General features: G+C 31.2%; 8 protein-coding genes across 13 annotated transcripts in view; 3 read left to right on the top strand and 5 right to left on the bottom strand.

The window, feature by feature from the left end:
• Nucleotides 1–410, top strand: part of LOC125855065 (uncharacterized) — a 1,437-nt gene extending 1,027 nt beyond the window's left edge. The window contains exon 1 of the mRNA XM_049534716.1: nt 1–410. This exon is cut by the window's left edge and continues 1,027 nt beyond it. Within this exon, the coding sequence (XP_049390673.1) occupies nt 1–187 (187 nt within the window). The 3' untranslated portion in view covers nt 188–410.
• A 10,927-nt stretch (nt 411–11,337) lies between these two features.
• On the bottom strand, nt 11,338–16,061 carry LOC125855043 (abscisic acid 8'-hydroxylase 4). Its single transcript, XM_049534686.1, has 10 exons — nt 15,781–16,061; nt 14,540–14,861; nt 13,633–13,782; nt 13,390–13,555; nt 13,203–13,282; nt 12,626–12,712; nt 12,201–12,279; nt 12,001–12,107; nt 11,666–11,784; nt 11,338–11,570 (listed from the first exon to the last, which is right to left on the bottom strand). Exons 1-10 carry the CDS (start codon nt 15,984–15,986, stop codon nt 11,441–11,443), a joined length of 1,446 nt encoding a protein of 481 aa, XP_049390643.1. The 5' UTR covers nt 15,987–16,061; the 3' UTR covers nt 11,338–11,440.
• Nucleotides 16,062–18,536: 2,475 nt separating this feature from the next.
• LOC125855059 (probable jasmonic acid carboxyl methyltransferase 2) lies at nt 18,537–22,099 on the bottom strand. Its single transcript, XM_049534709.1, has 4 exons — nt 21,995–22,099; nt 21,082–21,495; nt 19,636–19,914; nt 18,537–18,899 (listed from the first exon to the last, which is right to left on the bottom strand). Exons 1-4 carry the CDS (start codon nt 22,067–22,069, stop codon nt 18,537–18,539), a joined length of 1,131 nt encoding a protein of 376 aa, XP_049390666.1. The 5' UTR covers nt 22,070–22,099.
• A 6,877-nt stretch (nt 22,100–28,976) lies between these two features.
• On the top strand, nt 28,977–33,479 carry LOC125855047 (inositol-pentakisphosphate 2-kinase-like). 3 transcript variants are annotated; one of them, XM_049534691.1, is made up of 8 exons: nt 28,977–29,029; nt 29,115–29,225; nt 30,361–30,564; nt 31,019–31,166; nt 31,644–31,684; nt 31,827–31,937; nt 32,150–32,752; nt 33,203–33,477. In XM_049534691.1, exons 2-8 carry the CDS (start codon nt 29,124–29,126, stop codon nt 33,329–33,331), a joined length of 1,338 nt encoding a protein of 445 aa, XP_049390648.1. In that variant the 5' UTR covers nt 28,977–29,029; nt 29,115–29,123; the 3' UTR covers nt 33,332–33,477. The 3 variants fall into 3 exon arrangements, with proteins under 3 accessions (XP_049390648.1, XP_049390651.1, XP_049390650.1); XM_049534694.1 differs by lacking the exon at nt 30,361–30,564 and having other exon boundaries at nt 28,978–29,029; nt 33,203–33,479; XM_049534693.1 differs by lacking the exons at nt 28,977–29,029; nt 30,361–30,564 and having other exon boundaries at nt 29,049–29,225; nt 33,203–33,478.
• A 999-nt stretch (nt 33,480–34,478) lies between these two features.
• LOC125854693 (DNA damage-binding protein 1-like) lies at nt 34,479–36,804 on the bottom strand. Its single transcript, XM_049534282.1, has 5 exons — nt 36,628–36,804; nt 36,282–36,558; nt 36,025–36,175; nt 34,885–34,966; nt 34,479–34,772 (listed from the first exon to the last, which is right to left on the bottom strand). Exons 1-5 carry the CDS (start codon nt 36,802–36,804, stop codon nt 34,479–34,481), a joined length of 981 nt encoding a protein of 326 aa, XP_049390239.1.
• Nucleotides 36,805–60,496: 23,692 nt separating this feature from the next.
• Nucleotides 60,497–62,554, top strand: LOC125855046 (protein HYPER-SENSITIVITY-RELATED 4-like). 2 transcript variants are annotated; one of them, XM_049534689.1, is made up of 3 exons: nt 60,497–60,888; nt 61,056–61,689; nt 62,042–62,554. In XM_049534689.1, the coding sequence occupies exons 1-3, from the start codon at nt 60,551–60,553 to the stop codon at nt 62,420–62,422; spliced, it is 1,353 nt and encodes a 450-aa protein (XP_049390646.1). In that variant the 5' UTR covers nt 60,497–60,550; the 3' UTR covers nt 62,423–62,554. The 2 variants fall into 2 exon arrangements, with proteins under 2 accessions (XP_049390646.1, XP_049390647.1); XM_049534690.1 differs by having other exon boundaries at nt 60,797–60,888; nt 61,040–61,689.
• On the bottom strand, nt 62,162–65,496 carry LOC125855063 (phosphatidylinositol/phosphatidylcholine transfer protein SFH6-like). Of its 2 annotated transcripts, none has more exons than XM_049534714.1 (10): nt 65,349–65,496; nt 64,613–64,775; nt 64,202–64,301; nt 63,746–64,012; nt 63,585–63,662; nt 63,395–63,496; nt 63,176–63,225; nt 62,984–63,086; nt 62,857–62,926; nt 62,162–62,371 (listed from the first exon to the last, which is right to left on the bottom strand). In XM_049534714.1, coding segments are annotated over exons 1-10 (942 nt in total). In that variant the 5' UTR covers nt 65,356–65,496; the 3' UTR covers nt 62,162–62,369. The 2 variants fall into 2 exon arrangements, 1 of the variants encoding a protein (XP_049390671.1); XR_007445454.1 differs by having other exon boundaries at nt 62,303–62,371; nt 62,971–63,086.
• An 827-nt stretch (nt 65,497–66,323) lies between these two features.
• LOC125855062 (bifunctional nuclease 2-like) lies at nt 66,324–70,024 on the bottom strand. Of its 2 annotated transcripts, XM_049534712.1 has the most exons (11): nt 69,806–70,023; nt 68,809–69,117; nt 68,214–68,384; nt 68,060–68,109; nt 67,900–67,956; nt 67,759–67,824; nt 67,565–67,639; nt 67,094–67,212; nt 66,822–66,913; nt 66,587–66,642; nt 66,324–66,487 (listed from the first exon to the last, which is right to left on the bottom strand). In XM_049534712.1, exons 2-10 carry the CDS (start codon nt 69,098–69,100, stop codon nt 66,590–66,592), a joined length of 975 nt encoding a protein of 324 aa, XP_049390669.1. In that variant the 5' UTR covers nt 69,101–69,117; nt 69,806–70,023; the 3' UTR covers nt 66,324–66,487; nt 66,587–66,589. The 2 variants fall into 2 exon arrangements, with proteins under 2 accessions (XP_049390669.1, XP_049390670.1); XM_049534713.1 differs by lacking the exon at nt 68,214–68,384 and having other exon boundaries at nt 69,806–70,024.
• Nucleotides 70,025–71,270: the final 1,246 nt, after the last annotated feature.

The following is a 71,270-nucleotide window of genomic DNA, read 5'->3' as shown; positions in this document are numbered from 1 at the left end:
GATAGTTGTCCGTCCTGGCGATAAACAATCAACAGTGCCAGTAGAAGCAGTTGACACACTGAGCAACGAAGACTTCCGGCTTACAATTGAAGCGTTCATAAAGAAGAACCAAACCTTCTTCGAAAGACAGAGGTTAGCCGAATCAGAACCAGAAAAATATGAACGAATCGGTATCGAAGCCTTCTGAAAACTGTTACATTTTGTTGGATCATAAGGAATAAAAATCTATGGAGTAATAGTTTCTACTACAATATCGCAAAGGTGAATGAGTACTAGTGTTAATTACCTATGAATGTACAGAGCTACTCTGCCTATTCCCTGTTTTTCTGGAATTAGGAAGCCATGTTTGCTTAACTGTAGTACTGTACCTGTTCTTCACTTTTCTACTACAATAAACTTTTGGTTATTAAGAGCATTTGATCGCAAAGTTTTTAGTTTCTCATTATGATATTTGTTTCACAGTTTTATCGCGGAACGTCTATCAGAAATATCTTTCTAGCTACAAATTAGGAATAAGGTCTTTTTGCATTCTACTCTCTCAGATATTACTTGTGGATCACACTGAGTATATTGTTGTTGTAGCGGTGGATGAAGACAACTCAACAAACATTGGGGCCACTTTTGGTTATTTTTGAAGAAATGTGTTTTAAATAAATTTGGTCCTCTTTTAATAAATTTCATTTATTCATTAATGCTCTTTGTTGGAAAGAATTGTGCTCATTTAATTTTAATTTGAACTTCTACTTGAGTGGGAGGAGAAGATTTTAGAGGAAGAGAAAAGGAAAGATGTGAACATTTCTAGTTTACATTTTGTTATCAAGAGTTTCATTTTTGGATTATAAAGAGATGAATAGTCGCAAAATTTTTGTTTATGAGCTAGTTTTTATGGTTGACTGATTGAGTTAAAGCTAAATATTTGTACTTTACCATTGCCAAGTCATTACATATTATACTTTTTTTTAGAAAGAAATTATGATTAATTATTTTGTTATACCTTGTGCTAAGTTGAGGAAATTTTGCATGTATTTCCTTTGCCGGTGCATTATGTGAGTCTTGAATCTTGAGATAGATTCATGGAATGTTCATTTAAGCTGTTTTGTGATGTATTATAACTTAATTTAATGAGAAAAGTATATATATATATTAGGAGGTCAAGTGTTTTCAAACTATGATTTTTAATTTTTTGTGAATTGCTTAGAATGGTTAGAAATTCTCTTTAGTATTATGCCGGAGAAAATTATCTAAATGGTTCTTATTGTAGGGGGCGGACTATTTTAATCCTTCATATATATCATATACTTAAAATGGTTTTTAATGTATAAAAAACACGATCATCTTAGTTCTTTATAATCAAAATAGTATTGAATGTATGAAAAAAAAGGTGATCATTTTAATCCTTCATATATATCACGTAATCAAAATATAACAATAACAACATAGCGAATATAAACTCACATATAAATACTGATAAAGTGGTTGTTTCTAAATGACTCGCAACTCAATATATAAAAAGAGATTATCATTTTAATCTAAATCTTAAGAGTAATGATGCCAAATAAAAAAAATCAGTTAAAGTTTAATCTGCCTCTCATGTTAGCAAAGTAAAACATATTTCTTTGTATGTCAATCAAATATGACAAGATTGGATGCTTATTATTCCAAGGAAAAAGGAGATAAAAAAATCTTAATCACATGTTTCCTCACTTGTTACACTTTTACTTTTGTCTGTTTGGAAAGCCACTTGTTAATTGAAATTGGTGTAATTATTAGGGTAGTAATTACCAACCAAGTAATTACACTGTCTAGTAATTACACTGACCAGTTTGGTTGTCACAGTGTAATTACAATACACATGTCATATTTGAATGTCACAGTGTAATTGCACATGTTCTGTTTGGATGCACAATTGCAATTATAATAAATTTTAAAAATAAAAATTAATTATTTAAAATTTATACTAGACAAATAAGAAACTTTATAAATGACATTAAATTAAATATTTAAGATATATATTCTTGTTTGAAAATATATTAATTAATAAACATATTTTCTGTAACTACTATTATGAAAAAATAATTGATTTATATTTTTTCAAATTAATATTTTTCAATTAAATTGATCGTAACAACTAAAAGTATGAAATTTTTACGAATATCGTAAAATGCATATTTGATAAAAAGAATAATATATAAATAAAATGTCATAAATTATTAAATGTTTGACAAAAATATAATCTATCAAGTCTATTTAAAAAATGACGTGCAATGTAAATTCAATATTACTAAAACAAATGAAACTGAAAATATAACATAAGTTATAAATTCAAAACAAAAAATTTAACATAATACTCTTATAATAAATTTCAACATAGCAATAAATATGATTTATTTTTATTTTTTCTTAATAAAGAAAACGTAAGTCTATAACCTTACTTAACAATAAATTCTATTTTAATTTAAAAATTAGAATACTAATAAAATTATGCTAATGAGAAAATAAGCATGGCATAAAGAAATAGAATCATGTAAAGTAAGGTTGAGAACAAGAAGAAAATGAAATACAATAATATAAAATATAAAATAAACTTTTACAAATTTTTAGAATAATAAAAATAAAAAAAGAACTTAAAAGAATAGAAGTAAAAAAAAATTAAAACAAAAAATAAAAATAGAAATAAAAAAAAGAAATAAAAAGTTAATCAGGTGGTAATTACACTATGTAATTACCAACAATTCACAACCTCTGCCTGTGAATTGTAGAGTGTAATTACCTCCTGCCAATTACACTTCACAACCTCTGCCTGTGAATTGTAGAGTGTAATTACCTCCTGTCAATTACACCAATTACTTGCTGACCAAGTAATTACCTGTCCTTCCAAACAGGACAAGACAGTGTAATTACATCAATTACACCAAATCCAATTAACGGGGTGACCTTCCAAACAGGCCCTTAGCGACAATTTGTAATGATGGATTATAGTATCAAATTAGGGTTTTAATGCAAAAGTGAGTGGAAATTAATCACAATATACCTAAATCAGTGGCTTTCAACAACCCACCATAACATTATTCCAACCTCCAAAGTAAGAAGTAATTATAGCCTTCAAAAAGCAAGTAATCTCCTATTGGAAAAAGTATAGCTTTTTCTCTACTTTAGATTATTTTGTTACTAATAATTTGAACAATTAGTGACATTGTCTCTGTAAGAAACTCAGGATCATCATAATTACATTAGCCATATAGCCATAGGAGGTAACATTAGTGGAAAATTTATTTTCTTGTTGACATTTTTGCCTCATGAAATGACTTTTAAGATCAAGCACCCTAACGTGTCTTTGCCCTATCTAATTAGATTTTAAGAATCGTTTGGTACGCGCATTAAATTATTATGATCATAAGTCTGAGATAATAATTACTTGATGAGATAAAATGAAATATCTCAAGATTAAGCTTGAAGTAAAATTTATGTTATATTTGATTGACGGAATAAATTTTATTCAAGATATTGATAGATTAATTAATTAATTATAATTGTAGTCCCTCAGTTATTCGTAGGATTTTGTATTGATTATTGTGATATTTGATTAAGCAGGTATAATTTAACTGAATTATGCACTTTGAATCCTTTTGCTCGTAAATATTCACAATTTTTCCAATATTTTTTTTTTAGTTATTTCATCACTTAATTATATATTTATTCGAAATAAGTTAAATTTACGTCATTTGAAGAAGATAAGATTTCGTAATAAGTTTAAAATATTCTTAGAATTTAAGTTAGATTTTTTTGAAATATATTTAAGTGCCACCAAAGTTCTATTTTATTTTCTCCCATGTTTAATTAACAAATAAATAAATTTATAATGCGGAAAATCTAGGAGGTATACGATGTATTTAATGGTCACAATCAATAGTTTATAGTTCACATCATGAAGATATTTTAAAAAACCTAAGGCTATTCTGTATTTATTTTCTAAAGTCATAAAATATTAGTATTATTTTTAAAATGTAGAAGCTCGTGCTTTGTACTTTCTTCCTAATTTCCTCACTAAAAACTATACTACAATTTTGGTTTATTACTATTAATTATTGTTCTTTTTTGGTGCACTGAATTAATAATTAGAATAAGCAAAGCAAAGAAAGAATTATAGTTTGCTAGTGGAAAAAAATAATTAAAAAAAAAGTTGCAGGTTTATTTAATTTGTATTATTGCAAATATTGGGGCCTAACCACAATACAGCGGCTTACTCTTATCCACTCTTGTTGGAAGCTTTGCAACATAAATAAATATTTAAGAAAAAAAAAGCATCTTGGTTCTTATTTTTAGTTTTCCTCTTCTTTTTAGGAAGAAAGAAAGGAAGCTAATTAATTCTTATTAGTATTAATATATTTTCTTTCTTTCTTTCTTTTAATTTTTTTTTTTTTAAGGAAATAAGAATTCTTGGCAATTTATAAAATGAATAGAAGAAAATGACATTTTAATATCTGTCGTAAAAATGACATAAAACTAAAAAAACAATAGTAAGTAGCCTACAAATCAATTCTCCCAAAAGTTTTCACGCGGTGAGATTGTAGATATCCACCGTAGTCTCACAAATAGGATATGAATAAAGAATACATAAACCTTGCTTAATATTATGAAGATAAATAAATTGTTTCTAGACTACTCTCGACTAAGGTAGACTTGTGATTAGAGAGAAGTAAAAACAAAAAAAGGAATATTTTTCATGACATTTTGTTTATACTATTTTAATTAGTAGTAAACACAGCCACTCTAAATTAAAAAAAAAAAACATAATACGTTGTTATCTATAATGTCTCGATCAATAATTATGAAAATTAAATTATCTAAGGGGACATGTAACATGGGAAAACAAATTTTGTCCGTACATTTCCTCAAATATTATTTCGATTTGAATTCAAGTTATGATGGAATTAATTATGATAGGATAAATTATAATGGAATTAGTTATGATGAGATAAGTTATGATGAATTTTTTTTTATTGAGTGGTTGGTTTGTTGTATTCAAAATAATAAATTTTAAGAACAATTTATTTATTTACAAAAATTCTCTTCATGGATGTAAAAAGTTATGTAACAAAAGGATTGAAAGAGGCATTTTTGTCATTTACCTATTTTATTCAGGGATAAGTTATTTCGGGATTACTATACCATCCAAGGAGAGAAATAACTTGTCCCGAAACTAATTATTAATTCCGAGATAAATTATTCTGAACTTCTCAACTAAACAATAAATTAAATGATACTATAGTTTAATCCCATTACTATTTGATATTATCTTTTACGCCAAACGATTAAGGGTCATAATTGTTTAACACAAAACTTCAAAATGTTTCATATATACTTTATAATATAATGATCATGTGATTATTATCAAAGTTGTTGACTTTATCCACTGCTTTAATTATCTTTCTTGTTTTCTCTCTTTTTTTTCTAGTGGATTAGTAGATTTTTGTTTTTATTGATCTTAATATGCGTGCGACTTATTTTGATTTGTTTTCCATTCAAATAATTATTGTTGCTAGCTAGCTAACACTCATCATTTTTGTTTCAATAAATTTTAAAGATTTTTGTCCATCATGAACTGTATATATACAGCTTTCTTTGCTCATATATACAATTTATTCCACAAATTTTCTTACATTTTATTCAAGGGATAAGGTATCGCTCCTCCTTTTGAATATAATTCTTAGGAAAAAAAATGTTAATTCTTATACGTAATTAAGAAAAAAGTATTATCATGTTGTAACTCATCTGGTTCAAAACAAGGTTATTTCATAATTAAATTTTTAAGATTATAATTTTAGTCGTAATCTCACTTTTTATATATGAAATAGATTATTTTAAGATTTCGATATTAAATTTATATCAGTTTTAGCTATTATATCCAGGGGAGGAGCCACCTTGTACTGAGGGGTTCATCCGAACCCTCTTCGACGGAAAATTATATTAATTATACATGGTTAAAATATTTTTTTATGTATATATAGTAGATGTCGAACCCCCTTCGACTACTTTATGTGTCTATTTCTACAGATTTTGAACCCCCTTATTGAAAATTTTGGCTCTGCCACTGAACCTAACGATGGATAAATATAATCTCAAATTTATTATAGTGCTTAATATTTCGATCCCGACAAACAAACGACACCTTAATGACCTAAGTCATGGGGGCAAAAAAGAGTCTGAGGCTCTATATTTGGGCTTACTCAATTTGATTCACAACCCCTAAAACAAATTTCATAAAATTAAATTGAATGTATTTAGAAAATAAATAATTGGATATGTTCAGAGGTGGAGCTAGATGGGGGTTCGTGGTTCGTAGATTCTGTATTTTTATTAGAAAATTAAATAAATATATATGTATTAACTTGTGAACACGGTTAAGTGACTGTGAAATGCTAGAATTTTGGGTTCGAACCCCCGTTAATCCAAATCACCCTCTCTTTTAGAACCTTCAAACTCTTAATCCTGGCTTTGCCTCGGCATATGTTATATTAATCATTTCTTATTTACAGATTAGATTATTTAAAAATAATAATATTATTTATGTAGGCCAAAAGAAAAAAGAAGAAAAAAACAGCCGACACTTTGAAAGGGTCAATAAAGAAAATTAGCACTCTATAAAATAATGTACACTATATGAACATTTAATTAATTAAGGATAATATTTTGGAAATGTCACTGTCTATTAACATAAAATAAATATTTCCCTTTTTTTTGGTTTGTTATTTCATTTCACTAAACTGCTAGCTGGCTACAATCGTCGTTTTTAATGTCTGGCCCATAAAACAAATCTAACACAATTTTTGATTACATCATTTTTTTTTTATTTTTGTTGTTGCTTCTTTCAATATTTTTATGAAAAGAAAGTGTATCTTATATAAACAAAAATAAAATAAGAAGACATTAGATTATAGCGTATCTAATCTAATGTTACACACACAAAAAAGTATCTAATCTAAAGTGTCAATATTGAAGAAAAAAATGGATAAAATTATCATGGGTTATGGTATGTGTTGGTTTAGACTTTAAAATCTAATAATAATACCCTCGGTGAAATTTCATAGGTGAATTTGAGAGAATAGAGTATTCACAGAATTGATCCCTATTTCATGGAGTTGGAGATCAGATATTTCCAAAAGACCCTAGCTCGGCTCAACTAAAGGATGGTTGAGGATCCCCCTAACCTATATAAGATGTTTTATGTTTAAACCTCGGGAATTTTTTAAAAATAATATTGGGAGCGTGTTTTCAAAATGAGCCATGCAATATACGTTAGCTAATTTAGATTTTGTCGAGATTCGAGACATGTGCTAGACATTAAGATGAAAAAACAAAGTTTATATAAAAAATGAAAAGTGCTAATTTTAGGAGGTTAGTCAACATCATGACTATAATATAATGGGAAGTTTAGTATATGTTGCTACCTAAATTGCAACAAAAGTTCATAATTAGAAATAAAATACCGTCCCCACTTTTGTTTCCACCTGCTTAGTCTTGGTACTTTTCAATTTTCAATTATGAAATTAATTACTTTGTTTAATTAGCTTGAACGTATAATTTAATGCAGTGTGTTTGAAGACGATGCTTTAGTTTTTTTTTTTTTCCGTTCAATTTCGTTCTTTGAGAGATTAATTAATCAATTAATCAGTGTTCGTGTTTAATTATGTGATTCTTTAATTGATTAAGACCATATCTCTTGATTGTTTAAAACCCTAAAACGTTTATAACTCATGTTCCCTCTCTAATGATACAATAAATATATTTATTTAAATTTTATATCGATGATGTTCAAAATAAAAAATTATATTGTACAAATAAATATGATGATTTAAATTAGACTATTGTGAGATCAAAAATCATAACTCTACGCGAAAATAATAGTTAACAACATTCTTGAGGAAACAATCAAACATTAATCCTTTAGTCCTAATTTATATTATATGACATTGAATTATGTTGGAATTTATATAAAAAAAATAAGAACTTTGAAATTAATAATTTAAATACATCTTTTATTTATATATCTATAAATCCTCTCAAAAAATAAAAATTTAAAAATCAAATATTTTTTAAATATAAAAAAAGCAATAATTTTTTTTACAACAAATTAAACCAGATGCATATAATTTAAAGTTGAAAGAGTGAAAAGTATTAGGATTAGCTCCTCACAACGTTTTAAACCTAATTAAAAGAACCACTTAAATTGACGAACAACCTAATTGCTGAGAAAAATAAAAAGATGCTTCTATTTTTTAATAAGTGGAATATATTCCTTTTATTATTAGAGGCACTTCATGTACCATATTGTACAAAGTCCTTGGTTGAAAAATTGCCACACATACATATATGAGAGTATGTGAAAGGGACATAAACTAGTTATATCATATTAATTACTTAGCATCAAAGGAAGGAATTAAGTGATGGTGGTTCCATCAAATAAAAAGTAAAAATGATTCCCATATATGAAAACCTAACTCAATTATTATGGATATAAATTCGAATTCAATTTCATGATTTATAAATGTGAAAAAGTTAGAAATTAGGCTAGTCATTTATATTCTCCAAATGCATTCCAAAAAAATTTAGACATCTGATTTTACTAAAAAAAACTGTTACATATTAGTTGATTATCATTTAAAATAACATACAATAATATATGATAAATTAAGGATCTAAAATTTAAATTCCAGATGCAACTACATTCATTTATGAATCTTTAGATCATATTGAGCATAGTATACCTTAAAGAGACAATTTTAACTTTAAAACAACACACACTTGAAAGAAGATAATTTTCTTACACCAATAAATAAAAAAAAAGATCAAATTTATTATCAAAATGAATATAAAATGGACCATATGGTTATATTGGATATGTTGATTTCTGGATTGCTCAATTATAGCATGTAATGATTGAAGCAATTATATGGTTTAATTCCATTCTGGTATGTTGGTGGTTTTAAAGGGACATTGGCTCGATCTGTCAATGAGTTAGTAGGTCCCAAATTAATTTTAAATCAAACAACACCAATGATGAATACAATTACAATTAATGGAGTAAACATTCTTTAACCGTCTAACGAAAAATATTAGATCCCTATGTTATACAATAATAACTATGTCTCACTCTCAAATAAGTTAGGTCGATTACGTTATGTTGTACGAAAATATTGTGCGCGCAAAAGAGAATACTACTTATTACTAAAATTTATTAAATTAGTCAAAATAAATTGTAGTGTCGTTTGTCCAATTGCCTTTAGATGAGGGCTTATCTGTAAACAAGTTGTTGTCTGTGCATGAATGCACTATATATAGCAATATATTTATTTATATATCCTAAAAATGATAGAAAAAAATATATTATTTTGTCTGTGTGAGGACATGGCTAAACAAGAACAGGTCATTTGTCATCTTCAGAACATCAGTACTTGAGGCTCATTATTTGCAAATGAGTCCTTAATTTCTGGTCATTCTTGTTCTACATAGTTTTACTTGTGAGTTGTGACTTGGGCTTTTTCAAATTGCACTTTTGCTAGAATTTGGACATTAGTAGATTATAATATCGTGAACTGAATTTGCTCGATTTAGCTTAAACCTTGATGTTGCGAATCATGCATGTACAAGGAGGATAAAACTAAAACTATGGAAACAACCACAATATACATTATTATGAATTAAACGATAAATTTAATTGGCATTATACATAAATGTACCCTTTAACTTCACCTCATTTTATATTTATGCCCTTCAACTTTGGTTCTGCACAAATAGACACTCAAACTTGTATAAAACTGAATAAGTAGACACATGAGTCCTACGTGGCATAAAACACGTATGATGCAAATTGCCATGTAGGATGCCGCGCAGGATGTGTGTGCCAATTTGTTCAAGTTTAAGTGTCTACTTGTGCACACCCAAAGTTGAAGGGCATAAATGTAAAATGAGGCCAAATTAAAGGACATATTTATGTATTATGCCAATTTAATTAGTCTGTGTGGTACTAGTTGTCAATGGATTTTGTGATAGAATGTCACTGAAAAAAAGAAGTTCAATATGAATGAGAGTATGTGAGCCTTTCCAAACAATATCAAACCAAAATTACGTAATGACTTGACACAAATTTTAACAAACACAAGGCTATAATTATAGTTATTTGAATGACTAAGTTCAAAGATTTTTAAAAAAAATATTACACAGCACCCTAACAAATTAAAGCCATAACAAAAAAATAAGAGTACTAACCTCTAGTTTTTGTTTTATAAATATGTAGTGTATATTCAACGTATATCACTCTATAATAGGTGTATAAGCAGACACTAATATTTGCATTAAGACAAACTGTCTAAATCACACCGTTGGCCCTTGAGTTGCAGTCCTTACTGGGATGCTTTATGCACATATGAAAATTCTTTTAACTAGATGACTGAAAACTAAATATATTTAAGATTTCTATGTGTTAGACATGTGATTGACAAACTCTAATCTCAGTAAATAAAAGGCTATCTACTCCTCCATTTAGCAAAGGCTAAATGTAGCTCAATCTTTTAAGTAATTGATTAGTACAGTAATTAAGATTTTCTAAACCCCAAATAAATTATGATCTCAACTGATCATCTATATATATGGGGGTGCTTCTAAATATAGGTTGAAATGATTCCAAAACCCCTTACATATATATAGTTGCTTGCATGGATAGAATTTGTTGAACCAATTATAGGTTTAGCTTGCATCATTACATTAAATCTTTTTGTATAATATTCCCTCCGTCCTAAAATAGCTGTCACTTCAGCAAAAAAAGTTATTCCAAAATACGCGTTACCTTAGAAATTCAAGACAAAATTAGTATGTTTTTCCATTTATAACTTTATACTCCATCTTCTTAATAGTGTTCAATTTTCAAAAGACAATAAACGTGGTTTTGTTAAGATAACACATATTTTGATATGAAGAGAATATATATTAGTCTACATTTTATAGTATGATGCCAATTGCCATATGATGTTAAGGTTAGAGGAAGCCAAATACAAAAATCCATGGATGCCAGCAGCTTTCCTTGTAGCTTTGATGTCACAGATTTGAGTTGGAACTTGGAATTGGGAAACAGTTGATTAACAAGTGAACTTGCCCACTAGTACAATAGGACATAGCTCATTTCAAGTTCAATATTTTACGCATTATAAGGCTTAATATTCCTCTAATAAACAAGAAAAAAAATCGAAATATAGAAGCATAGGATAGAATAATTACTAAGCTTGGGGTAAAAATGTTTTTAACTTAAAAATTTATAAGAAATATAACAGCTATATAATTCATCTAAATAAACATCAAATAAAAACAAATCTAGATCTCTCCATATGATGAAATACTGGTAAATAATTTATACCTAAATAATTGCAATACTGTGAATATTTTGGCTTCATGTTTTTGATGCATTTGGGGAGTCCCTCTCCTCTTCTATACTCGTAACATGTATGGGACAACCACTTTTTAATCTCGAGAATAGTGTCCATTTTTCAATACTTTCATCTGAATCCAATACTTTCCATCTGATACAAAAATACATTAAAAAAGTAAAATTAGACCTAAGTTTCATTCGTACAGTTTTCAATGCTTTCATCTGAATCTAATACTTTCAACGAACCTATAGGATGTGGTCAAACGATAGACAAAAACAAGCATCATGGCTCTAGCCAAATGCAGTCCAAGGCATGTTCTTCCTCCCATTCCAAATGCTAAGAAACTGTATGGTTTTGAATCATCCTGAACATTTTTAACAACATGAGATCATCACAATTTCAATATAAAAAAATTTACTCGCACCTGATGTTACATTTAGACATAGTAATTTACTTATGATTAATCATTAAATCTTTTCGAAATACTATATCGATTATGTATTTAATTATTTCACTATGATTAACTTATAACAATTTATATAGATAGATACATATGTTATGTGTTTGTTGAGAAACTCACATCAAATCTTGAAGGAATGAATTTATGTGGATCATGGAATATCATTGGATCAAAATGTATTGATTTAGCATCCACGTTAATGTTCCAACCTTTTTTGATCGTAAATCCTAAAATTCACATAGAAATTAGAGGATTATAAGTATTAATATTTTGTATTCAATATATTACTCATAGTTACTTGTAAAGAAGTCAAATTAAACCTTCAATTTCACAATCTTGAAGTGCCATTCTTGGAAACCAGGGCACCATTGAAGCCATTCGAAGTGATTCCTTTACAACCTGTTAGAGTAGGTGGGTGAATAATATACATATATGTATAACCATATATAATCAATGTATAATTTATGTTCAGGGTTCCACTATCTGGTACAGAGCGCGTAATATTCAAGGACAAGAAGCATATTTTCTCTCACACACACACCTCCCCCAGTCCAAGGGCGCCAAAAAACCTGACTCTGATACTATATTAAATTAAGTCTCGAACATAATTCTTCCTTTTTCTTTGGTGGTGGTGGTGGTGGGGGAGGGGGGTGTTCCTAATAAGAAAATAAGAAAAAGAGTCTAAAATCTAAATTGAAGAAAAGCATAAATAAAAAAAGTAAAATATCTAAATAAAATAATGTACCTTAGATGCATACGGCATACAATTCAGATCTTCATATGTGAGGTATGCTTTACAAGAAACCTTCTGTTGGAGAGCTTGTTGTTCAGCCTATTCCAGCCAACTTTCTATAATTAGAACTTTGCCTGTGAATTACTTTTAAAAATAATAATAAAAGAAAATCATAGGATCTTTTATGAAAATCTAGCAAGTCCAAGATATTACAGTCAAACTTTTCTATAACAACCATCCTCTATATAACAATTTACTCTAGTGGGACAAGTTTTCCTTTGAAATCGATTTTTCAATATGTATTATATGTTCTCTATAATAACATTCACTGAAACAAAAATCCAAACAAACGACATTATTATAGAGAGGTTTGATTATAGCTCCTACATGCTACTACTGGATATATATTTAAACAAAATTTATATATTATGAAACTATGTAAAAAGTATTATAAGTCATAATAAATGACAATTCAATATTTAAAAGACAGATAAAAAGAGTACTACGGTAAATGGAAAAAAGATTCGTTTAAATCTTGAAATTTGAAAGATATCACATAAATTGAGACGGAGAAAATATTTCTCGTTACCCTAAGGTTCTTAAGGGCTTTTGGATTATCATCCAAATATTTAACCATCCATGTAATTGCACTAGCTGTGGTGTCTTGACCTGCCATAAAAGAAATGGAATTATATAATTATATTCCAATTGAATCCAATTTGGGCTTCAATTAGTAACAGAAAGGACCTCAATTGTAGATTAAATTAAGAACAAACCTGCAATAATCATAGTTAATATATTATCTTTAATCTGCTCATTTGTTAATTCTATGGTTTGATCATCCTTAATCAAAAGATAATCAAGAAAATCATCATATTTTTCTTTGGACTTTCTTCTTGCTTCTATTATCTTGTCCAGCAAATTCATAATTCTTTTTCTGGCCTGCAATTAATGTCAATGGGCTTTAGATGGGCCTGTTTATGAATTTTAATGGGCTTTGATAAATGGGCCAATCTTACCTGTAGGCCTTTGTAGAATCTGGTCCATGGTAGTCTTAATGGAAATGACAACATTGCTTCATAAGTCAACCCAATATCCTTATGCAACATTTCTAGTTCCTTTTTGTCTTCCAAACTCATTAACATTTTGCAAATTGCTTCGAGGGTAATCTACAAGTACGAAAAAAATAGCTCATGAAAATACGACTCGTTGAAGTGGATTCTTTGAACCGATCAAATTATACAAATATTTAAAGTAATTGCTATTGCTATATGTTAGTCACTTATAGGGTACTTCTTTGTACCAATTGATGCTATATAAGTATGGTAAATACATAGCTCGCAAATAGATAGGTCGGATTAAACTCAAACGAGTCAAAAATTGGGTCAAATTAATAGACGGGTCATGACCAAGCCATTTAATTTTGTACAGATGGCGAATGACATCACTAATTAACATGTATTCATTCTTTTAAAAAAACAAAAAAAATTTGCATATCTATCTATTTTAGAACAAATTTTGACAAAAATGACATAATTCAGATACATATGACTAAAACAATGCGAAAATGACTGAAGTTTAGTCATATGTTAAACTTCACACACTATATATCTGAAATTGTTTTAAAATTGATTGATTTATATATTTCTATGCACTACGGGTATGACTTAAATAGTCATCTCAGAATCGGATATTTTTGCACTTGGACCAATTACAAAACACAATAGCCATTTTCTTTCCCTTTTTTTTTGTGTGTGTGTGTGTGGAGTGGGGGGGGGGGGGGGGGGGGGGGGGGGGGGGGGGGGGGGGGGTTGGTAGGGAGCACCATCAATTTTTTGGGCTTATTAGGCCCAAGTTGAGTCTAAATAAAATTTGAAAAAAAGTGAGGCTAAAATGAAAATTGAATAGACCTATAGGGACACCAACCTTTAAAGCTTCATGGAGAATAATAATGCTGGATTTTTTGTGCCAGTTGCTAAGATTATTAACTGTCAATTCATCAAATTGTCCCACCATTGTTGAAAGAGATGTTGTTGAGAACAAACTACTAAGATGGCTTCGAATAATTTTATGCTGCTGATGTGAAGCACAAAGAAGGCTTTGATCTCCTACGAGCTTCGCGATTGACTTTATGTATCTCTTAGTGAAATTCCCTCCTTCGTTACTTAGTATTTTCTTTGCTGCTTCCGTGCTCGATATAAATACATGTGTTTGTCCAAATATATTCGTTTTGAAGCAATTCCCATACCTATAAACAAAGCATTCCATCCAATTCCACCAAAATGTTAAAATTTTGTCATTTTGACACGATGAAAGTCACACACAAAAAAAAACAATATTTTTATCTTTTTAGTTTCACTCCTAATACTAATACTATCGACAACACACAAAAAAGAGGGAACTTACATAAATCCCACTAATTTGGGAGCTAGCTAATTACTTATATATACTCTAGTTTGCAAGATTATGTATCTTACCAGATTTTGGTGCAGCCAGATACGTTTAGAGACATGTATCTTGGGATCTAGTTGTCAAAATTAGGTCTAATTTGTTCTAGATACACAGTATCAAAGCGGATTCACATTTATCTGGGATACATAACAAATCCCGCTTGCCTCTCTCGCTTCTCTCCAATCTCACTCACCACTCTCCTATGTATCTGCTATCTCAGATATATACGAATCATACCATATACATGTAAATATATGTATCTAGTGTGATTCACATGTATCTGGGATACATAACGAACTCGCTCACTTCTCTCCCTATTTTAGTGTATCTGGTAGCAAAAATACATGTATCTAAGTGTATCTTCCTCAATATATAGTAGGAAACTCTTAATTAGTGGTAAGATACATGGTATTATGAAAGTATAGATAATAATAATATATGATAGTGAAATATGTCTAATTACGTAGTTTTTTTCAAAAAAAAAGACACGCCAACTAATTGAGGGTTCAATTTGGTGAACTAATTTGAAATTGAGACATACTTAATTGATTGATACTGGAAACAAATCCATTATTGCTAGAACAAAATACAAATATTAAACTTTTATAATACCACACACACGCACATTATGTTATCCTATTTTCAACATATATGACATATAATCATAAAATTTCAAATGAACAAATTCAAACTTAAAAAAGGATCTTTAGTCTTACTCAAGTCGTCGAATTTTGATAAAATCATAGAAGCCTTTGTTGCTATTGATGGCAGCCATGAACTGGATGGTTTCTCCGATGACCGGTATTCCCCGGTTGCCTGCCGGAATCTTCTTCGCCGGAGTTTTTCCAGTATTATTATGCCATAAGATTTGTAATAATAATAATCCCAAACAGGGAAATATGTACCAAAACCAAGAAAACATTTTTTACTCCTATAGAATTATTAAGTCCTAATTACCAAAAGATTATTGTTGATCCCTTAGTTAATTACTTCTATTTGTAGAGAAATTAAAGTTCCCAAAATTTTTGAAAATAAAATTGAGTCGTTCATTTTTTTAATTTAGTGGAGAAGTAATTATGAAATGTGTAAATGGATGTTTCCACTTAAGGGATTTTTAAGTGCTCTTAGATACGACAGATTTTTTTGTTATTCAAAATATCCCTATTTAGCCAACTAATTCATCCACTAGCTTATTGCTTACCTAAGTTACATTATAAAATGATGATTTAGATTTTGAATTTTATGAATTAATGTTTAAAATTTTATCATATTTCATTTGATTTGTTGGATTTAGAATCAATATGCACACTAAATAAATCATCCATAATTTCATTTCCAAAATGAGCTTCCAACCATTGATGCAACCAGAGTTCTAAGGGGTCGTTTGATAGCTGGATAAGAAACAAGCTATTTATCTATGTATTAATTTTCGTATAATTTATAGAATGTTTGGTTGATATTTCAAAAAACCAATGCATAAATTATGAGAGAATTTATGTATTATTTTATGCGAGATAGAAGGTGAAATAATATATAGATTCACTCATAACTAATTCCTACATTACTATAACTGCATAATTCTAATCAACTACCAAACAACCTGTAATTGTTTTAGCCACTTGTTGGCCCCCTGATAATAATATTTTCTTCATCTCCACATTCATCTTATAGCATTTCGTTAAATTACATATAAATATTGAAGGAATAATATTATTTTTTTGCTTTTTTATCGAACACTAAATATTAATTAAAAATCTCACTTATTTTTTATTTTTTTAAAAAAATCGCATTTCCTCCACACAAAACATACCGTAAAATGTGGAGTTCAAATTAAAAACTTTTAATTTCGAAATTCATGCATATATTACAAGTACGTAGGGACCTGCCTAGTAATGTGGGGATACTAGTTCTATAGAATATTAGAGATGGATCAATAAAGTTTTCTTAAATGTCTAAATATTAGTTAAAATTAAAGTCAAATATTATATCAAATCACTCCTTTGCCTAACTAGCTAATGTGTGGCTACTTTGACTCGTCACAATCTTATAATATTTATCTATATTTTATATAAATATATTTTTTATTTACATATCAAACTCAAAATGATATTATTATGCTAGATGTGGCGACTATCAATATAATCACGTTAATTTTCATTAACCAATATCCACGGTTATTTCAATTATTCAGAAAATAACAATACACACGTTAATTTCAGTTATTCTATATATTTTTACGTTTAATATGATACGTTCTTAAGTTACTTTTTCAAAAAGAAAATAGTATTAATTCATGAAGCACAAGTTGGAAGCACGTCATACCCAAATATTTATTCTCTTTCATTTTAAAAAGAATATTTATTTATTTTTGGTAATTTTTAAATTTTAACTTTCTAAAATAACATGTTTAAGATCACGAGATTAAAAAGTATTTGAGTTAATTCATTTAATATATCTTTAATTTAAAACCATAACATTCAAAAAGATTTCTTTTACTTTCTAAATTTCATCCCAACTTAAACTCAGACAAATAAATTAAAAGTATATATTATCTTTGGGGTAAGTTTAATTGGGCCAAATATGTTTGTTTTCTACAACTAGGAATAACAGCTGCGAGCTAATAGTTGACACTTCCATTATATAAATAATATTCTTATGAAAATGATATATTATCTTTTGGTGAAAAGATCCAATTGTTTTTTGACATCCATAGAATGAAATCGAGTTTTGTAAGTCTATCAAAAAAATAATATTCCTAAGTATTTTATATTAAAATTATATTCTTATGTCATGTTAAATCACTCCTTTGCTTAAAAATTAGGTGATTCCAAGTTCCAACATGTTTCACATTAGGATTGAAGTTTCATACCTCCCCATCAATATGTACGTTAATTTATATTTTTTATTTTCGTTTTTGAGATACTATATTCTCAAGTTGATTCAGACATTATGTATCAAATGTCTTTTACGTATCAAATATCTTAGAATAAAAGATGAGTTAATTAAGAACCACAAATTGGAAGACACATCACATCCAAATATAATACATCATGTCAAACCAATTTGACTTTTAAATCAGCCAATATATTCGATGAAAGGATATAATCCACATTTTTCTTTCAATCCATCTTTACTTTAACCATGTTATAGATTATTTGTTTTCAAATTCTTTTTATTTGGGTTCTCATGAACTTAAATAAGTAAGCACAATCAAAATAAACAACATTATATTACTAGTGTTAACATTTCCAAAACATGATTTCATTAATTAAGACACAAATATTACAATAAGTAGTTGACATGTATTAATTCAACTTAAATATATATGTAAAAAAGGATAACCTGGTACATTAAAGCTCCCGCTACATGCAGGTCGGTCCAGAGAAGGGTACTGATCCAACCCCTTATTAACATGTGGAGTTTATAAATATAATATTGCTTAGTCTTCTAATTAATTTGAACATATATAAAATCATTCCTTGTGTTTGAGAGAAACAACCAAATTAACATAAACAGCTTTCTTCCTGTAAATGTAATCATCCACAAGATCACCATATCCACTAAACAAATCATCCATAATTTCATTTCCAAAATGATTTTCCACCATTGATTCAACCACAGCCCTAATTGTTTTAGCAACTTGTTGACCCCTTGATAATAATATTTTATCGTCCGATGAATTTGAAGAAACGCTAGCGTCCCATTCAATCTCAAAAGTCTCGATACGATCAATCATAAATGACCCTTCATTTTCTACAGCAATTTTCACTTCCTCAGGACATGGTGCATAGTATGGTGCATTGAATGAGTCTATTTTCTCCTCTTCTACTTGACCCTGCATTAAAAAAAATGTATGAATAAATATTTCATTAATTTGGTCCCCAAGTAAACATTTAATATTTTCAGGGACAAAAGATATATATATACGGCTTATAATTAATAATATATATTTTCAAAATTTATAACTATATGTTATCTTATCAGCACAAGTACTCAAGATATTAGAATGGAAACTTCACTCTCTTCAAAAAGAGTATGAGCTTTTTAGAGCTACTATCAACAAATATAAGGATGGTAAAAGTCAAAACTCGGATGACTCTAATAAATATACTATTCAAAAATGGATACATACACTATTGTAACTTATCTTATCTCATCTTCATTCAATTCTAGATAACAAGATATATATTCAAATCTCGTTATCCAAGAATACTCTGATATTACGCAACAATTATATAATGAATACTTCTGATTTTTTCATTATTTATATTGCTATGCTTAAGCTCATCCCAGTTACTATTATTATCACATAAAAAAATTAAATTTTTTTAAAAAATATTCTTTCTATTTAATTTTACGAGCATATATACATCTCCACAAAAAATAAACTACATGATCTCTAAAAAATGTCGGAACGAAGTCGACACTAATTTGAACGCTAAAAAATAAACGGATAAAGATAATCATATTGAATATTTAATTTCGACTTATTCCTTCTGTTTACTTTATTAGTCTAATATATTAAAAAAAAAATTATTTCATTTTAAGATAAGTTCTAAAAAGTAATTTACCTTTGAGACCAAATTAGAGAGCGCATTTGCAAGAAGCTCCCATTGGTAGTAACAACCATCTTCAATGGTGGGATCAATAGAGCTCCTTCCCATTAGTGACAACAACATCCTCCCGCCGGGGACTATTTCCGGCGAACGTGATTGGAGAAATGTGGAGAAATCGTTCTGAAATTGTGACACGTATGCATTGATGACATCACTTGGACTAGTATGTGATATGTATAATTTCCCTTTGTTTAGAGATGACATTGCATTATTAGTACCCAAACCAAGTGGAACCTGCAGTGGAATTGTTGCTAGTGAGATTCATACACCCATTGGGCAACAATAATTTGTTATATCAAATGTGTCTAAAATATATTATTTAATCACTTCGTATATTATTTTACTTATAAATAAAATAATTTTTTTCGACGAAGAGTGTCTAATTGACACCCTGACTTGTATGTGCCTCCGCCACCTATATATATCATCTTAATTTTATTAGATAAAATTTTAAATATAGTGTTTCACATTTTTGTAACGTAAAAGATTCAAATAAGTGAGATTTATTGGGTGACTGGTTCCATCAAAGTGGTAGTTTAGATATGTGTTTCCTTTAGATATATCTAGTGGTGTCAATTCCTTTAATTCTGTGGTGCTAATTAATTATAGTTATTTCGTAAACTTCACATGAAAGCATTTAATAATACATTAGAGACAACTTTTTCAATCAAGAACAGACCTATAACAAATTGGTAGTTAACAATCCTAGTCGTTTTAATTATATCTAATCTGATAATTGATGGTCAACTATTTCCCCATATTTTGTTTTCGAAAATTAAATGAGTGGATACTTTGGGTGTGTTTGGTACGTAGGAGAATATTTTTCAATTTTTTTATATATGGTTGGAAAACATTTTTTTTTTAGTAAATAAATTTCTTAAAAATAAGGAAAATGACTTCCCTAATGAAAGTAGGAAAAATATATTGCATAAACGACATTTCAAGTTTATTGTCTCTGGAGCCATCCAATCCCCCAATCCTCCCCTCTCATCCTGCCTTTATTGTATTTTGCTAGATAACATATAAATACAAATATTTTCTTGCTTACTTATCTTACACTAGAAAATAAGCAAGAAACTCACTTGTTTTTCAACTAGAAACTCATTTTCCGTAGAAAACATTTTCCTTCCTACCAAACACACCCTAACTAAAAAATTCCGAATTATTTGGACATAGGTATAGTAAATTAGCTCTTGTATGTCAAAAGCTAGAGAACGGTGGGTTAAATTACTTAATTCTCGATTTGATAATTTAGACATAGATTCTTCAAGTCTTCAAATATAATTTGCGTACACATCATTGAAAACTACATAAAGAAAGTACTACTTATAAGTCATCGTGGATAGTTAATAATTCAAAATATTTAAGAAAAAATAGGTTGACTAAATTGGTCACACTGACCTGAGAGAGCCAATGTAGACTAGATGAAGAGTGAACAAAATGCATGCTCTTTTGTGGAAAAAGCCTTCCATAAAATGAACCAGGAACTCCAACAACATAGCAATTTTCTGCACCTTTTTCTTCTTTAACTTTATGAAAAAATGATGGCAATGACCTAAATATGTCATTGAAATCATTGCCAGGAAGATCATTAAGAGAAATTCTCAACTCTGGGAAGGATATGCCCGATTTTCGCGATGTTTCATCTATGATATCTATAATCTCAGAGACAACCATCAATGTGTTCGGTCCAGAAGAACAACCCAAATCCGCAACACCAATGCTCTCCGGCACATTTTTGTTGTTGTTGTTGATGCACATAATGTTTAATATTGCTTCTTTAAGTCTTGAATTCGTCACTGATATTATCTTTCTCTACAAAATCAAATATGTAACATTAAAAAATGTAGTTACTCGATTGATATATTCTGACTTTAGATAATTCTACTCGACTGGACATGTTCTTTGATAAAATATTTCCAACTTTTTTTTTATTTATATTCTTCAAATACATTTTGCACTTCAAAAATCATCTAAGTTCCTCGATTTATGTGAAGAATTAATAAATTAAAAACTTCTTTATCATTTTCATGAGGAAAAAACTGATTTTTTTGTTTCAAACTTTCAAGTCAATCTTAAAAACTTTAGAGACAAAAAGAATATAGTATACTAATATTATATTAGCTTAGAAAGTAGGCCAAGCTGGTTGGGCTTTAGAGTCTTTTAGTGTAATTTTCAATTGGCCACACTCATGCATGCAAATATTTATTTAGAGAAACAACATTATGTTTGCTAAAAAAATTGATACATAAACTAAATAATGAAGTAAATAAATAAATATTTCAACTATAATATATATGAAATTGTAATTAACCTGAATATTGGAGTTTTTAGCATAGCTAGTTTCTCCTTCTCCATTATTCATATGAAGTACTTGCATAACTTCCATCTTTATAATTATTATTACTATTTTTTTTTCTTTTCTTAAAAAGTTGTAGCGATGAAAATAATATAAATTATGGTTACTTATTTATAGGCTTCACCAACCTAAGACTACATATTCCTTGTGGTTTCGTTTTTGTACTTGTTTCATCACAGCCACAAAAATATTTTGGAGTTATACACGTGTCTTTAAATTATACCATGAATATAATTATTTAATTTTTAATCAGAAAAATTAGATAAAAAGCTAAAAGAAATTGACGAAAAAGATAAAAATATTAATGTTGATCGTACACAAAGATGTTACATCATCTTGTTTATTCCTAAGTTTTGATTGTATGTAGATTTTCCTTCTTAGTTGATATGGGAAAGAATATATTTTTAAAAATTTATCTTTAGTGATGAGATGATTTATAAGCACAAAAATATTATATTACGTTATAAATTTATTTTTTTCTTAATTCTACGAATAATTTGTGTTGGAATATTTACGTCTCTTGTAGAGACTTTAATGCAACTCGCACGTACTTGGTAATTAACAATTTACCTTTTCTCTCAAGTAAAATAATAAATGAGGCAATTATTTTTCTTCCAAGTTATGCATATCCGGAGTTATCGGAGGAAATTATAAATTATGAGACTTTAGAAAAACTAAATTTTACGGTAAGGTTTCTAGCTAGGATAAAAGTTTTTATCGAATTGAGTCTCTAGCCAATTTATAAATACAGTAAAACCTCACTAAATTATACTCGGTTAATTAATAATCTCTCTAAGATAATAGTTTCCTTCAGTTTCAACTTGGGCCAATGGAAAAACTCACTCATTTCGATAAGATAATAAGATAATATATTTCTAGAAGGCCCCTACATAAATATATGGTCCAACTAATATTATAAAGTAATAATTTTTTAAAAGTATAAATATATCTAAGACAATTTAGTGAAATATGATTCTATGATGTTCTTTTTTTAAAAAAAAATTTAAATCTAGTTGAAGCCCATCCCTAACTTTTCCTATTGCATCCAAAATTTTCGATGTTATCTTTTTGAATTGCACCTTAAATTGTGAAGAGTTCTAAATGCGATAAGTGTTTCCTTACGTGTAACTAGATGCAAAGATATTGTATCATCTTTAACTTTATCATCGACATTATTTTTTCAATGATATTCACAATTTGTTCTATGCTTTGGACCTCTAAAAATGTATCATTTTCACTCATCCAATAGGTTATTAACGTCCATTTTATTGTGGTAATCGAGATCATTAATCATGACCTCAAGTTCATGAATGACGTTTTCACAGGTGGGTTCATCCAAATTCTTTGAGATTTTATTCCCGAACAATTTTTTCGGTGTTGAAACACTCTTTAAATTAATAAATATTAATTTATCGATTAAATAATACCTCCATAAAATAATAATATTTTATGATCTCACTTATATTAATTTAGAGAGGTTTTACTGTATGCATATGACTCCATCAACATCCCACAAGGTTAGAAGATTTTTAAGGGTTTTTCCTTCATCACTTTCTTGTTAAAAGTTCTTCCAAGACGAAGGTGATTCACACAAACACTTGAATAGCACAATCATAATTGAGTACTTGTTACGTGTTTCATTTTCTACGTCAAAAAGTTTAAAGAATGTGGACTGAATATTCTCGGCCAATAAAATTCATTGCTAATTTTAATTTTTTTGAGAGTTGATACTCGTTACGTGTTTATTTTACATACGTCGAAAAGTTAAAAGAATGTGGCCTGAATTTTCTCGGCCATACATTATATTATTGTATTATGCTACTGGCTAGAAGTTGAAAAAAGTTAAAATAATCCACGTGAAATCCATTTTAAATGAATTAAACTTTTAATTGACGTAAACGTAAGAAAAAAATGACTTCTTTCTAAATTAGAAGAGACAATAAATTAAATACTACGAGTACATGCTTGTGTGGACTGACTTGCGTCTTGCATTTTAGAAATAAATTAAACGTTTTGACTTTTGACAAGTAAGCTAAATATCTAAGTATAGTATAATATAAATACAAAATCAGTATATATATTAACATTATTTTTATGTGATCTATATATGACATGTTAATAGTGTAAATAAGGAATACAAACATTTACTAGCTCCAAACAGGGGGGAACTAGAGGGACGGAAATGATTTATTCAAATTCTCATTGGTTTAAAATTATAAATATATATAACTCAATTTTTAATATATAATACAATGTATGATGAATCTTTTGATGAAAATTTTGTACAATGAATATTAGGATTCTTATGTCATGTCATATCATATCAAGTCACTCCTCGGCTATTTGAACAATTTGTTTTGCACTAGATCAAGTTTCGTGATATTATTGTGAATGTTGTGAAATAAAATAAAGTTATGAAGTTTTAGGACGAAAAAATTACAGCTTATTAATTACTTTTAAAAAATTATCCCCCTTAATCAATATGCACTATTTTTTTAAAAAAAAATTATATTTTTATATTTGAGATGTTGCGTACTCAAGTTGATTTTTTAGAAGAGGGAGAAGTGAAAAAAATTATAATAATAATAATCCAAATCACATGGCCACCTGCGTTAGAGAAAAATAAGAATTTGACTTTAACAACCTACATGTGATTAAAGATGTGTTATATGATGTTTTTATTTTGTGTAACTTTAACGTCACATCTAAACATTTACAGATATTTTATTTCATGTAATTGTGGAAATTAAAGAAGAAGATTTTCTCAGCGTATTTGTAATTGATATAGAGGAAGCACATGATAAAAATATTATGTAAGATTTTTGGGTTGTTGATATTGAAAAAAGTTATAATATTAAATATATGAATTCCACGAAGGACGTTGTATTGAGTCTCTACTTGTTTACACTAGTTATACATGGATGAATTAATGAACAAAGCACAAGATCAGGGGGTTCTATTGGTTTGTCATTTTTCTAAGATATTGTGGATTTAATTAATTAAACTAGCGAAGGTGTCAATCAAAAGATTAAACTATGAAGAAGCACTTAAAAATTAATAATCTTAATTAGGATAACTATAAGTAAAACCGAATACATGCACTACAAATATAGTAACATGAGAAGAGAGAAGTATTGAACCCAAAATAAGTGTTGCAAAAACGTGGATACTAAATATTTGACATGTTAGAAAAAAATTTAATATTGTTATTTAGTAATATATGATAGGAATTTAAATAAAAGTAGTTAAAATTTATATAGACGACTACATAATACTTGAGCTTGAGATATAATTATTGACTTATTATTGTTATTATATACGTGTAATTTTTGTTGGTGCAAATATCATTATAAAGTTTAAGACTTTAACAACCACCGCATTTTCAAGTCCACTAAAGAAACAAAATATCAAAAGAGTAATTTCAAATTGAGCTTTCTACTAATAAGTAAACACAAAATTTTGACTAATTGGAATTTTGACACATAATTCCATTAGACATAGAATGTTAGGATCCAACTCTTTTGACAATTGACACTCCGTAACATAAAATATTGAAATAGAATACTGTGAGTCAATGAAAAACTATTCGATTCGAGATCTTTGTAATTATATTCTTATGTCGTGTTAAGTCAATGCTTAGAAATAAGGCTATTCCAACATTGTGTTTCACATTAGGATTGAAGTTTCATATATCTCAATTAGTAACTATGCTCATTTGAATTTTTCATTTTTATTTTCAAGATATTATATTCAAATTGATTGAGATATCATGATGTATTACACACGTTTATTATGCATCAAATTTCCTTGAATAAAAGATGAGTTAAGAACCATAGGTTGAAAGACACATCACATCCAAATTGTATTTACAACTTTCGAAAAGAATTACTACTTTTCAATAGGCCAATATATTCGATTAGACCATCTCCAACCCATCTCTATTTTACTCTCCATACTTTATATTTGGAGAGTAAAATAGAGAATGAGCACTCCAACCCACCTCCAAATCACCCTCTATTCTTCAAATTTAGAGAGTTGAATAGTAGTTCTCCAAATTTGGAGAACTACTATTCACACTCTCTATTTCACTTTTTCATTATTTTATTATTATTTCTATTACTTTCTAATTAACATATTATTTTACATATAATTCTATTAATTAAATATCTAATATTAATAATTCTTTTTTAAATGTAATATAATATTTTTAGATATTATTTAATATATACTATTTTAATCAAATTAATAGTATTTTAATTTTTTTTCTAATTTTCGTGAATAATAAAATTTTATTTTATTATTAATTTTCATTATAAAGAATACGCAAAATTAAAATGGCAAGATGAAAAAATTTAATTTATAAATACAATACATGATATGATAATTTAAATACAAGATAACAATACAATACATAACATAATAATTTAAATACAAGATAACAATACAATATAATACATAACATAATAATTTAAATACAAGATAAAATACAATACATAACATAATAATTAATTGATCACAACAATAATTTAGAAATCCTGTAGGTCGTTTCCAGATTTAGTACTATTCGAAAAAAATTAGGATATGATTCTGAGAATTGTTGCGATTGTGGTTGTGATTGTGGTTATGACTACAGTTGTGATGGTATACGATATAGGTTATTATTTAGCTTATGGTATATATCCTAAATGGTCTACAATTGTTCAAACTATTCGTGATCCTCATTCCCAACAAAAGAAATATTTCGCGATGCAACAAGAATCGTGCCGAAAAGATGTTGAACGTGCACTCGGAGTTTTGCAATCACGTTTTGCAATTATTGCAGGACTGTCACGTTTTTGGAGAAAGGAAGTGCTACATGATATAATGACTACATGTATTATACTGCACAACATGATAATTGAGGATGAACGTGATCTCAATGCACCAATTCAAGATGCCATAGAGGCTCCAACTCCAACTATAGAAATGGTGATAGATGAAAATCTCCGGTTTGAACAATTTTTAGCTAGACATAAAAAAATTAAGGACAAAAATGCTCATTTTGAACTCCGTAATGCATTAATAGGGCATTTATGCGAGCAACGTAATAATTTTGAAAATTGAGTGTTTATGTAATTGTATGTCACTTTTATTTGAATTTGTCCCCTAATTTATGTATTATATTATATTTTCTTGCAATTTAGGTTATTTAACAATTTAGACTAAAAAATAATTTTATATCACATTAAAAATTATATAAAGTAATTATTTGGGAAAAAAGAAATAAAGATTTATATTATGAAATAAGAAAATAAGAATGAAATATAAATAATAATATAATATTGAGGAGAGAGAAAAAAAATTTATTTTTAGAGAGTAAAATAGAGAATTGAGTTGGAGTTGGTTGTCTGAAAAAATAGAGAACACTACATTTGGAGAGTAAAATAGAGGATTGAGTTAGAGATGCCCTTAAGAGGTATAAATCACATTTTTTCTTTCTTTCATGTAGAAGTGATTTGACCTTATGATAAGTTGATAATATTCCAATTCTTTTTATTTGGGCTTTCTTGAACTTAAATTCTCTAATGTAGCCGTTTTGTTCCTCTTATTATTTTTGTAGTTGTATTTTAATTATTTTTTTACAAAAGCAATATTATGTATTTTTATAGCAGATATACAAAATACATTTATGACATATATATATACATACATACACACGTACGTACAATGAACTGAAATCAGCTGACCACACATACAATTGATGTCTTCACGTATATACTTATAAATTCAACTTCTGCTTTGAAAATAAACTCACATATACAAATAATTATGAGATTCTATATTCGTGTGATTTAAGTAATTAGAATTATATATTGCATACATACGAATACAATGTATCTTGCTACTGTATTTGCAAACACAATATTTATGAAAAATCCCCCAAAATCGTTTTTGGATTGATGCTTTACAAGACTATTATAATTGATTGATGATCCATACAAATTAAACTGAATATTAACCTGCCTTATATACGAACCAAATACTTATAAGTTTATATCTATGATAGTTTTGTACGGCCTTATGCTTAATTTTCTTCTAAAATAAAATAGTTGCAAATGCAAATTGGATGGTCCATGACATAAGTTGAAAAGAAAAAAAGGAAATATGTCTTTAGCATATGATTCTACCAACATGTTTCCTACTATTTGTAAGTCAATGCTAAAAATAGTGTTGTTTACTTATCATCTTTTGTTTTACTTTTAAGAAAGTTCATATCGTGAAATTTCATATTCTATAATTGATTCGAGAAATTTCATGAGAGTGACCATTTTTTGAATCATCAAGTAATTTTATGTTAATTTACTATCATATAAGAATAGCTAAGATTCTTTAAACTATTTTGGTTTGGGGGTGCTTGGTAATTAAGGGAGATTTTTATTTTTATTTTGAAACTGTCTTATAAAAAATGATTTTTTCGCTATTAAGATATAATGTAATAACTCTATCAGTGAATTACCACTCAACTTTAAAAAAGTTAATCTATAAATTAAAAATATAAAAACCGGTCACTTCACGAATTACGATTATTACATAAGAAATCATCTATAATAAACACATATCGATTTTCATGATTACTAATAAAATTATCAAACAAACGTTGTTATCATCAAATTCAGACTTACTTTCTAGTCATATCAATATTTTAATCCACCTTTTATTTTCATTAATACAGTAAATAAACCTCTATCTTCATCAACAAATGAAAAATTGAATTTGAATTATTAAAAAATACATTCCACTTTATATCCTAATGAAATATTATAATAAGTAGAAATTAATTTTTTATTATATTAATTGAAGAAATAAAAATTTAATACTTATAAGTTGGGGATGGACCTTCAAAGGTTCTGATTCGAAGATAAATGAGCACATGTTATATAATATAGGCTAAACTGTAGCGTATCGAAACCCGACTCGACGTGACAATTGAGAGAGCTCCGAATAACTCAGGTTTAATGGCGATTTGTTGATTACGAACTCACTGAATCAGTAATTATAATTGCAAATTGTGTGATTTGTTGTTGTTAATTACCAGGATTAGCAGATGGCGATGGTTTTGCAGGCGAATGATGCTCGAGAATGGTGTTATAGAGGAGAAGGAGCTGTCAATCTAGTGCTTGCTTATAGTGGAGAACATCCTGATTTTGTATGATTTTTATCTTTCTTATACTTATATTCGAACAGTTGTAATTTGTCTTTGGTGAATTGTTGAACGAATTGAAATTATTTTTGATCAATTTCAGGGAATAGAGAAGATTCCAGTAGATAAGAATATGGAATTTCATCTTCTTCTTTTTTTAGGGAAAGTATCTAGGTTATTGTTACTGCTTATGTCTCCGTAAATATTGTGTTTTTGCTTATTTTGGGTTGAGAGTCTGTCGGAAACAGTCTCTCTACTTAACAAGGTAGGGGTAAGGTTTGGGAACATTTTATCCTCCGTGGATCCCACTTGTGGGACTATACTGAGTATGTTGTTGTTATATCGTGTTTTTCAGTGTATTCCTGATCATTTCAGATTGTATATCTCATGCCTCAATCACTTAGCTAGATCCCTTGGAACCAGAAAAGGAGATAATAAAAATTGAAAGATTAAATAAAAAAGATACTGGAAATGAATTGTGCTTTACATAAGCTGCATAATGATCTGATTCATTGGGGGTGCATCATCTCATGAAGGTGTTGTTTTCAGACTCGAAGAAGTTAATGATGGAGTGTCTAATAAGAGTAGTCGACTATTTGGCTCTCAAGTTGTCTAAATAATTAAACGAAAAGATCCTACTAAAAGAGTGCTAAATGTCATTGTATTCCTCCTTGGAATTCACTGTTTCTTTAACAAGTTATTGACCTCAACAATAGCATAGTAAGAGTAATCCGAGGAGGAATGAGTTCGACTTTTCTTGCCTTCAAATGCTACCAGAAGAAAGAGAGATCTGACCTGGAAAACATGCTACTCCCTCCGTTTCAATTTGTTTGATTGGTTTTGACTTGGGAAAACTGTCATGGAGTTTAACAAAGTAAAGAAGAATTTTGAATCTTATGGTCTTAGATATGTAGAATGTACCAAAATGTTCTTTAATCTTGTGCTTTTAAATATTACGCGTGGAAAGTTATAATTAAAGAGATGTCAATAAAGGAGAGACATTCTTTTTGAAACGGACTAAAAAGGAACGTAAGATAACCAAATTGAAATGGGAGGAGTATTGTTACTTGTTCAAAAGAAAGTATTTGTTTTTGTTTTTTTTATATCTCAGTAGCATCCTCTTGTCCTGCGTTTTATCTAGGTTGGAAAAGTGTTGCGGGTACAGAAGGTACCAAGGAATGGATCTCAACGCGAGAATGGTCATCCAGGTCTAACTGAGTTGGAATGCCTCGTGTGGAAAGAATTTAAAGAGCTGGTATCAGCTCCTACAAAAGAAATGGCTGAATACTGTTTTGTGGAGCATGTGATGTGCTCACTGTTGGGTTCAAAGAATATTGATGCAGGGGTATGTTGCTAGCCTTGTACATACCACCTATTTTTTATCACTTCGTATTAGATCTGGTTTGCCTGAAATCATCTTTTCTTTTCTGCAAATGGAGAAAAATAATTTACTTATTCTCCCTTTCTGGACACCTTTAATCTACGTGGACTAGTAATAATAATTAGGCATTCTGCATGTCATCAAGAAGTTCTAATTTATTACCAATATTCATGTAGCCTAACGTTTCACCCTTATGTTTTAGGACATTTCTTATGCAGTTGATCTTCTGTAGAGGACTAATTTTTGTTCATTGCTGTTTGCTAGGATAAAACTTAATTGATCAAGTTATGCTAAACTATGGGCCTCTAGATTTAAGTTATGAAAGATTGCAAATTTGTGTTATTCCTAGCATATGGTTTACTGTCAACATGGAAACAAAATTGTTAAATACTGCCATCTTTTTCTTCCATTTTGACAGATTCACATCCCTGTGACCCGAGAATTTCTGGAAACAGTTGATAACAATGTTCTATGTCAGCGTCCTTCTTGGCGTGTTGATGCCGCAATGGTCAACCCCCTGTGTGATTCTGTACTGCTGATATCTGATCATTCGCTTTTCCCGCGTGGTAATATACGAACCCTTTTTGTCCCCTGCTTCTTTCCAAGGTTTTAACGTGTATATTTATATTGCTAGACTAGTTTTAATATCAAGCTAATGATAATAATGAGATCCAAAATATAAAGGGTGTACAACAATGATAAATGCCTCATGTCCGGTATTTCTAATAGGCAATTGAGGCATTAACCTCCACATTATACCTCTGTTTTAGGAGATTCAATATATCCCTGGTATTACCTCCGTGTGTATGAGAGTAAAAAGAGTCTAATGTTTAATGACTGCTTGTCTAGATACATTACAGCTATTCTAAGTATGCTACTTATCAACAAGGTTGACTGCAGTTTTGATCCATTTGTTGACAAAGTAAAACAAGGAAAATTTACTTTGTATGGTTTCGCCTTTTGATTGGCCTAGCACAAAATGTCAATATGGATTTTGATTTGGTGAATTGGCTTATTTCATTATTCCTGTTTTCTCCTTTCAGGTGCACTTAAAAAGGACTTATGTATATCTGTAGAAATAAAGGTGCTTTTTCATAGCTTTATTTGGTTTTTCTTCATTAATATCATATTCATGCTGTTTCACTTTAATCTTTTTTAATTAACAATTTTATGTTTATTTAGTACAATTTTCTTATTAGTGTCTCCATTTCTTTTGCTGAAGCCAGCCTAAATGCGGATTTCTTCCGCTTTCGGAATTTATTGCATCAGAAAACAGTATTAAAAGGAGTGTAACTCGTTTCAAGATGCATCAGGCTTTAAAATTGCACCAAGGAAAGGTGATTGATTTTTTATCGGTCGGGTGGATTTCTTAATTCAGTTGCAGCATGGACTTGATAAACTTCCCCCTTTTCCCCTGTCAAGTTAAAGTAGCGTTTACCTTTTATTATGTACAGATATTAGCTTTATGCTTATGTTGGATCTTTTTCTTTTTTCTTAATCATTTTCTCCTTTTTTTGAAATTTTCTTTGGGTTGCTTCTGCTGTATCAGATATCAGAGATAAGTGCATATGATCCATTGGATTTGTTTTCTGGATCCAGTGACAGGGTACACAAAGCAATAGAGGGCCTTTTCAAGACCCCACAAAACAATTTCCGAGTTTTCCTGAATGGTTCTCTCATATTAGGGGGTTTAGGTGGTAATGCAGACGCTACAAGCTGTGAAGTTGGTGAAACATTTGAAAATGCACTGAAGTGTGTAATTCAAGATGTGGATGGCCAGCGGACCCAATGCTTCCTAGATCTTGTTTCCAAGACCATTTTTAGTTCAGGACTGCTAAATAAGGTTCTTGAAGTCCAGAAGTTAGACAATGCTGACATTGAAGGTGCAATTCATGCATATTACAATGTCATTTCCCAACCATGTGTGGTATGTAATAAACGATCAGCTGAAGATCAATTGTCAGAAAGATACAGTTCTTTGCATTCAATCTCGAAGGATGAAAGCATGAAGATTGTGAGGAATTACTTGATTGCTGCAACTGCAAAGGACCTGAGCATGATGATTAGTTTTAGACCTCGAGAAGATGGGAGTGTGGAATCTCCATATAGCATGGTTTCCTTAGAATCAACCAACCAAAGTTTTGATTATAAGGTATTATTCCCTTTTCCCCTTTTTCCAACTCCTTTCGGGTTCTTGAATAATATATTTCACAATGAAAAATATCTCTATCTAATCTCGTTTTCATTGAAGTAGTGTTTTATCCTATGTAAAAGAAGATATGTGAACTTATGGAGGCAGTAAACTTGTTGTACCTGCAAATTGTTGTGTGCACACCTCAGTTGATTTGTCTAATTTGTTTTTTAAATTGTTAGTCTGTTATACGTGTTTTCAAAGCTGAAATGCGTAGAAAAATATATGACCTTGGGTGAAACTTAAAGTGCAAAGCACAGTTGAGTTCCGTACTAATGCAGAAATATAAAAATAAACACACAACATTATGTGGACAACGTGAAAAAACTGTGATTGCCAATTATTGAAATATAAGGCACTATAGCTTTTTTTAAGCTTACTTAGAGCTTTTTGTTTGCTGCTCATCAATAGGCATATTTCATTGACCTGGATTTGAAACCTTTGGAGAGGATGGAGTACTACTACAAGTTAGACCAACAGATAGTCGGCTGCTATGTTCAGATGGTAAAATCCACGCAGCAGCTTAGCCACATTGAATGATGGAAGCGCTGTCGGAACTTGACATTGGAGATAATTTTCTGGTAATCAATTGAAAAACCATTTTATAAAATTAATTCCTTTTTTTTTTCCTAGTAATAAATTTCCACTATATAAATGTCAAGAACTAATAGCAATAGACAGTCAAATTTCATCCGTTAGTTGCATTTGCCGAAGTGTTTAACTTACACTGCAAATTAATACTGCTTTGTGGGAAAATGAAAAAGATAGATGTGGGGCAGATTCAAAAGGGACTTTTTTGTTATGCGGAGCGAAGCGGGTTGAACTCTTTGCGAGTTATCCATGGATTCCAGAGTTTAGCTTCATCATTTTATCATAAACAAATGAGAATCTGATGATTACGGTTCAAATTTAGTAGGAGTTTTTTTTGTAGTAGTTTATGATTTTTATTTAGGTTGACTTAACAAATTTTAGAGTCTGTTTGGATTGACGTAAAAGTTGGTCAAACTTACTTTTAAGTCATTTATAACTTTTGAAAGTGTTTGACAAAGTTAAAAAAATAACTTAAAATAAATTTAAAATGACCTTAAAAAATTAAAAGTGGATTGTCCCTGCTTTTCATTTTAACTTATAAGTTACTAAACTTTGACTTTTTAAAAAATTGTTCTTTTAAGATCAGCCAATCGAGTTACTCCTACAATAGAAGTGCACTGAGAGTTTGAGTGATATGTCTGATGACAGATTATCCGTCAACGCTTTTTATGTGTCATAAAATTGCAATGCTGGTTTGTGTCATTCTTCTTGTTTAAAAATTTGTGCAAGTAGTTTTACATCAAAAGGGAGAGAATTTTCCGGATAACAAGAATTTTCAAAGCTTGAGGCCTAAGGAAACATATAGCATAATACCTTAGACTCTCTCTCTCTATATATATATAAAGTTGAATACAGAGAAGATGTGACACTTCTTTCGGGGCGGATTTACGAAGGTAGAAGGAGTGTCACGTGATACTGCTTCTCAAAAAAATTTACTAAAAGGTATATACAATTAAGAAATAAAAGCAGATATAACGGTTATATATTATAAGTGATACTACTTAAACAAAGAATGCACGTAGTCTAGATGGTTTTATGCAGAAGAACTATGTGAAGGTTACGGTTTCAAACTTCTTTAATCAACATTGCTATTATCTTATTTTTTAAGATATATAGTTACAACGAGTACCTTCAAACGCAGGAGAGATATAGACCTCATCGCATCACCATGCGTTTGAATAAAACGAGACAGGACACTACCCCGATATAGACATCCAGGCTTCAATTCTCGGCCTCGGCAATTCTTAAGGGATGTCCACTTGTACAACTTGATATTCTGATTGATCGCAGCAAGAAGCTTACCAGTGAAGGCATTCAGGCAGTAGACAGTTCCATCAGTTTCCATCTCTGCAACTAGCATGGAGTTCGCTACCCTGTACAACTTGTAAAACTAATATTCGGCCCTGCAAATTACTCATGAATTAAAAGCCACTAAGTGTAAAAATAGTTTAGAACCACAACTTCCACCTCTATCAAAGGATTATTACAATAACTTGACTTACCTTGGTACATTCATTTGCGTCCAGCTTCAAATAAGCAGTCCCAACCCAATAATACACATGATCGTCCTCAGAAAATGAACAGCTAATCAGGGAGCAACTATGCTCAAATTCTTTAAGTCTATTTGGTCATCAAATAGTTGAACAAGTAAGCGAGACCATGTCATCTTTGTCTTCACGCTTTACGGTGCATATGGCAATGGTGTGGGACTGCTCTTGATGACTTATTTGGAGCCAGGGGCGGATTTACGTTGAACCATGGGGGTTCATCCGAACCCCCTTCGTCGAAAAATTACACCATATATATAAAGATTAAAATATTAATTTACGTGTATATATATACTATTGAACCCCCTGAACATACACCATAGGCGTAGCTCAGTGGCGTTGGGGGTTCAAGAATTTGCTCTATTGCACGCGAGGTCGCGTGTTCGAATCCTGGCAAAGACATTTTTTTTATCAGCTTATATTTTAGGCGTTTTAATTTTTTTAAAAAAATAATAATGCAATCAGAAAACAAATGTTTAGTTCCAAAAAATTAAAACGCTCATTGGGAATTTAGGATTTATTAGTTTAACCCCAATTACAAAGTCAAATATTAAAAAACCCCTTTCTTCTTGATTCGATCCGTTTAATCCGACCCGTTTATATCTGATTCGACCCATTTATTTGTGGATATTATTTATGTGATTAATTTTTTTTGAACCTCCTTGATGAAAATCCTACCTCCGCCACTGTGTGGAGCGCACTATCATGTCCCGTCACTTCACAGTTTAAATTCGGCACCGGAATAAGAGAGAAAAATCTAGAGTTGTGGGGAGGTTAGTAGAACATTCTAGAACTTCCTAGAGAATTTCCTTAGAAGACTCTAGAAACCTTTAGATATTTTAAGAATACTTTGGAATATTCTAGAATATATAGAGAGTTCTAGAGAGGGATCAAAGTGTAATTATTAGAGAGACTTGTAAAGTAATTTTTATTTGCACTTAGGCCCTTAGAAAGTAGTATAAATAGAAGGGCCTCTCATTTGTAAATCATCCAAGAAAGTTGTAAGCAATCTTCCAAGCAATATAAAACCTTCTTCCAAAATTCTTTAAGTCTTTCTTTGAATTCTCTTAATGGTCTAGCTTCAAAAGGGCTTACTTGAGCTTACAAGACCTTGCAAGAATAATGAATAAGAAGTCCGTGACAACACGCTCCCCAAGGTGTTCTGAATGAATGATGTGAAGCTTTTGTCTTTCATCAATATTGCATATTACCAACTGATCTCCTTTATCCTTTAGCAATTGCAAAGCTGTTGACAATGGATAATATATCAAAATTTTCAATAGAGTACCACAATTAAAGTTTAAGTCAAGACACAATGCTACCAATAAAAATGAGGATAAGGAACAACTTACCTATTTGGAAAAGCTTCAACACGGTAACATCATTCAAGTTATTCACTTCACAACAAAATATCTTCTTATTGCTGTTATAGATAACCATTGAAGTGTTGGAGGCAGCAAAAATGTGCGTAGCTTCATTAGATAAGAAAGCACAAAGTGTTACGGGTTGGGTCCCAAGAGAAAGCTTTTTCTTGCCTAACAACTCACCACCTTTCAGCTGACCAGTAACCATGTTCAATTCAAAATGCATGAGATGGCCATTAGCCAGGCCACAAAACAAATAACATCTCTGAAAGAAAGAGCAAATTAGACCAAAATACAGCGTTTAGGCCGAATCCTAATAGGATAGAGGACATACTCTGTTGAAGGAACACATTAGCACAGAATGAGGAAGTGACTCTATCCCGCCTAAAATTTCCTTTCCAACCAAATTCAATCCAGGAAGTGAATATATGTTGACACTGTTGTCATGCCACAAGCCAACTGCTGCAAACTTACTATAATATGTGCAAACACGAGATATCACTATCCACATTGGCTCTTGCCTTTTCCTTCAAATTACCATCCTCAATAGTTAGGCATACCAAAGCTTATGTTGACCCCCGTAGCTAACAGTATCATAAAAGGAAAAAATAATGGCACTTGAGCTAAACAGTAGATGAGTGGAGTGACAAATAATTTAATAAACATCAAAGGCGTTGATGATCACAACAAGAAGACACAATGCCCTTGTGAATCATGAATTGGTTCTAAATTGGGTAATCTAATTAATATCCTTCTGTTTTGCAATTACTAGCTTTCTGTTACTAAATAAATCATGAGAAGAAGAAAAAAAGACATTTCAACCACTTCTTGTATTGTTCTTATAAAAAAAATCCCTTGTCTTGTTTTTGTGTCTGTAAATACAAAAAACTGCCACTTTAAAAGAGAAAATGAGACACATGTCCCAAGAAATAAGAGCTGGAAACTACGTACATAGACTTAGAAAATGCATCATAGTCCAAATCACCATAAGCATGCAACAATGACCAATATCCATCATTATCGTTTTTTTCTTTTTGCAGAGAGCTGCATGACCATGATACATATAGGCTATAGCTATTCAATATTTGTTCTACCTTTAAGCAAAATCAGGTTGTTGCACGTCTTGAGCTATCATGAAGCCATAGATAAATGCAAGAGGTAAAACCTGAGTGAGGCTGGTAGCTGTAACAGTCAACGGGCTTCGAGAGAGCCATTCAGTATCCAAACTTTTCGAGATAGAACTCACCAATCTAACTGACGTTGGAGTAACCTACATGGCAATTTATGCGCAACTGTCCATTAAATACATATAATATTTAATAGATTTCAGGCAGAAATATGCTTGTCGGAGATGGTTAATAAAAGACAGTAATGACATTTTGTACTTAGCCATACATGTACAAGCTGATCGTATTCAGCATGATGACAAACCAGGGTATTGACTTCAGAATTGAAACCCTTTATCGAATCATTAACCAGATTCCAGGTTTTTAATGAAGCATCATCCGGCTCAATTTTTAAAAACCATGTCTTCTCATTAGTTAAACTAACAACCAAGACTTCACATGAATCATCAGTAACTAAATGAAGAGACCACATTCCTTTGATCCCTTTTAGCTCCGCAGACGTCTACAAGTAGCATTGACATATAGATTGAGCTATTATAGCAATTTGAATACATAATAAAACATTCACTGAAAATAAATTAGATGACAATACATGTTCATGCATTCCAAATCTATTATACTAATAGAGTCAATTCAAGAACTTAGATCAAAAGTAATCTAGATCCCTATTACGAAGAAACTAGAGACAATAATTAGTATAAGACTAATCATCTGTTTTTAATTTACGAATAAGAACCAAAGATATCAAGTTAAAGAATTAATCTCACCTCTTAAGAATCGTTCTTATAAGGTTGTAAGATAAATTCCAAGTAGCCACACACAAGGTGTAAAGAAGAGAACTCTCAATTAATTATAATGTTGTCTGTTCAAAATAATAAAATCAACCCCTATATATAGGGAAAATATATCCCAAATAAAATGAGATTTAAATCCTACTTTTATGGAAACTTTAAACTATAAAAACTTTTAAACTAGGAAAACTTTAAACTAGAAAATTTTTAAAATAAAAAAGTTTTTAAACTAGGAAACTTTGACTAAGCTTTGACTTCAACCATTTAGCTTTTTGGGCTCCTTTGTTGGGCTTTGTGTGGCCCAATCTTCTTCCATTTGGGCTTGAACTTGAACCATAAAATATGTGTAACACCTACTCCATTCTTCTTCACAATTCTTAGACTCATTCGTGGGCTTTCCTTCGATGATAAGTATCTTCTTAATTTCCCATTCAAGCCCAACGATCTTGGCTTGCAACTCCTTATCTTGAGACCTTGATGGTCTTCTTTCACGCAATGAACATATAGGCACACCCAACTTATTTTCCTTGAAAAGAAACCCATCACGTAGAGTGAATTTCTTAAAGGGTCCGTTCAAACATGCATCATAAGCAACCCCTAAGTCTGAATCCTTAGCATATAGAGTTTTAATGTGATCAAATCCCATCAGCTTAGAAGTAAGAGTAGAAATAAGAACGTACCTTCGGGACAATGCATTAGCCACCACATTGTCCTTACCTTGTTTGCATGAAATAACATAAGGAAACGTCTCAATGAACTCCACCCACTTGGCATGTCGTTTACTTAACTTAGCCTGGCTTTTCAAGTACCTCAAAGATTCATGGTCAGTCTTTATCACAAACTCACGCGGCCACAAGTAATGTTGCCAAGTAGCCAAAACCCTTACCAAGGCATACAATTCACGATCATAAGTAGAATAATTCAATGTAGCTCCACTCAATTTCTCACTAAATTATGCAATAGGCTTAAAATCTTGCATTAGTGCATCACTTATACCCTTTCCAGTAGCATCACATTCAACTTCAAAAGATTTAAAAAAATCAGGTAGTTGTAACAAATGAGCAGAACACAACTTATTTTTTAAGACATTAAATGCATGCTCTTGTTTTTTTCCCCAATTAAATACCTTATCATTTTTAATGACTTCTGTTAATGATGCAACAATTGTACTAAAATTCTTCATGAATCTCCTATAAAAACTAGCAAGTCCATGAAAACTCCTCACTTCAGTTACACTCTTAGGAACATGCCACTCTTTTATTACTTTAATTTTATCTTCATCAACCTCAACACCATTCTAGCTAACAACAAAACCAAGAAAGACTACTTTGTCAACACAAAATGTGCACTTAGATAGATTAGCATACAATTGTTTCTCCCTAAGCACATAAAAAAATGACCTCAAGTGTACCACATGTTCTCAAGAGATGTAGAAAAAATCAGAATATCATCAAAGTATACCACCACAAACTTGCCATGAAAATCTTTAAATATATGGTTCATTAGGCTCATAAAAGTACTAGGTGTATTAGTTAAGCCAAACGGCATTACCAACCACTAATACAATCCACATCTAGTTTTGAAAACAATTTTCCACTCATCTCCAGGATTCATTCGAATTTGGTGGTATCCACTTTTTAAATCAATTTTTGAAAATATTTTAGAGACATACAATTGGTCAAGCATATCATCTAGGCGGGGGATAAGATGTCGATACTTTATCGTTATTTTGTTGATGGCACGACAATCTACACACATCCTCCAAGTTCCATCTTTTTTTGGTACCAAAAGCATAGGGACAGAACATGGGCTCATGTTTTCTCTCACAAACCCCTTTTCAAGCAATTCCTCTACTTGCCTTTGTAGTTCTCTTGTTTCATTTGGGTTGCTTCTATAAGCGGGCCTATTTGGAGGTTGAGATCCAGGAACAAAATCAATTTGACGTTCTATTCCTCTCAAAGGAGGTAATCCCTTAGGGATATCTAGAGGAAATACATCGTCAAAATCCTGCAAAAGAGTTGATACAACATTAGGCAAAAAAGGAGTTAAATCGTTAGTGTTAATCATAACATCCCTATAAGTGAGAAGAACAATGGGCAGCCCCTCTATTTTTGCAAGTAAACACTCTTTGGCTTTTGCAAGACTCACTATTTTTTCACCCTTAACCTCTTTTCTCTCACGAATTCTCTCTTTTTTTTATCACTCATTCCCACCTTTTCTTTTTCCTCATTGTTGCTCTCCTTCTTCTCACACCTTACTTGAATTTTTTCCTCTCTCAATTTTTTGACTCTTTTTTTATCCCTCCCTATGTTTTCCCATTGTTTCTTTTAGTTGTTATTGGTCTTCATACACTTGAGAAAGAGTTAGTGGTGCAAGAATATACTTTCCCCCATTATGTTCAAGAGAGTACTTATTCCTCCTCCCATCATGGGAAGCATATCTATCATATTGTCAGGGTCGGCCCAACAAAATATGACAAACTTGCATTGACACAACATCATAAAGAACTTCATCATAACGAACTTCATCATAATACTCTCCAATAGAAAAGGAAATCATGCATTGTTTACTCACCTTAAGCTCTCCAGATTCATTCAACCATTGAAGCTTGTAATTGGCCTTACGTTTCATGCATGGACTCCCCAATTTCTCCACCGCATATGTACTCACCACATTAGCACAACTACCATTATCAATTATCATAGAGCAAATTCTACATTTTATCCCACATCGTGTATGAAAAATATTTTCCTTTTGTGCTTTATCAAGCTCTCCTATATTAATATTCATAAGACACCTAACTACCATAAAAAATTGTCCCTCGTTATGAGGAGCCACATCTCTCTCGTCCTCACCCCTAACACCCTCTTCTTCTTCTTTCCCCTCACTTTTTTCACTTTCATATTCCCCATTATCCTTAATTAAGACAAATCTTCTATTTGGACATACAAACGTCTTATGTCCCCTCCCTTGACAATTGTGACATTGTATAGCACTAGAAGGAGTAGAAATTTTCGTGTTAAAAGTCTTACCTCCATCTTTGGCCTCCCATTTACCTTTCCCCATGTCATCTTGTGATTTAGGCATAGATTTCTCCTCAGGTGTTGGCCATGGCTTCCTTAGAGTTGTAGTAGATCGATTCTTCCATGAACTAGCTTGTTGCTTCATTTTATTTTGTTTTTCTACTTTTATAGCCAACTCAACCAATTCATTTAAATTCACATATTGTTGTAATTCTACTACATCAACTATTTCTCTATTTAAACCATTAAGAAATCTTGCCATAGTGGCTTGCTCGTCCTCATAACAATTAGCTTGGATCATAGCCATATCCATAGCCTTGAAACAATCATCCACAAACATCGAACCTTGCTTCAGAGTTTTGAAGGCGTTTTTGCAGATCTTTTTGGAAGTTTGATGAAACAAAACGTTTTCTCATAACCCTCTTCATCCCGTCCCATGTCACAGCGGGTAGTTCTCCATTGTTTATTCTGTCTCTGTAAAATTTCTTACACCAACTTGCAGCATAATCAGAAAATTCAACCACAACAAGTTTAACCTTCTTACCTTCAGAGTAGTTATGACAATCAAAGATGGCCTCCACTTTCCTCTCCCAATCAAGATACAAGTCTGGATCTCTAGTCCCCTTGAAAGTAGGAATCTTCATCTTAATGCTACTAAGATTGTCATCCTCAACCCTAACTCGTGGCGCCCTCCTTTCGTTTTTCTGTTGGTAAGCTTCTTCAAATTCATATCCATAATCACCAAATTGATCCTCAGTTTGCGGGATTTGATGAGCTCGAAAAGCTTGTCTTCTAACTTGAGGGATCGGGTTTTGATGGAATCTCCTCACATCGGTCATGTTTACTGAATTATATGGCTTTTGGGCAATCTCTAACGCATCAAGTCGGGCAGTAATCATTTGGAACGCCTTCATTAATTCGTCGTTTTGAGTCCCAATTTCAACATCATTTCCTGTTAGAGACGTCTCAAAAAAATAAAATTAAAAGAAACAATTATCTCTCAATTTGGCTTTTCTTTTCTCTCTATTGATCTCACCCTCTCTTGCCTTTTTTCACTTAAACTACAACCTTTGTCTGGTTCCGTTAGAATTTATATATAAACCCTACTAGTAACAATCCTTTTAGAAGTAAGATGTAAAAAAAAAAAATTATCAATTCCAGATAAATTGGGATTGATGAGACAAAAAAAGACCACTTTGTGAAACATCAGAAAAAAGAACTTCAAATTTCCCCTCTTCTTAATTTTTCCTTTTTGAATAAAAAAAATTCAAGAATAAAAACAAATATGGAGTTTCTTGAAATAAGTGATTGTATTTTCTTCCTTTTTTTATATATAATTTTCGTTTTTTTTTTTGGTAAATTTTTTTTAAAAAAACTTTTAAACAACTAGAATTATTATTATTTTTGCTGAACTTTTAATCAACTAGAAAAGAATTTTTTTTTAAAACTCCCAAGATTATCAAGAATGGAACCTTGATAGAACCGCTCTGATACCACTTGATAAGAATCGGGTTACCAGAATAAACAAGAAAATAATGCGGAAGCAAAATTATAAAGATTGAAGACAGAAATTGAAAAGATATGTGAAATTCAAGAATAAAATCCCCAATGTCAAAATAAAATATTAAGAACCCTAGTTGATTTTAGTATTCAAAATTAGCGGATTAAGACTAATTTTGATACTAATAGAGTCAATTCAAGAATTTAGATCAAAAGTGAGCTAGACTCCTATTACGAAGAAACTAGAGACAATAATTTGTATAAGACTAATCACCTTCTTTAATTTACGAATAAGAACCAAAGATATCAAGTTAAAGAATTAATCTCACCTCTTAAGAATCGTTCTTATAAGGTTGTAAGATAAATTCCAAGTAGCCACACACAAATGTGTAAATAAGAGAACTCTCAATTAATAATAATGTTGTCTGTTCAAAATAATAAAATCAACCCCTATATATAGGGAAAATATATCCCAAATATATTGGGATTTAAATCCTACTTTTATGGAAACTTTAAACTAGGAAAACTTTTAAACTAGGAAACTTTTAAAATAAAGAAGTTTTTAAACTAAGAAACTTTTACTTCAACCATTCAGCTTTTTGAGCTCCTTTGTTTGGCTTCGTGTGGCCCAATCTTCTTTCATTTGGGCTTGAACTTGAACCATAAAATATGTGTAACACCTACTCCATTCTNGTTTACAAAATGAAAAGGAAATCTAGATAGTCTCAACAGCCCTCTATTACATCAAGAGTGATCAGGACGTAACCCTGACATTACGTACAATATCTGAAAGTAAAACTGAAAGCGATAAAGTTCCTATCCTCTAAGCCAGGGGCGGATTTACGTTGAACCATGGGGGTTCATCCGAACCCCCTTCGTCGAAAAATTACACCATATATATAAAGATTAAAATATTAATTTACGTGTATATATATACTATTGAACCCCCTGAACATACACCATAGGCGTAGCTCAGTGGCGTTGGGGGTTCAAGAATTTGCTCTATTGCACGCGAGGTCGCGTGTTCGAATCCTGGCAAAGACATTTTTTTTATCAGCTTATATTTTAGGCGTTTTAATTTTTTTAAAAAAATAATAATGCAATCAGAAAACAAATGTTTAGTTCCAAAAAATTAAAACGCTCATTGGGAATTTAGGATTTATTAGTTTAACCCCAATTACAAAGTCAAATATTAAAAAACCCCTTTCTTCTTGATTCGATCCGTTTAATCCGACCCGTTTATATCTGATTCGACCCATTTATTTGTGGATATTATTTATGTGATTAATTTTTTTTGAACCTCCTTGATGAAAATCCTACCTCCGCCACTGTGTGGAGCGCACTATCATGTCCCGTCACTTCACAGTTTAAATTCGGCACCGGAATAAGAGAGAAAAATTTAGAGTTGTGGGGAGGTTAGTAGAACATTCTAGAACTTCCTAGAGAATTTCCTTAGAAGACTCTAGAAACGTTTAGATATTTTAAGAATACTTTGGAATATCCTAGAATATGTAGAGAGTTCTAGAGAGGGATCAAAGTGTAATTATTAGAGAGACTTGTAAAGTAATTTTTATTTGCACTTAGGCCCTTAGGAAGTAGTATAAATAGAAGGGCTTCTAATCATCCAAGAAAGTTGTAAGCAATCTTCTAAGCAATATAAAACCTTCTTCCAAAATTCTCTAAGTCTTTCTTTGAATTCTCTTAGTGGTCTAGCTTCAAAAGGGCTTACTTGAGCTTACAAGATCTTGCAAGAATAATGAATAAGAAGTCCGTGACAACACGCTTCCCAAGGTGTTCTGAATGAATGATGTGAAGCTTTTGTCTTTCATCAATATTGCATATTGCCAACTGATCTGCTTTATCCTTTAGCAATTGCAAAGCTGTTGACAATGGATAATATATCAAAATTTTCAATAGAGTACCACAATTAAAGTTTAAGTCAAGACACAATGCTACCAATAAAAATGAGGATAAGGAACAACTTACCTATTTGGAAAAGCTTCAACACGGTAACATCATTCAAGTTATTCACTTCACAACAAAATATCTTCTTATTGCTGTTATAGATAACCATTGAAGTGTTGGAGGCAGCAAAAATGTGCGTAGCTTCATTAGATAAGAAAGCACAAAGTGTTACGGGTTGGGTCCCAAGAGAAAGCTTTTTCTTGCCTAACAACTCACCACCTTTCAGCTGATCAGTAACCATGTTCAATTCAAAATGCATGAGATGGCCATCAGCCAGGCCACAAAACAAATAACATCTCTGAAAGAAAGAGCAAATTAGACCAAAATACAGCGTTTAGGCCGAATCCTAATAGGATAGAGGACATACTCTGTTGAAGGAACACATTAGCACAGAATGAGGAAGTGACTCTATCCCGCCTAAAATTTCCTTTCCAACCAAATTCAATCCAGGAAGTGAATATATGTTGACACTGTTGTCATGCCACAAGCCAACTGCTGCAAACTTACTATAATATGTGCAAACACGAGATATCACTATCCACATTGGCTCTTGCCTTTTCCTTCAAATTACCATCCTCAATAGTTAGGCATACCAAAGCTTATGTTGACCCCCGTAGCTAACAGTATCATAAAAGGAAAAAATAATGGCACTTGAGCTAAACAGTAGATGAGTGGAGTGACAAATAATTTAATAAACATCAAAGGCGTTGATGGTCACAACAAGAAGACACAATGCCCTTGTGAATCATGAATTGGTACTAAATTGGGTAATCTAATTAATATCCTTCTGTTTTGCAATTACTAGCTTTCTGTTACTAAATAAATCATGAGAAGAAGAAAAAAAGACATTTCAACTACTTCTTGTATTGTTCTTATAAAAAAAATCCCTTGTCTAGTTTTTGTGTCTGTAAATACAAAAAGCTGCCACTTTAAAGCAAGGAGCAGAGAAAATGAGACACATGTCCCAAGAAATAAGAGCTGGAAACTACGTACATAGACTTAGAAAATGCATCATAGTCCAAATCACCATAAGCATGCAACAATGACCAATATCCATCATTATCGTTTTTTTCTTTTTGCAGAGAGCTGCATGACCATGATACATATAGGCTATAGCTATTCAATATTTGTTCTACCTTTAAGCAAAATCAGGTTGTTGCACGTCTTGAGCTATCATGAAGCCATAGATAAATGCAAGAGGTAAAACCTGAGTGAGGCTGGTAGCTGTAACAGTCAACGGGCTTCGAGAGAGCCATTCAGTATCCAAACTTTTCGAGATAGAACTCACCAATCTAACTGACGTTGGAGTAACCTACATGGCAATTTATGCGCAACTGTCCATTAAATACATATAATATTTAATAGATTTTAGGCAGAAATATGCTTGTCGGAGATGGTTAATAAAAGACAGTAATGACATTTTGCACTTAGCCATACCTGTACAAGCTGATAGTATTCAGCATGATGACAAACCAGGGTATTGACTTCGGAATTGAAACCCTTTATCGAATCATTAGCCAGATTCCAGGTTTTTAATGAAGCATCATCCGACTCAATTTTTAAAAACCATGTCTTCTCATTAGTTAAACTAACAACCAAGACTTCACATGAATCATCAGTAACTAAATGAAGAGACCACATTCCTTTGATCCCTTTTAGCTCCGCAGACGTCTACAAGTAGCATTGACATATAGATTGAGCTATTATAGCAATTTGAATACATAATAAAACATTCACTGAAAATAAATTAGATGACAATACATGTTCATGCATTCCAAATCTATTATACTAATAGAGTCAATTCAAGAACTTAGATCAAAAGTAATCTAGACCCCTATTACGAAGAAACTAGAGACAATAATTAGTATAAGACTAATCATCTTTTTTTAATTTACGAATAAGAACCAAAGATATCAAGTTAAAGAATTAATCTCACCTCTTAAGAATCGTTCTTATAAGGTTGTAAGATAAATTCCAAGTAGCCACACACAAGGTGTAAAGAAGAGAACTCTCAATTAATAATAATGTTGTCTGTTCAAAATAATAAAATCAACCCCTATATATAGGGAAAATATATCCCAAATAGAATGAGATTTAAATCCTACTTTTATGGAAACTTTAAACTATAAAAACTTTTAAAGTAGGAAAACTTTAAACTAGAAAATTTTTAAACTAGGATTATGATGCATGTTTGAACCACTAATACATCAGCTTAGAGTTTTAATGTGATCAAATCCCATCAGCTTAGAAGTAAGAGTAGAAATAAGCACGTACCTTCGGGACAATGCATTAGCCACCACATTGTCCTTACCTTGTTTGTATGAAATAACATAAGAAAACGTCTCAATGAACTCCACCTACTTGGCATGTCGTTTACTTAACTTAACCTGGCTTTTCAAATACCTCAAAGATTCATGGTCAGTCTTTATCACAAACTCACGCGGCCACAAGTAATGTTGCCAAGTAGCCAAAGCCCTTACCAAGGCATACAATTCACGATCATAAGTAGAATAATTCAATGTAGCTCCACTCAATTTCTCACTAAAATATGCAATAGGCTTAGAATCTTGCATTAGTGCATCACTTATACCCTTTCCAGTAGCATTACATTCAACTTCAAAAGATTTAGAAAAATCAGGTAGCTGTAACAAATGAGCAGAACACAACTTATTTTTTAAGACATTAAATGCATGCTCTTGTTCTTTTCCCCAATTAAATACCTTATCATTTTTAATGATGCAACAATTGTACTAAAATTCTTCATGAATCTCCTGTAAAAACTAGCAAGTCCATGAAAACTCCTCACTTCAGTTACACTCTTAGGAACATGCCACTCTTTTATTGCTTTAATTTTATCTTCATCAACCTCAACACCATTCGAGCTAACAACAAAACCAAGAAAGACTACTTTGTCAACACAAAATGTGCACTTAGATAGATTAGCATATAATTGGTTCTCCTTAAGCACATAAAAAACTAACCTCAAGTGTTCCACATGTTCTTCAAGAGATGTAGAAAAAATCAGAATATCATCAAAGTATATCACCTCAAACTTGCCATGAAAATCTTTAAATATATGGTTCATTAGGCTCATAAAAGTACTAGGTGTATTAGTTAAGCCAAACGGCATTACCAACCACTAATACAATCCACATCTAGTTTTGAAAATAATTTTCCACTCATCTCCAGGATTCATTTGAATTTGGTGGTATCCACTTTTTAAATCAATTTTTGAAAATATTTTAGAGACATACAATTGGTCAAGCATATCATCTAGGCGGGGGATAAGATGTCGATACTTTATCGTTATTTTGTTGATGGCACGACAATCTACACACATCCTCCAAGTTCCATCTTTTTTTGGTACCAAAAGCATAGGGACAGAACATGGGCTCATGTTTTCTCTCACAAACCCCTTTTCAAGCAATTCCTCTACTTGCCTTTGTAGTTCTCTTGTTTCATTTGGGTTGCTTCTATAAGCGGGCCTATTTGGAAGTTGAGATCCAGGAACAAAATCAATTTGACGTTCTATTCCTCTCAAAGGAGGTAATCCCTTAGGGATATCTAGAGGAAATACATCGTCAAAATCCTGCAAAAGAGTTGATACAACATTAGGCAAAAAAGGAGTTAAATCGTTAGTGTTAATCATAACATCCTTATAAGTGAGAAGAACAATGGGCAGCCCTTTTATTTTTGCAAGTAAACACTCTTTGTCTTTTGCAAGACTCACTATTTTTTCACCCTTAGCCTCTTTTCTCTCACGAATTCTCTCTTTTTTTATCACTCATTCCCACCTTTTCTTTTTCCTCATTGTTGCTCTCCTTCTTCTCACACCTTACTTGAATTTTTTCCTCTCTCAATTTTTTGACTCTTTTTTTATCCCTCCCTATGTTTTCCCATTGTTTCTTTTAGTTGTTATTGGTCTTCATACACTTGAGAAAGAGTTAGTGGTGCAAGAATATACTTTCCCCCATTATGTTCAAGAGAGTACTTATTCCTCCTCCCATCATGGGAAGCATATCTATCATATTGTCAGGGTCGGCCCAACAAAATATGACAAACTTGCATTGACACAACATCATAAAGAACTTCATCATAACGAACTTCATCATAATACTCTCCAATAGAAAAGGAAATCATGCATTGTTTACTCACCTTAAGCTCTCCAGATTCATTCAACCATTGAAGCTTGTAATTGGCCTTACGTTTCATGCATGGACTCCCCAATTTCTCCACCGCATATGTACTCACCACATTAGCACAACTACCATTATCAATTATCATAGAGCAAATTCTACCTTTTATCCCACATCGTGTATGAAAAATATTTTCCTTTTGTGCTTTATCAAGCTCTCCTATATTAATATTCATAAGACACCTAACTACCATAAAAAATTGTCCCTCGTTATGAGGAGCCACATCTCTCTCGTCCTCACCCCTAACACCCTCTTCTTCTTCTTTCCCCTCACTTTTTTCACTTTCATATTCCCCATTATCCTTAATTAAGACAAATCTTCTATTTGGACATACAAACGTCTTATGTCCCCTCCCTTGACAATTGTGACATTGTATAGCACTAGAAGGAGTAGAAATTTTCGTGTTAAAAGTCTTACCTCCATCTTTGGCCTCCCATTTACCTTTCCCCATGTCATCTTGTGATTTAGGCATAGATTTCTCCTCAGGTGTTGGCCATGGCTTCCTTAGAGTTGTAGTAGATCGATTCTTCCATGAACTAGCTTGTTGCTTCATTTTATTTTGTTTTTCTACTTTTATAGCCAACTCAACCAATTCATTTAAATTCACATATTGTTGTAATTCTACTACATCAACTATTTCTCTATTTAAACCATTAAGAAATCTTGCCATAGTGGCCTCCTCGTCCTCATTACAATTAGCTGTCCTCATTACAATTAGCTTGGATCATAGCCATATCCATAGCCTTGAAATAATCATCCACAAACATTGAACCTTGCTTCAGAGTGTTGAAGGCATTTTTGCAGATCTTTTTGGAAGTGTGATGAAACAAAACGTTTTCTCATAACCCTCTTCATCTCGTCCCATGTCACAACGGGTAGTTCTCCATTGTTTATTCTGTCTCTGTAAAATTTCTTACACCAACTAGCAGCATAATCAAAAAATTCAACCACAAGAAGTTTAACATTCTTACCTTCAGAGTAGTTATGACAATCAAAGATGGCCTCTACTTTCCTCTCCCAATCAAGATACAAGTCTGGATCTCTAGTCCCCTTGAAAGTAGGAATCTTCATCTTAATGTTACTAAGATTGTCATCCTCAACCCTAACTCGTGGTGCCCTCCTTTCGTTTTTCTATTGGTAAGCTTCTTCAAATTCATATCCATAATCACCAAATTGATCCTCAGTTTGCGGGATTTGATGAGCTCGAAAAGCTTGTCTTCTAACTTGAGGGATCGGGTTTTGATGGAATCTCCTCACATCGGTCATGTTTACTGAATTATATGGCTTTTGGGCAATCTCTAACGCATCAAGTCGGGCAGTAATCATTTGGAACGCCTTCATTAATTCGTCGTTTTGAGTCCCAATTTCAACATCATTTCCTGTTAGAGACGTCTCAAAAAAATAAAATTAAAAGAAACAATTATCTCTCAATTTGGCTTTTCTTTTCTCTCTATTGATCTCACCCTCTCTTGCCTTTTTTCACTTAAACTACAACCTTTGTCTGGTTCCGTTAGAATTTATATATAAACCCTACTAGTAACAATCCTTTTAGAAGTAAGATGTAAAAAAAAAAAATTATCAATTCCAGATAAATTGGGATTGATGAGACAAAAAAAGACCACTTTGTGAAACATCAGAAAAAAGAACTTCAAATTTCCCCTCTTCTTAATTTTTCCTTTTTGAATAAAAAAAATTCAAGAATAAAAACAAATATGGAGTTTCTTGAAATAAGTGATTGTATTTTCTTCCTTTTTTTATATATAATTTTCATTTTTTTTTCTGGTAATTTTTTTTTAAAAAAACTTTTAAACAACTAGAATTATTATTATTTTTGCTGAACTTTTAATCAACTAGAAAATAATTTTTTTTTTAAACTCCCAAGATTATCAAGAACGGAACCTTGATAGAACCACTCTGATACCACTTGATAAGAATCGGGTTACCAGAATAAACAAGAAAATAATGCGGAAGCAAAATTATAAAGATTGAAGACAGAAATTGAAAAGATATGTGAAATTCAAGAATAAAATCCCCAATGTCAAAATAAAATATTAAGAACCCTAGTTGATTTTAGTATTCAAAATTAGCGGATTAAGACTAATTTTGATACTAATAGAGTCAATTCAAGAATTTAGATCAAAAGTGAGCTAGACTCCTATTACGAAGAAACTAGAGACAATAATTTGTATAAGACTAATCACCTTCTTTAATTTACGAATAAGAACCAAAAATATCAAGTTAAAGAATTAATCTCACCTCTTAAGAATCGTTCTTATAAGGTTGTAAGATAAATTCCAAGTAGCCACACACAAATATGTAAATAAGAGAACTCTCAATTAATAATAATGTTGTCTGTTCAAAATAATAAAACCAACCCCTATATATAGGGAAAATATATCCCAAATATATTGGGATTTAAATCCTACATTTATGGAAACTTTAAACTAGAAAAACTTTTAAACTAGGAAACTTTTAAAATAAAGAAGTTTTTAAACTAAGAAACTTTGACTAAACTTTGACTTCAACCATTCAGCTTTTTGAGCTCCTTTGTTTGGATTCGTGTGGCCCAATCTTCTTCCATTTGGGCTTGAACTTGAACCATAAAATATGTGTAACACCTACTCCATTATTCTTCACAATTTTTAGACTCATTCGTGGGCTTTCCTTCGATGATAAGAATTTTCTTAATTTTTCGTTGAAGCCCAACGATCTTGGCTTGCAACTCCTTATCTTGAGACCTTGATGGTCTTCTTAGGGCTTCTATAGCCTCATCTGTGTCCATGGAGCTATCACCTTTTAAATCACAAGATGAAACAAGCAACCATACTCGAGGATAAAGTTTCACATTAGCTTAAATTTTATAGAATATATCATTAAATGTTTTATCCCTAAAAACTAACCAAAGATTCAAGCAAATATTTATCAACAGACTTACTTCTTCTCTTTATGAGTGATATCAAAATGGTGAAGAACCCCATTATGATCCCCAAGCACATATTGATTAGCGCCAACTTGATCATATGCTCTTATAGACTTGAATGAATGAATAAATAAAATATTAGTAAGACAATCAGAATTTAATTACTCCCTCTATCCCAATTTATGTGAAGTAGTTGACTCGGCACGGAGTTTAAAAAGAAAGACTAGTAAAACTTGTGGTCTAAAACAAGACATAGATATTTGTATGTTATAAATCATTTTATTAAGGGTAAAATGAGCATTCAAAAGTTTAAATGTGATCAAATATAGAAATATGTTATTCTTTTATGACTGATTTAAAAGGAAAGTGGCTAATATAAATTGGGACAATGAGAGTATTAAATTATACTGGTAAGCCCTCTCCAATTTGGTAAGTATCCTTAGCAGCTGAAGTGTCGCAGTAAGCAATCATTTCTTGTCCAATAATAAGTACACCATATGGTGGCAAAGACATATGTATTAGCAAATACGATCCACTATCAAAGATTATTCACATCATGACTTCCAATATTAGGGTCATTCTCCAAGGGAATGACATATTTCCTGACATGTCGGGCTTCTTCACTATCCTGTTAGTTAACAAGCATTAAAATCAAGTAATTAAAATGAAAAAACCATCTACCTAAACTAAATTAAGAAAATCGTAAATGAAGCATAATTATAACAAAAATTATTTAAAATCACACCTGATATAGGACAACAACGGTAGGCATTGGGCAACCGTACAAGAATTTCATGTCCAAAGCTTGAGACTCAAACCTTACAAAAATCACAAAGTAATGACCTATAAATCAAAGAAGAACAACTCGCATGATCAACATCATGAGAACCCAGGGTGAACAAAATTGGAACCACGACTATTAAGGAATACATAGAGTTGGATATATTTCTTTGGAGTCGTTTGGTAGAGTACATTAGAAAAAAATAATATATGCATTAACTTTGTATATTACTAATACCTTGTTTGGTACACTTTTTCAACATATGAATAACTAACACAAGCACTAATTATACACTCTATTTGCCATTAAGGTATGTATAACTAATACATTTTAGGAATATTTTCAGAACTCGTTTGTATATATCACTTGCCAATATACAAATAAGGTAATTTATTTTATTTTTTTTCATAAATCGTATACAAATAGCTAGGGTAAGCATATAAAAGTTCTTGTTTTATACAATCAAGAACCAAATTATACTGAATTTATACAATCAGAGACCGATTTATATAAATTTTGAATTTAAACAATTGGGAAATTGAATAACAAAATTTCACGAAATTGTAGCCACATATTAAAAATATTTAAAACTATAGCTATATTATATAATATACTCGACACGTTTGCCATTTTGCATAATTTTTCCTATATTATTCGATTTGAAAAGTAGGTAGCCAATCCGAACACCTTCCTAAAAGAGGTCGGGTAGCCAATCCGCCAATCCGAACACCTTCCTAAAAGAGGTCGGGTAGCCAATCCGAACACCTTCCTACAAGTGACCTAAACTACTTTTTATCATGTTTGGAGATTAGTTGGGGTAAAAAATAGTGTTCGATTTTTCCTTTAAAAATTGAGTCAAGTTTGTCGGGTTGAATTAATTTTTTTTTAATTTTATTTTGCATAAATTATAAATAAGTGTTTAAACTTATTCTCAACTTTTACTTTAATACCTAACTTATTTGATATTTTCACTAGTTAAAATTTATACTTAGTTGATATCAAATGTTTGTTTATATATTTTTAAACAATATTAATCTAAACATTGCAAAGTGATTGTGAGTGTCATTATCGTTTGGTAGAAGAAAATCAGGAACTAGAAATTGACGATCATTTTATCATATCCATCAAGAATAAAGGCTAAAAATGAAGAGTAAATAAAAACATGGATCGAACATTCATATGATCCAAGACAAACATCCCACTCAAATTACCAAATTCACTCATTTAAATGAGAGAATGTACAACAAGTTAAAAAATGTCTATTTTTTATGAATTGATCAAGTGTTTCTTAACCACTCTTCTCAATTTTTTTTGATAGACTTGAATCATACATAAAAAATTTGCTTAGAGGACTGCTTCGTGAAATAGGAGCTTTGGAAAATTCCGAGTGTGAATGTTATATGGTTGAAAATTGGGAGAAAATTTTCATTGATGAAGTGACTAGCCATGTAAGTGGATTTTTGTCAAATATTTTAAAGATGATTATAACGTGTATTTCTCACTGTGTATGCATTTCTCTTTTCATAATTGAAAAGTTCTATTTTTTCCACAATGCACTACAGAGACACATTGTATACTTGGTGTACCGTCTTGGACATGAACCTGAAGAGGACAGAGTAGACTCCATGACAACTGATTTAGAGGGAGGAGATGGGTTTGAAAATCGTTTTCCTGAATTCTTTGTTTCATCTAGGTTAGTAGTGTCATGTTTAGGTCGTGATTTGTTTTATTTATTGATTTCTATTTCTTAGATGATAGACATTTTATTCAGATGAAAATCCATTATAAATAATAAACAACGACTTGCCATTTAAACCATTAGATGATATGTGCGGTGCATGTATATCTTATTAGTCGGTATCAAAATCTTCTATACAATTTCAATGAATATGTTAGGAAAAAAAAATTAAAGTATATCGAAATGCCAACTTTTGAGGATGAGAACATTAATCTTATATTTTAATCACATAACACTTGAATTCAAAATGAATTTAAATATATGTAGAGTTGAAATATATATTAAGATAGTTAAGATACTATTTATAATAGTTACTTTATATTACACATGTATATATGCTACTCTATGATGTTAAGGATACAATGTTTCTTTAAGATATATTTTTTGTAGAACATTTCACACAACTTTTTATATTTATCTACCTTAATAATAATTTGCAGGTAAATCCTTCCACTGGAAACAAAAAATTAGATCCTATCATTTTTTTTGCATATGTGGTCACTGATTAGTACACATATATGAACCCAAAAATATAATTTGATGAAAAAAATATGAAGAGACACAAAAATTAATTAGTACTGTAATTTTTCAGAGATTAATACACATTACAAAAAAAAATAAAGAATGAGGCGGCACAAAAATTAATTAGTAGTATAATTATTCAAAAATTAATGCACATTAAAGATCATTTTAATTATAAATTATGAAGATGAAGGAAAGGTTAATAAGATAAATTGAAATTTTTGGATGAAAAACACGACGTGGAAGAGACTAAGTAAAAATATGATATTATGATTTATTATGAACTTTTCATTTAAGGTCTTTCTACTTGTAATATGCTATGATTTATTATTTAATAATTAATTGAATGATTTATAATATTATAATTTAGTGTATGGACAAAACAGTAATTTAATTTTGCATTTTAACGTGTTGCTGGGCATTTTAGGAAAACTTGCTACAACCATGAAGTACGTTAGCAAAATTGGTAAAATTAAAAGGCAGTTCTTCTCCTTTCTGTTTTTTCTTCTTCTATTTATCGTCCACGCAATAGGTTATTTCATATCTTGCCTACATAGTAGATTTTTAGAGGCACATAAGTTCATTTACTATTAATAGGTACTTTGATGGTCAGTTGACTCAATTATCTGAAGTAGGGGTTACAAAATCGAACCGAAAATCGAATTAAATCGTAAATCGAGTCAAACCGAGAAAAAAAAACTCGACTAGTGGTTGGTTTGACTTGGTTTGGTATTGGAAAAAAAAATCTGACTATTTTTGGGTTGGTTTGGTTTTGACTAAAAAAAACCAACCCGAGACCAAACCAACCCGACATTATATATATAATTTTAAAATTTTATTTTATACATAAAAATATTTACTTTGATATAATTTTTAAATATTTCTTATACTTTTTCANAGTTCATTTACTATTAATAGGTACTTTGATGGTCAGTTGACTCAATTATCTGAAGTAGGGGTTACAAAATCGAATCGAAAATCGAATTAAATCGCAAATCGAGTCAAACAGAGAAAAAAAACCCGACTAGTGGTTGGTTTGACTTGGTTTGATATTGAAAAAAAAAATCTGACTATTTTTGGGTTGGTTTGGTTTTAACTAAAAAAAACCAACCCGAGACCAAATCAACCCGACATTATATATATAATTTTAAAATTTTATTTTATACATAAAAATATTTACTTTGATATAATTTTTAAATATTTCTTATACTTTTTCATAGCTTTTATCTTTTAATATATTATTTCAAATTTGAAACTTAGAATTTTGAATGGTTCACTAAAGATTATAGTTCATAGATGTTGGTAATTATAATAAAGCTTAAATCAAAATCAAATTAATACTAATGCAAAAAGAAAATTAATTCAACATTAAGAATGACAATAATATTGAATTTTTGTTCTTTGATTTTACATTGGTTTAGACAATCCAAATACATAATCTAATTTTAATTTCCTTTAATATTTAGTCATGTAACTAATACTTATTAAACTTATTTTAGCATGATTTAGTACTTTTATATTATGATCATTTTCATTATGACTTGTTAATTTGCAATATTTGTTTTACGCGATTTCATTATTATTATTATTATTATTATTGTTGGATATTTTAATGTCATTATCATATTTTGTGTTATTTTCTTAAGAAACACCTTAGATAGTTGTATTTGGGTAAGACTAAAGAAATTTTTGAAGTACAAGTAAACTATATGTTTGTATGAATACTTTACCGGAAAACCCGAAAATCCAAAAAAAACCCGAGGTTGAAAAACCCGAGTTTTATTGGTTTGGTTTGGTTTATAGATTTAAAAATCCAACACAAATGGTTTAGTTTGATATTTGAAAAACTCAAACCAACCCGGTCATGTACACCCCTAATTTGAAGTAGAAACGAACGTTTGGACTCTATATTTTTATCTTAGCATACATTTGGACATTTGATTTCAGCTTCTATTTTGAAATAATGAGATGACATGTGTTCGAGAAATCTCAAATTCTTCAAAAAGAAATAATAATCTCATGATAATCGATTTAATATTATTAATACACCCTATTTAATATTACTATTATTATACACACTCCATCAAATGACTCTTAGATGTATGATTAATTAAGGAGTCTATATGTGTATAATGGAAGACTTTCATCAAATTGCTAAAAAAAAATTGAAAAATTACCTAAATACATATTTTATTTTATCATAATTTTTAAAAAATTTTAATATTTGAAAAAATTACAATAATCCCATCTCCGATACATGCATGGACTATGTATCCGCATGTATGTTTCGATATCTAATTTGAAAAAGAATAAAAATAAGGTATAATCAGTTGTCAACACTATGAAATTTACTTAATTTTTACATTCATTCTTTGGGCCTAAAATTCCGCTCACGTATTTCACATTATGTATTGATCATATATATCTTGCATTTGGCAAAATACTAAAGGATAATTTGGAATAAAAATTAGCCCATGGCCATCTCTGGTTCATACCCATTTGTAGCACATTATTTTATTTTTTCGAAGTGTTGGTGTTCATGTGATGCTCGTTGGGCTCGTTTGAATGTGCCAAACAGTGATTGTTAATGCTTTGTTCCATATGGCTCTTATATATGAGTTGCTACGATTTTCACACTTAGAACAAACATGCCTTTTTTACTTTATTTTTCTATTCCTTGGTTAGAGTTGCTAGTGTTAATTCGCTTCCTTATCCATGCTCAAAGGTCATACATTTTTTAGCATCAAGCGTTTATGGTTTCTGTTGAAACTAAATCTTTCCATGCTTTGGTGTGATGCCTTAGATTTGTGGTTAATATTTGGTATTATTTGCCATGGCTAGATCCTGGATAATAGTCATCTTATTCAAATATCTAAGTAGTGTTTTAGCCTTTCTAAAATCAAATACCCATTGGTTTTCTCTTCATTCAATTCATAGGTGTTTTATTTTCCTTAAATCCGTGTCTTGATGTTTACCACCTTCGCTCCAAACAGTGCTGCCTTCATTCACGTTTTTTTTTTTTACAACATAGTTAGTTCACTGCATCTTGTATCATTTTCTTCAATTTGGCTAAAAGGAACAAATTATTGCCTTGGTATGTGCATTAAATAGTGTGTTACCCATTTTGTTAAAATGATCAGTAGTTTTGTTAATCTCTTGTTGATTACGTTTATTATGAAAAGTGTAGAATAAAAGATTAGAACAAAGAATAAATCTTGCTTGCTATAGATTAGTGGTAGGTAACTTTGTCCTAATCACTTTGACCTATGAGATCATTGGCATGTGATATTGGTTGAGCTATTTTTATTTTACCGTGTTATTGACATTTATATATAACTAGTACTAGTATAAAAGCATGTTGGCCTAGTGACCTGGAAATACAATATTTGTCCAGTTGTCTTCACTGGGAAATTATCTCCAAAGCTCCCATTTGTTTACATAATATTAGTCAACATGTGTACTAGTTGAGCATCATCATTTTAGGGACAATGAGTGTTTGCTAACAATTTGGAAAGTCATAGTAATATTCAGTTTTGTTCCTTTTACATGTGATATGAATGATTACTAATCTCTATCATTCTTTTCTTGCATGAACTCCCTCGGATGAGCCTCATGGGCTTCCGTCGTTCCTGCCTTCACATTTTGAGAGGATCATAAAGGCCCAAAATTCTTTTATCGAGTCATCTAACCTTTAGAAATCAAAGAAAAAGTCTTTAGAGTTGACGTACAGGTCTCGGAAAGCAGAAAAATGAGTTGTATACATCCAATATACACCAATATACAGCTGATATATACAAAAACAGGATTGGTTTAAAGGCAAAAATTCCAGCGAAATTGGCCCAAAAGGAGGCCCAAATTCATTTCCTCCTTACTCTTTAATTATTTAATTATGATTATTTATTGTTTGTTGTTTAACTCTAACTTTATAATTTTTAATTAACTTAATTAGATTCCCCAAAAGATAAGTTATTTTCTTTGTGTTGGTTAACTTTTAATGTTTATTTTATTTTATTAATCAAATATGTTGATCAAATTATACTTTCTAATTAAGTTAAACCTTTTATTCTTAAGATATATGTTTTAACGCCTCTTCACTTATTCATATTATACTCATTCTAAAATTATTATTTTTAGTTAAAATATTTTTCTTAAATAAACTTTAAAAATGTCAGTCAAAACTTTTCCAATTAAATAGAAAAAAAATATAAAATATATACTTAGTCGTTTTCTCAAAAAGGTTAGTCGATCAATTAATTAAAAAAATGATTTTTATGCCTTAATTTATTAAATTGGTTTAAATTATTATTTCAAAGTGAATAAAATAAATTCTAATTAATCTTGTTTTATTAATATTCTAATCACTTGTATTTCGAGTCAATTGTTCCATTTTGAATCCTTTTCTTCAAAAAATAAAAATAAAATGTGTCATTTATTTAATTATTTTCTCAAAGTTAATCAAATATTGTAAGTTATTATTTTTTATGTTAAATCACTATTTTTCTAAAAATAGTCAAATATATTTTAGTCAAGTCGCAGGTCAACCGCATGTTAGCGGGCACTTCGAATGCTTAAACCCTTCTCGAAGTGTAAATTGAACCCCGAACCCCCTTTGGTATTTTCAAATGATTTTTTCTGTTTAAATCTTTGAAAATTATAAGTTTTCTTAATTTCTTTAAAAAATTAAGTGGCGACTCTTTTCTAAGTATTTTTCTCAAATTGTTTTATACTTAGAACATTTCACAAAAGTGATTTTTCTATAGATAGGAAAATTACGGCATAACAGTCATTATCATATTTTGTGTTATTTTCTTAAGAAACACCTTAGATAGTTATATTTGGGTAAGACTAAAGAAATTTTTGAAGTACAAGTAAATTATATGTTTGTATGAATACTTTACCGGAAAACCCGAAAATCCAAAAAAAAAAATCGAGGTTGAAAAACTCGAGTTTTATTGGTTTGGTTTGGTTTATAGATTTAAAAATCCGACACAGATGATTTAGTTTGATATTTGAAAAACCCGAACCAACTCGATCATGTACACCCCTAATCTGAAGTAGAAACGAACGTTTGGACTCTATATTTTTATCTTAGCATACATTTGGACATTTGATTTCAGCTTCTATTTTGAAATAATGAGATGACATGTGTTCGAGAAATCTCAAATTCTTCAAAAAGAAATAATCTTATGATAATCGATTCAATATTATTAATACACCCTATTTAGTATTACTATTATTATAGAGACTCTATCAAATGACTCTTAGATGTATGATTAATTAAGGAGTCTATACGTGTATAATGGAAGACTTTCATCAAATTGCTAAAAAAAATTTAGATGTTCTCAACATCAATCCATTGAACTAGCAGGAAAATTTACCTAAATACATATTTTATTTTATCATAATTTTTAAAATTTTCTAATATTTTAAAAAATTACAATAATTCCATCTCCGATACATGCATGAACTATGTATCCGCATGTATGTATCGATATCTAATTTGAAAAAGAATAAAAATAAGATATAATCAGTTCTCGATACTATGAAATTTACTTAATTTTTGCATTCATTCTTTGGGCCTAAAATTTCACATCATACGGCCCGAGAGTTTTCTGGACATCTATGAACCAAATTTTCTAGAGATTTCTTGCCTGGCAAGAAGGATAAAAATCATGCAATTTCCCAAACATCAAAATGTTAACAAAAATGGAGTTTTTCGAAACGATGCCGTCTTCTAAAACAATTTTAACGGCGGCGACTTCTCTCACCGCTTCAGTAATTCTTTTCCGATCAATAGCTAGCGACCTTGTACCGGAACAACTCCAGCTCTTTTTTTCTTCACGATTTCAAAAATTATCGAACCGCCTTTCCTCGCAGCTGATTGTAGTCATTGAAGAATCTGAAGGTCTCACTTTGAACCAAATGTTCGACGCCGTCAATGTTTATTTGGGTACGAAGGTTAATGCTTGGACTCAAAGGATCAAAGTTAACAAGCCTGATGAAGACGAAGAGCTCGCTGTCACTGTTGATAGGTAAGTTGGAGGTAAACAGTAGAGCGCCGATTGAATTATATTTTGAACAATTTTTGGTTTAAGTTAGAAACGAAGTCAAAATTTGAATTTCACAATTTGCGAATAATGTGTATGTCCAATTTCTAAAGGCTTATCTTAAAAATTTTTGAAGCTGTTTATGTGAATAGGTACCAAGAAGTAACCGATTATTATGAAAATGTCAAATTCACCTGGATCATGAAGTCTAGGGGAATCAAACAGAGTGAAAAGAGCACCAACCCGAAGACAGAGCTTCGATATTTTGAGCTAAGTTTTCACAAGAAGCAAAAGGAGATGGCCTTAAAATTTTATTTACCGTATATTTTGAAGAGAGCCAAAGAGATTAAGGAGGAGAAAAGGGTAGTAAGGCTACACACGGTGGATTATAATGGGACTGATTATTGGAGTTCTGTCGTGTTAAACCATCCTGCAACATTTGATACAATGGCTATGGAACCAGAAATGAAGGAGGAGTTGATTGAAGATCTTGACATGTTTGTAAGTAGGAAAGATTACTATAGGAGAGTTGGAAAAGCTTGGAAACGGGGGTACTTGTTATATGGACCGCCTGGTACAGGAAAATCGAGCTTAGTTGCAGCTATGGCTAATTACCTTAAGTTTGATGTTTATGACTTGGACTTAAGAGAGGTGCAATGCAATTCGGATTTGAGAAGGTTGTTGATCGGTTCATCAAACCGCTCTATACTTGTGATAGAAGACATTGATTGCAATGTGGGGTTGCAGAATAGAGAAAATGATAATGACACAACTGAAGATGACAAGGTATCGTAATGCATTTCGTTGACACATTTTTCAGTGCACAACATAAAAGAACTTCTCACTTCTCCTGAGAAAAGACGGCTTCATTCCTGTTATTCAACAAAGAAGAAGAAGAAACTCTCTTTTATGTGTTCGATGATTATTGAGAAGAAGTACAAATATTTTTCTGCACCATTGAAGCTTCTTTTGGTACAACATCAATTTTGATCTTTACAATGTAGTTTGCATTTGAAGCATCTAATTACATTGATGACTAGTGAAACAAATATAATGGATCTTCAAGCACTAGCATGAATATTAACTACTAGGATTATACTTTTGACTTGTATTTTGATAAAAAATTCTACAAATGCAGATTACACTTTCTGGGCTGTTGAACTTTATTGATGGCTTGTGGTCGAGTTGTGGAGATGAGCGAATCATAGTGTTCACAACGAATCACAAGGACAGACTTGATCCAGCATTGTTGAGACCTGGACGTATGGACGTGCACATTGAGATGTCATACTGTACTTTCAGTGGTTTCAGAGTACTAGCATCTAATTACCTAAAGATAGAGGAGCATAGACTGTTTAAGAAAATTGAAGATCTGTTCCAGAGAGTTAAGGTAACACCAGCTGAAGTAGCAGGAGAGCTGATGAAGAGCAACAACTCTGACGTTGCACTAGAAAACCTCGTCAAATTCCTTCAAAACAAGGAGCATGAGGGTGTGACGAGAAGCAGCATTGCTGACTAAAACAGATAAGTCGTTACCACTCCTGTATAGAGTGATTGATATTCTTTCATATGTTAAAGAACAATAATATTATTAGCTTTTTCTGATGCTTTTGGAACATAATTACCTCGATTCCGTTAATTCTTTTCATCATTGGCCGATCTATTATTCATAAGCTTGGTATGATGTTTCAAAAAGTTGCCAAAACATCAAAGATCTTTTATTCTCATACAAGAACACAATGGTATCCACAATAGGACTATATAGAGTAGCAGGAAGGTCGTGGCCAAAACATATGAAGATATAGTCGCTCATGGAGACATCTATCTAGATAAGGTAGTCTATGCCAATTCATAGATAGATCACAAAGTATGAGCTATGTGACATAAAATTTTCAAAAATAGACAAAGAGCGTAATTTTTCAATATAAGAAAAAGAAAATGGAATATACATACAATCTGTAGCTGGTTTTAGTTGCCTTGTAACGTTCGATGTTGCCATTGTCTTCTCTAAACACTCTGCTTCCTAAGATCAGAATCAATTGAGATACTACTAGAAACGTAACGTACAATCCATATTCACCATTGATATCTCCTTGAGGGTTCTCCATGGCCCTTTATCTGACCTTAAACAACCACCATCATTTTCACATGTACACCTACCACCTAGAAAATCTGGCAGGTCACTGAAAATCAAAAAGTTTTCACGATATGTTAAATCGTTAAGAACTCGTATAACATCTAGGATTGAAAAAACAAAGTTAGAGACAATTACCATTCATCAATGATTTCAAGCAGTTTGCCTTGATAATTGTTGCCAAGAACCTAGAAATTTCAAAAATCAATAGTTCTTGATGAGCAACCTATAAATTGTTCTATTGGACTCATGTTCATCAATCCTCATTTGGGATATAAATGAAACCCTTTCTTCATAACATAATATAAAAGAAACATGAGAAAAACTTGATCATAGGAAGAAAACATGATGCCATACATGAATCTTAGACGTCGTTTCAGGGTCAAGAAAAGGCTTGAGTATATGCCAGAGTAGCCTAAATCCTGGTCCAGTGTTTATAACAAACATTTCACCAAGTGTCTGCAAAATTATTTTGCCAACATTAGATGTTAGGTATCAGTAAAAGTCATGTGTTATAGCTAAGCTAATAAGAGGTATATCAAATTACTTCAGGATAATAGTCATTATCAATCTTCTGCAGCTGCAAAATGACTTCTCGTACAGGTTTCGTGAAGTTCCTCAAACTCTACAATACAGAAAAACGAACATTATGAAAACTGAAAACTGAACAATAAGAGGTTAATAATCCACCAGAAAAGACTACTATACCACTCCTTCAACATCCAAGATGGTAACGCCTCTATCAATATGTCTTTTTGCAGCTACAGAGCAAGCAAGAAACCGGAAGGCAATAGACTTCTCGAATTCTTGGACATGATATTTAACATAACGATCCAGAGTAGTTACTTCCAAAAGTTTGTCAACGTTCATTAGTCCCAATCTTTCAATATAAACTGGTCTTCCTTCCTTATCTGTGCCATGATAACCCTGAGGGTAGTTTTGTAGAACTTCATCTCTTTCATGGAAGTTGAAATCCTGAGCAAAATATTGTGTATGATCAAGAAACTGTGAAATTTAAACCCAAATGTGGCCGGATAATTGAGAAGAAAACTTTCATATGTGCATAGGAAGATTAGAGCACGTCTAATAAGCCTTAGTCGACCTTCAGAAATATGGTATTACACAGAAAGATGGAGTACTAGTGTTCGAAAAAAGTAAGTCTACCTTGATAATACTGTCAGTTCCAAAATCTCTTCTCCATTGAAGCATATTTGTCCACATGAGCTTAGCCTTGTCTATATCAGACTTTCTAGCTTTAAGAAATCTGAAATTGTACAGCTCAAAGTTCAAGATCATCATCTTCTATCATCACATGAGTTGAGATAAAGTCTAGAACATGAACGCGTGGTGATTAGGAAACAACTATGGAGTTAGAAAAGCAATTTCCGGTAACAGCCTTGTATCACGTGACAGTTGATGAAAGGTAAAGGTTTATATTTTGGAGACAAAATGATGAAATGACATGTTTAAAATCACCAGTTATGAAATCTAATTTTCTGCATCCTACATTTCAAGCAGATGTAAATTAGAGATACCTAATAAGATGATTTAGGATAAAAATTAGACACAGGACACCTTAGTAATTTGAGATTATCATCATGCATAGTAGGAAGCAGATTTTCCAGGATCAGGATTTGTCGAAAATCGTTTACAAACTCCATATCATTTTGTGACCTGATCATCGTAGAATGTAATTGATCTTCACAGTTTCCATGATCAAATAAAGATCCTTCACCACCTGTGAAAATTTGCAAATTCATATACCATGTTAAATTAGGTCTTAGGCCTAACTCACACCCCAAAAGCTAGCTCAAAGGGAGGAGGATTGCCCAAGCCTTATAAGGAGTCCACCCATCTCATTAACCACCGATGTGGGACTTTTGTCATTCTTTAACACTTAACAATACGAGTACTAAATCTATAAGTATCAAAGTCACTTGAAAAGGATAACAGAGTGGAGTCAATAACTTAACCATAAAAGCAAAACATAACTTCATGACCAACAAAGGCAAAATCTGACTATCCATAAGTAAAATATGATGAGTATTAAACTATCATCCACAAAATCCTACTGAGTTCGGCTAGGTAAAATTGCGTACACAAACATCCTCACCAGACTCCTCTTGTAGAATACACTGATTATGTTGTTGATTTCTAAGCCTCAATCCTAAATCATTGGTGTAGGCTAATTTCACATGAAATCGTTGTTTTTTTTCTTACTTCAATTCACATTTAATAGTGAATATATTGATTTGATTTGATTCGAAGAATATAGTAGAGAGAAAATATCATAAGTGGAGTACAAAATTACCTGACATTTTCGTACGACTGGTTGAAAAATGAAGTATATAATAATGTATGCTTAACAGATAAAATGAGTGATCTTTTTTTTGACCTGCAACAAAAATATTGAGTATTTGATTACTTTACTTCTAACAATATTTGGAGTTTGGATATGAAGAGAATTGGGGGTTTCGTGAAGCAGTTGAGCATTTTGATAGCGGTTGGTTTTGTGCTTTTACTGGCGGGAATATGCCGCTGTCCCTTTTCTATTTATTTATTTGTAAAATCCAATTTTTACAAAAAAAATTAGAAAATATTCACTCTATTAAAATAAATTTCTTGTTTTAAAGAGAAATGACTTTCCTAATAACAATTGTAAAACAAATTTCACAAGTATTGTATCCTCTTCACCCTCCTACATATTTTACTTTCCCCTCCCCAATCTCCATTGGATGAAATATTTTTCTTCGTATCGAACATCACTACATTTTTCTAGGATTGATTACGTGCAAGTTCCTCTCTTAGACTTTATCCTTTAATGAAAAAACAAATTGTAGTTGCAGTAAGATATACCCAAAAAGAGGCATCAACTGAAATGACATATTATTTTGTCCATTATTAGAATGATTCTTTGATATATTTAGCATCTTCTATTCTGTATTCAGAAACGTCACGGTCAATACAACATGAAGTGAACGGAAGTTCAACATTTTGAGTTCAAATCCTGAGAATAAAAAAGTTTTTTCAGGTAGAAAACACTACCCTTCTAATGAACTTAAGATGTGTACAAATTAATAGAAGGGTAGTAATAGTATATTCAGAAATAGCGCTGACTGACCACTTTTCTACGTTTAGATCTTCAAATTACTACTTAATAAGCAAACGAAACAATATGGACGACACACTTGCTGTAAGATCAACATGGAAACTGGGAAAAAAAATCAACATGGAAACTGGAAAAAACACTTGCATGTCCGAAAACCATAAAGTTTACCGGTCCGTCTTACATTTACAGTTCCATATATACAGATATTCACAAATTATTTTTTTACATAACATAGTAAGGGGAGAACTACAATTGATCTTTGAAGATGCTGACCACATTGGCTCCGATGAATGGCTTCTATATACATAGTAGTCTCTTTGCTCAAACAACTCTAACCACACCTACGAAATCACATTTCACGTATAGTCATACGATAATACTACCATTAGTTTTGATGAAAGTTCGCAGCATTGAGGAAAAAGATTGGACAACATATATACCTTCTATATCCAGTTCCTCTTGGATCGCAATTGAGTAAGCTTGTCCCTCCATAGAGCTGTAATTACCAATGTCAAAAGTGAGCAAAAACAGTTAACCAGGGTTGTGAACTGGCAAAATAATGAAGAAAAAGAATCTCCCTCCGTTTCAATTTGATTTTGTAGTTTTGACTTGACACAGTTAATGAATAGCAGAAACGCCATTCCACACAAAATCTGGACATGTTAACAAGCGCACCTGCATCTCTATATCGTTCTTCAACCGCCGCAATCAGCATATTTCGCACAAGAATAAACTCCTTTGTTTCAATGCATGGCTTGCCATTAGGCCTGACCCACAATACAAGTTGGATTATATTAGTCACAACACAATAAGGCATTGTCAGACATCGTTTGGCAAACATGAAGAGTTTCAGCTATAATTTCAAACTACTTGCAATATTTATCTCCCAAACAGAAAATAATGCTATTGTTATTTTTTATCAAAATATATACCTAATGGAGGTTTACCTGTCAAGCTCGGTGAACAAGAGACCATCAGAACCAGTAGTGTGCACTATTGGCTTCGGAGATTCAACAATTCTCATACCATCACTATAAGCCAAGTACTTGTTGACTTGTATTGGCACCTGGAATAATTAAACAGCAGAAGGTTTGTTAGGTTAGCACTCTTTGGTGCAAGAGCACCATAAAGTTGAATTAAAGTGAGGAAATAGGACTATAGCGATGGGGACTATTGAGGAAAATATGGATGGCATTGTACACAAATTGTATATTGCGCTCCATCCACGGATGGAGGGATCATGACCTCAATCATGAACAGATCATTATGGAACGGATCATGAATTCAATAGTACTTGTATAACTCAGTTTAGGGTGGATATAAAGTAAGATATACATTGCATATGTAGCTAACTCCACAATAATAAGGTATCAGTTGGCTCATGTACAAAACAGAAGGTGAGGAGACTAGTTTTTTACCTTGCTTCTCACAGCAATGTTGATTGCATCAGACGGACGAAGATCAAAGCTAATACTCTCAGCATCATTGTCAGACTGTAATGACAACCATATTACAACCATATTAGAGGTGCTTAAGTTGCATACCCCTAGCCTAAAGATGTACTGAAACGTGAGGACATGGTCAGTCAGCATAGTAACAGCATTTTACACACCTTTGTTAGATATAACTGAGCATAATAAGCCTCATGCACCCTCTTTGTAACTCGAACAAGTTTAACCTTCAAACAGGGGAACTGTCAGATCAAGCATAAAAGATAACACAACTACTGATAGAGCACAAATAACAAGCTTACCGTGTAACCCATCTTCTCAACCATGTCATTCACAACTTGATACATTGTTGGTCTGGCCTGAAACAAAGCCAACATGTGTCTTTTTCAGTAACGGAAATAGAAAAATGCTGCAAGAAATTTGGCAGGATGGCTTTACCAGCACCTAGATAGGAAAACTTACAATTTGGACATTGCGCACAGCTGCCATGAGCAGCGCACTTGGCATCTCCACTGTCATATAAAACAGACATAAGACAGAGAAATGAGATGGCCTTAATTGATTTATGCACTAAGAGAGTCCAGTCATTAAACAAATGAACGAAATATCTACGTACAAACAATAATAGGGAGAAGAAGCCCTGTTCCATCTTCCATTCTTAATACAATCGCAGGATGTGGAGCATAATCCGGTAGATGACCTCCTTGTGGATTATTATGCACACATTTCAAATGCCTTCCATCTCTCATTTTGATCATGAAACCATCTGGCCCACTTCGCACTTCAACTACACAAGAAGAATAGGAAATTCAACCCCACATAGATAAGTTATTGCCTTTTTATTTATTTATTTGGGGGAAAGTTGGTTAACATCAATCTCGGTTTTTAAAGATAACATTGCCTTTCAACTAACGTGAAGCAAAAGACCGCCAACAGTGAGGTATGCAACCCGACTTCAAAACTTGACATGTGAAATACGCAGAAAAGTTGGGAAATTTATGGGAATGTCATCACGCTGTGGAAGAATCATCTCAATACTAAATTAGATCGTTATACTTCAGTCACTATAATTCGCACAATGAATCCCCGCACTGACAATATTGAAATTATTATTTGGAACAATGAATCCCAGCATTATCAATTGTTTTTTCTCAAAAAGAATCAGAGTATGACAATAAGTAATATAGCACTTGAGAACAAAGTTAGCATACCAGCTTCGACCACGCTAGAGTTCACATAATCTGCGTTGCTTTCATTGGAATTCTCTGCCATGCTACCATTTCCGTCTGATGATGAGCTAATAGTGCATTGTATCACCTTGCTTACTCGTGATCGTGGTTGACGAGCCACGTTAACCCGGAAGCTAGAGATCCCATTAAGCCCCCAGAACCTACTCTTCAAAATCTTCGCCTTCACTACAGAAGAATTGACAGGAACAGCAAACTGACTTGTTTGCTTTCCACGAACAACAGGACAAATAACAGGCCCTTGCAGAGAGCTCATTCTGCCTACTCAGGAATCTACACAGACAACAATTACCTTATAAGTAAGGATCATACACAAAAATCTACTCTCAATCACAAATTACTTATATAGATTCCAGTCCTAAACTAATAAATGCCACTTGTATGAATTCTCTACATCCAATCGAAAAATTACACTATATATAGAAAATTATATGTATGTAGATGTTGAATCCTTGGTTTACATCTATATATTTTGAACCCTCCATAAAAATCCTAACTCCGCCACTATCTATGTTCCTTCAATTCTATAAGAATTTGACTTTAAAAACAATTAGAGGTTCTCACTTATCCATTCCATTAACGACAACAAATAATTCCACAAACTACAAGTGCATCCAACAAAAAAACAGAGGATTTCAAAGAACTAAAGCAACATATTTGCTCTAATTCACTAATCAAAACTCAGTTCTCATCATAATTCAAAAGTCAACAACTCCATGGTGATCACTACTTAAGTCTAAACAGTCATAATATTACCGTAAACACAAAATAGATTCAATTGTTACACTAGTTCTGCTTAAAATTTCAACTAAAAATCAACTTAACGATCAAACCTTCACCTTCTCCACAGTGATTTACAATTTTAAAAAAAAATAACAATTCAACTTTTTTTACTGATTAATTAAATAGTTTAATCCTCTGATCGATCCAATTGAAGAAGAATAATAGCGTTAGGTACTACCTGGATCAGCGATCGTAAGCCTTTCAACTTTACTGATAAATTATTATCAGAAAACAAATAAGAAAAAGGAAAATGATATTTTTTGTTGGAGAAAGAGAACTGAGATAATTTAGAGGCGACAAAGAGGTATGGATGAAGAAGAAGAAGATAAATAGTGTGAGAAAAGATAAAGAGATAAACACTTTGTTTTTGTGTGTGTATTGAATGAATGAAGAAAAAAGAGAAATGGAGAAGAATAGTTAAGTAAGGGACTGTGGGGAGTTGTAGATATTTTAATTCCATTGGACAAGGAAAAGCACTTTCTCATTTTTCTTTATGGACAATTATGTCCTCTTACCTTATGCCCAAGGAAAACTATATATATTGCTTCTAGAAATATAAATAATTTTCTAATTTCTTCAGAAAAAAAATATATATGTTTCAAAGTGTAGGTATTCATGTGTTAAATATTTTTTTGTCATTGATGATTGAGACGTATTTAATTTTAGATTTTGTGGAAAATATCAGAGGATGGAAAGGGTAATTATGGTAATTCATAAAAGTAGAGGTTTGTTTGCATAGAGGGGACGTCATGATCAAGCTAACTGATAGACACTTCACCTCAATGCCGGCCGACGAAATTAAAACTGCTCTGTAACTGCCACGTGTACTTACACTGGATAAGGGTCCTTCTGTTGTCAATTTAGCACAATTCAGGCCCTTTTTTGTAAACTATTCTGGCTCATCAAATTTTGAGAAAAGGATTATTTATATTATCGTTGAAAAGTTAGGTTTATTTATGTCATTTTTGTAAACTAAATGTATTTATGATTTTATGAAATTATTTTTTACACGTGATCAATTATGATTTAATCACATCATTAATCAAAACATTTTTAACAGGAAAAAGGCTTAAATATGTCTTGAGAAAAAGCTTATTTATGTCGTCTGTTAAAAGTTTGGCTCATCAATGTCATTTTAGTTAATAAATAATGACATATATGAGTCTTTTTTCCTCACACGAAAATAGTACAGACGAGCCAAACTTATAACGGATGGTATCGATGAATCTTTTCTCAAAATTCAATGGCAATTAACATAATTGAGTATTTTCCCTTTTACTTATTTATATTTCCTTAAATGTTATTGTTCGAACCCCTTCCCTAATAATTTCTTAAAAATGAAAATAAAAAGTTCCTTTTTTCATCAAAGTAAAAGGATTTGAACGTGAGGAAAAATATCTATCTTGTACTTTATTTATCTTATCTTATTATTTGAAAGTCGACTGTTATTTCATTTTAAACACACGATATGATACACTTAAAAGATTAAAAAAGATTAACTTTTTATTCAACTTTATCTTAATAAAAATAATAATAATAACAAGAAGTTTAGAATGATAGAATTTTTAACAAAAAAATTTAAGATATAATTTTTTTAAATTATCTTTTGAAATTGTACAAATATAATATTTGGGGAAGTCATT

Source organism: Solanum stenotomum, chromosome 2 (genome assembly GCF_019186545.1).
Source record: "Solanum stenotomum isolate F172 chromosome 2, ASM1918654v1, whole genome shotgun sequence".
NCBI lineage: Eukaryota > Viridiplantae > Streptophyta > Magnoliopsida > Solanales > Solanaceae > Solanum > Solanum stenotomum.
Note: the sequence above shows the minus strand (reverse complement) of the source record. Positions and strands in the feature narration are given on the sequence as shown.

Excerpts from the sequence above, each read along its gene's own strand:
- LOC125855043 (XM_049534686.1), bottom strand. The coding sequence starts at position 15,986 with ATGTTTTCTTGGTTTTGGTACATATTTCCCTGTTTGGGATTATTATTA. Across the intron at positions 12,280-12,625 it reads GTATGCCGTATGCATCTAAG|GTTGTAAAGGAATCACTTCG; the intron begins GTACATTATTTT and ends CTACTCTAACAG. Across the intron at positions 11,785-12,000 it reads TCATTCCTTCAAGATTTGAT|GATGATTCAAAACCATACAG; the intron begins GTGAGTTTCTCA and ends AAAAATGTTCAG.
- LOC125855059 (XM_049534709.1), bottom strand. The coding sequence starts at position 22,069 with ATGGAAGTTATGCAAGTACTTCATATGAATAATGGAGAAGGAGAAACT. Across the intron at positions 21,496-21,994 it reads CTAAAAACTCCAATATTCAG|AGAAAGATAATATCAGTGAC; the intron begins GTTAATTACAAT and ends TTGATTTTGTAG. Across the intron at positions 18,900-19,635 it reads TCTCTAATTTGGTCTCAAAG|GGTCAAGTAGAAGAGGAGAA; the intron begins GTAAATTACTTT and ends TTTTTAATGCAG.
- LOC125855047 (XM_049534691.1), top strand. The coding sequence starts at position 29,124 with ATGGCGATGGTTTTGCAGGCGAATGATGCTCGAGAATGGTGTTATAGA. Across the intron at positions 29,226-30,360 it reads GTGGAGAACATCCTGATTTT|GTTGGAAAAGTGTTGCGGGT; the intron begins GTATGATTTTTA and ends CGTTTTATCTAG. Across the intron at positions 32,753-33,202 it reads ACCAAAGTTTTGATTATAAG|GCATATTTCATTGACCTGGA; the intron begins GTATTATTCCCT and ends GCTCATCAATAG.
- LOC125854693 (XM_049534282.1), bottom strand. The coding sequence starts at position 36,804 with ATGTGGATAGTGATATCTCGTGTTTGCACATATTATAGTAAGTTTGCA. Across the intron at positions 36,559-36,627 it reads TAATGTGTTCCTTCAACAGA|AGATGTTATTTGTTTTGTGG; the intron begins GTATGTCCTCTA and ends TCTTTCTTTCAG. Across the intron at positions 34,967-36,024 it reads GCAAGGTCTTGTAAGCTCAA|CTGTTCATTTTCTGAGGACG; the intron begins GTAAGCCCTTTT and ends CTCCCTGATTAG.
- LOC125855046 (XM_049534689.1), top strand. The coding sequence starts at position 60,551 with ATGTTAACAAAAATGGAGTTTTTCGAAACGATGCCGTCTTCTAAAACA. Across the intron at positions 60,889-61,055 it reads CTCGCTGTCACTGTTGATAG|GTACCAAGAAGTAACCGATT; the intron begins GTAAGTTGGAGG and ends TTATGTGAATAG. Across the intron at positions 61,690-62,041 it reads ACACAACTGAAGATGACAAG|ATTACACTTTCTGGGCTGTT; the intron begins GTATCGTAATGC and ends CTACAAATGCAG.
- LOC125855063 (XM_049534714.1), bottom strand. Across the intron at positions 64,013-64,201 it reads GAACTGACAGTATTATCAAG|GATTTCAACTTCCATGAAAG; the intron begins GTAGACTTACTT and ends TATTTTGCTCAG. Across the intron at positions 62,927-62,983 it reads CCCTCAAGGAGATATCAATG|GAAGCAGAGTGTTTAGAGAA; the intron begins GTGAATATGGAT and ends TTCTGATCTTAG.
- LOC125855062 (XM_049534712.1), bottom strand. The coding sequence starts at position 69,100 with ATGAGCTCTCTGCAAGGGCCTGTTATTTGTCCTGTTGTTCGTGGAAAG. Across the intron at positions 68,110-68,213 it reads TCTTCTCCCTATTATTGTTT|TGGAGATGCCAAGTGCGCTG; the intron begins GTACGTAGATAT and ends TTTATATGACAG. Across the intron at positions 66,643-66,821 it reads AGAACGATATAGAGATGCAG|CTCTATGGAGGGACAAGCTT; the intron begins GTGCGCTTGTTA and ends TGGTAATTACAG.